The sequence below is a fragment of the Lissotriton vulgaris genome, chromosome 8 (genome assembly GCF_964263255.1).
Source record: "Lissotriton vulgaris chromosome 8, aLisVul1.2, whole genome shotgun sequence".
In the NCBI taxonomy this organism is placed as follows: domain Eukaryota; kingdom Metazoa; phylum Chordata; class Amphibia; order Caudata; family Salamandridae; genus Lissotriton; species Lissotriton vulgaris.
Window position 1 is genome coordinate 237,915,423 of NC_141696.1, and position 72,089 is coordinate 237,987,511.

A 72,089-nucleotide genomic window follows, 5' to 3' on the forward strand; every position below is an offset into this window, starting at 1 on the left:
TCTGGCATGATCAATTCTGCACTTATGCCGAACTACTCACTCATTCCTCATGTCCTCGCGATATTTGGGGCCCACTACAGACATATTTGCTGGAGCATCCTGTCAATGCTGCAGACGGACCATGAGGCCTGCTCACATTGCCCCTGGTTTTACTCAAGCCAGTGTATGTTGGGGCTTTCTCTTGTGATAACTCTGTAGTAACCTATTTTAGAGATCTACTGGCATGCATCACGCACAAGGCCCTACACTCAAACTCCCCTACGTATCTTGCACAGAAATTTGTGTTATACAGAGGAAGAAGAAATTCACGATTGGCCAATGCCCTCCTACTCCAGCCTGCACGCTTTAGGAAAAAAAAACTACAATCGGGTGTTCGCTGGGGCTGCACCAAAAATATGGAACTTCTTCCCACCCGACATCAGAAGGACCCCCTCCCTGCCACCCTTCAAAAAGGAGGCTAAATCCTTCCTCATGGGTAAATTCCTTGGCTAAACCTGTTCCACACCTCAGAGACTACTGCCCTCATCCTGCGACCTCGCCCCATCAAGAAAGCTGGGGTCTGTCTTCAGTAACTGTAATTGTAATGCTTTCATTGTATTCTCCCATCCCTCTGGTACCCAGCACCCCCTCCCCCTCCCCCTAATGTACTGCCTATTGTATGACTCTCTGACTCTGTAAAGTGCTCTGATACCCTTACGGGTCAAGTTCGCGCTCTATAAAACTCTAAAGTAAAATAAAATAAAATACGATCACTTTCCCTGACGTTCCGAATATGCTGAAATTTGTTATGATGACTTTGTGAATTGTCCCTTTTTCTTTTATTGTTTTATTTTGTGTCTCTTTATTGTTCCTTGGCAATGTATATCTGCCCTCACAGCTTGACGATATTTGTTCCTGCTGCTAAGTATGTCATCTGATTTATGATATTTCATATCTGTTCAAGTTATGGCTGTATATTCAATGCATCTGCTGATATTTTGATTGTATGCCATTGACGGAAACTTCAATAAATAAATAAAAAAAATACAAAAATAAAATAAAAACTTTTTGCCCCACTGGCCGATTTACAAGAGCAATATTCCATTACGTCTGCTAGACACTTATGGTTGCAGGGATATGTAGGGTTTGTAAGATCTCCAAGAACCAGAGGTGACCGGAGCAAACAATTGAGCTGCACCTTACAATGGATTTTAATTGAGGGCTGAGTGTAGACCAAATCGTATAGCAAAATAGGGTGTGTGAAAAATGGGTATCTAGGAAACCTAGGTATTTCTGGAATGGGTACAAAATATGAAGTTTAGGAGCAGTGGTTATTTGTACATCTATGAATTTGTGATTACTACCCTTATTAGCGTATGATTTAGAGGGTCTTTTTCTAAATGTCATCTTTTTTAAACACTGGCTTATGTTGGAAGGGCACAAATGCAGGAAAAACGAATTACTAATAAAGAATGTTCTACTAGTCCATGCTCCCACAAGTCTCCTTATAAAAATGGAACCTTGCTTGTGTGGGTAGGCTGAGTGCCCCCAACAGGATACGGCCCAAAACGCAACAGGAAGGCATCACATTTTTCCACTGGAATTGAACCACAAGGATCATCGCTCAGCCCCACGCTGTTCAACATCTACATGAGCCCCCTCGCGGCCATCGCACGCCAACACAACCTCAACATCATCTCCTACGCCGACGACACCCAGCTGATCCTCTCCCTCACCAACGACCCCGCCACCGCCAGAACCGACCTACACGAAGGGATGAAAGACGTAGCAGAGTGGATGAAGAACAGCCGCCTGAAACTGAACTCAGATAAGACGGAAGTCCTCATCCTGGGATCATCACCCTCCGCCTGGGACGACTCCTGGTGGCCACCTGCCCTGGGCAGCGCACCCAAACCGACGCCATCTCCTCGTCATGCTTCACCATCCTACGCATGCTACGGAAGATCTTCCGGTGGATCCCCACCGAAAACCAGGAAGGCGGTCACCCAGGCGCTCGTCACCAGACGACCGGACTACGGTAACGCCCTCTACGCCGGAACCACAGCCAAACTTCAGAAAAGGCTCCAGCGCATTCAGAACGCCTCAGTACGACTCATCCTGGACATCCCCCGACACAGCCACATCTCCGGACACCTGAGAGACCTGCACTGGCTCCCAGTCAGCAAGAGAATCATGTTCCGACTCCTCACCCACGCACACAAAGCTCTCCACAACCAAGGCCCCAGATACCTCAACGACCGCCTTACCTTCTACACTCCCACACACCAGCTGCGATCGACCAGCCAAGCCCTCGCCGTTGTTCCCCGCATCCGAAGAGCCACAACGGGAGGAAGATCCTTCTGCTACCTGGCTGCCAAGACGTGGAACTCCCTCCCTATTCACCTCCGCCTGACCCAACACCACCTCTCCTTCAGGAAGCAACTCAAGACCTGGCTGTTCGAGCAGTAGCGGACCCCCCCCCCCCCCCACCCCCAAGCGCCTTGAGACCCTCCGGGTGAGTAGCACGCTATACAAATGCTTGATTGGTTGATTGATTGAACAGTTTTTTGCACCGAGGGTACAATTTGGACCCTAGCTCAGCTGGAACATAGGGAAATCTAGCCAATTTGTACATTTGTATAACTATGCACCAAAGGGTAGCCAGGGTGTCCTGACTTATGTGGCTCACACCATGTTTTGTTACCCAGAATCCCTTACAAAATTCAAACTTTGACAAAAAAACACATTTTCCTCAAATGTCTGTGATGGAGAGTTCTGGAATCTGCAGGGTGCCACAAATATTCACCCACCAAACATTTCCCCAAGTCTCCCAGTAAAAATGGCACCTCACTTGTGTGGATAGGCCAAGTGGCCGTGACAGAAAATGGCCCATAAAGTCGCATGAACGCATCACATTTGCCCACTGAAAACGGACCCTTTATTACCAAAGTGGGTAGCTCTAGGTTTTGGACCATAGTTCAGCCGGCCTCTAGGAAAACTTAGTCAACATGTGCATTTTTGAATACTAATATGCGAGACAGCAAGGACCCCCTGATACCGTTCAACTTCCTGGGTCAGGGCAAATAGCATGTGTGAGTAAAATACCCAGGCAAATTTTTGAACCAACTAACACATAAAGAGTGGCTTAGGCCACATAAAGAAATGATATTCCACTACTGTTTGTACACATTTAGAATACAAATTTAATACTTATTACAATAACATGATAATTGATAAAATTGATACATAATTATACACACAAGATATAATTTTTTTTTAGCATTATAGCATATGCATAACTTCAAATTTTCAAATAATTCATAAATATAAAAAATGTTGGATGGTTTCCTGTCTCCTGTCTACGCGTTTCGACACTTTAACGTGCCTTCTTCAGGACTGTACCATCGTGCTGTAAAAGATATTTATAAAAAATAATTTTTTACAAATTTATATTTCTGTGTACAAAACAACTAGTATTCTGAATTTTATTACATGTTCTAGATATTGGTTATCAACAACATTTTGATAATACCGCTTCTAAACTTATTAGTGTCTATCTTATACATGGTTGCCATAAATAACACAAATCGCGAGATGTGAACATATCATTCATTTACACATAGATAGCAGATCTTCAGTTGCAACTTATTTACATTTGGATAATAGTATACCATTCATCTCATTTGATGGTTTTGATTTATCTGTAAATACCCTAACTCTGACAGATTATAAAAGAAATAAAGGTCAAAAAAGAATTGCAAACCCAGGGTGAGAGGCCTGGTTAGTAAGAAAGATAACAGCAAAGAAATGTAGGTATAGTAAGTTTTAAGTGTTTGGCTCACTAAAATGGTCATTCTCCATAAATCATTAATTATTCTTGTTTTCCTTGATCACTTTGCCAAGATAGTAGCTTAATATCAGTTGTCGTCAAATATAAATTTCTATGTATTGTATTAATGGGCCTTGTTGTATCTAGGTTCCTATTTTGCATACTATCTAGGTATAAGGAGTCTTTTTCACATTTATTGAGATTCTAAAATGGACCCTTTATACTAATCATTCATTTCTAAAGGCATGAAGTGAGCTTACCTATTATGAGGATAGAACAGGATAAAAATCAGAGGTCAAGACAGAAAAAATGCCTCAATGCCGTTGAGATTAATATGAGTCTCAATGATGGTAAAATCTGTAATATGAGAACATTAGTAGCTGATTATATGCTTAAACTGACTAATTGTAATCATTTTTCAACTTAATTAAGTGCTTACCCGATTTAATAAGGAAGTTCAGATTGACTCAGTTTTCAAAAACTGTATGTAGAGGTAGTGTTCATCTGGACTCGTTGTACATCCAAAACAAGCTACTTCATTAGCGGCACGGGATTTTTATAGTCAGGCAAAAATATGTGAATCACTGTAAGTAAGGTGAGGTGAGCCCAGTTATTAAAGAAGGCAGTCGATCTTTTTTTATATAGTTCTTTCATAACTAGAGGTACACAAGCTAACTAATAATCTACCAACTCAATTTGGTACAGCACATATTTTGTAAAATTACCACTGTTTTAGCTTTTATTTTTCAGTCTTAGTATATAGAGCCACTGGTGGTATTGCCATAAGTAGAGTATGGTTTTGTACTACAAGCATTTTATTTGTTTATCTAGGGCATAGATTGCAAGAAAGCGTTGATTCCCTGTTTACCATTTGCATACATATATCTTTAAGCACATCATATTGTTTGCTTACCGCGTTTAAAAGAAAATCCTTAGTTTTCATTGTTTTTAGGTGCCATACTCGGTATGTTTCCAATACACATTAAAGATACATGATCTAAGAAGAAAAGAGTTTTATCACCGATTATATTAACTATTCAAGGCATGTTACGGTTTTACTATTCTAGAGGTGACTTTATTGTTTACCTAAATCATCAGCCTGGGTGGGTGCCCCAATAGTTCTTTCCAGCGTTGTATGCCGCGTGTGTAATCTGAAAAACGGCAAAGCGGATGCAGCTCAGGTTATGTCCTAGCCAGCATATTTAAGACTAAGAAAGGCTTTTCGCGTTCAAATGCAGCTAAAGTTATGACCTAGCCAGCATATTTTAGACTAAGAGAGGTTTTTCGCGTTCGATACAAGGCTGCGAAAAGTTTTACCTGTGATTGTTTTACCTGAACAACGGACTGGTTTAGAGCGGCGTCCCGGTGATATCTAATGTTTCAGGCGGTTCGTTTTGCGCTTTTTTTAAAGATATATTGTAAACGCAGCTGAAACGACAAAAAACGGACATAGCTCACGTTATATCGTGACCTGCCCGTGTAAGCTAAAGAGAACTTCACGCGTTTAATGCACAGCTGCAAGAGTATTTACCTGTATCTTGTTGTAAGAAACGGACCTGCTGAGGCGGCGTCTCGGCGGTTCCAGTATTTGGGCAGAGAGTTTGTTTGGCATTTTCTTATTGGTTTATATATCTGGGCAGCTAATTGGTTCACCTGATTTTATCATGCGTCTTAAGGAGACATGATTCCATATCGCAAGACGCCCGGTTATGACCAGTTGTGAGGGTTTAGTATTTCTAATTTTTATTGTAGGTTTACTTTTCATTTGTTTATTGTTAAATTTGAGATAGAAAACAATAAAAAATAAATAAGTAAATACCGTTAATGGAATGGACATGCTTACTATTGGTGTTATATATGGAGGGCTCTTATTATACAAGGGATTGTATGAAGGGGTCTTATTACATGATGGACTATATTTTACTTAACTAGTTCTATCATTCGCCCAGATTAAAGAGATATAAAGCCAATTATCATTCTTATAGTATAGCATTTATCCACGGTAGGTCATTATTTAAGCCATGGGTAAATGTATTGAGAGTAAAGATCCAATAAACCTCTCTTTTTTTCCTAATTTTGTCTCCGCCGTTGTTGTTAGCTATATGGATCTTTTCAAGGATACGCCAACGGATCTGGGATGGAGAATGGTGGAACTCAGCAAAATGGGCTGCCAGTGGTGCTGTCAGTTTTTTTGTTTTGATTGCAGATCTATGCTCCGTTAAGCGGAGTTTCATAGTTCTTGCGGTTTCTCCAACATAACCTAAGTTACATGGACACAATATCAAATAAACAATATTGGTTGTATTGCATGTCCATAGTTCCTTAGCCTGTATTTGTACTTTATTAAATGTGAATGTCTCACCTGGTATTATGCCATCACAAGATTGGCATGTACCACATCTGGAGGTTCCCTTAATGGCATTATCTCCATTCAGTGATTTTTGTACAAAAGGGACAGTATTGGTACTTCCACTAAATCGTGATCTCACTATTAAATCTTTTTTTTTTTTTTTTTCTTTAAAAATCTTTATTAACATGAAGGCAGAAGATGTATTCACAATATCACATTCAGAGGTCATTGTCACATTTTTGCAGTTACTGTCAAGTGAAACGAGTAAAACAAATCACATTCTGATACGGTGCAAGTAGTGTCTTAACAGGGATACGCATGGGTGCTGCTAGCGACCATTCAACACAGATTGTAGATCACATTATAACTAACCCATTGTTCATTCCGAGACCTGTCCACCTTCAGCACATTTATCTGTTTCTAACAAAATTAACTAAAAAACAATAAAGCCCAACTATTGTCAGCACTTATCGTTAGGTATCACCTGCACAAATCCAGTCAGTAGCCACTGCACAGGACCAAAATGCCATCATTGGTATTGCTGCATTCATGCGCCACCCCAGCATTAACAGGAGCCCATCACTAATGCCCGCCCCCCCTAATCCTCCTCCTCCTCTGAGTCCAAGTCTTCGTCTTCCGGTAAAGGTTCACACGGTTCTCCCCTGTAGATGTTCCAGGGTGCCCAAACCTTATTCCATTTACGGGGGCAGGCCCTCAGCACGTAGACCGCCCTTTCCTTCACCATCAGCAAATCCATATTCCTGATCCACCTAGCCGCCGTAGGCAGTTCTGGGGCACCCCATTTATGTGCAATATCTCGCTTGTCCACTGTCACGGCCAACGTGGCCCATAGCTGTCCATATCTGTCCAGGTCGTTAGGGTCCCAAATGTTTAATAGGCATTTACGGGGTTCAGGCAGGACTGAAAGTTTAAGGGCCTAGGAAATCGTGCGCATAATTTGCTTCCAAAATTCTTGGATCCGTGGGCATTCCCATAATGTGTGGAGCAAAGTCCCCTCCTCCCCGCATCCTCTGAGGCAGAAGGGGTGTGGAGCCCTCTGAATTCTGTGAAGTAGTGTTCTGGTGTAGTAAGTGCGATGTAGTATCTTGAGTTGCACTAACCTGAACCTAGCCGAGATGCCTACTTCCCTCGGTGATGCAAGTGCCTCGTTCCATTCTGATTCGTCCACTTCTCCTATTTCCCCAGCCCACTTCTCTCTAAGTTTCTGTGAAGGGTCTTTCAGGTTGTTAACCAGCTTTTTGTATGTGAGAGAGGTTGCCCTCTGTTCCATAAAATCCGTCAGTAGTCTGTCTTCTAGTGGTGATGACTCTGGGAGTGTGATGTTAGGCGGGATTGCTTGTAGGAGTGCGTGATGTATCTGCACATATCTAAATGTTTCAGTGGGGCCCAGACCATATTGTTGCTGGAGCTGCGGAAACGCAATTACCGTGCCTTTGTCCCAAAGGTCCCCTACCGTGGAAATTCCTATGCAGTCCCATTGTGCGAACCCCTTACATGCCCTTAAGTTTCCCAGTGATTTTGTGTCCAACAACGGCGTCATCTTGGTAATTTTCCCCTTCCAACCCAGCCGAGTTTGTGCTGCATGCCACAAGGCCGCCGTATGACGTGTCGGTCCGAGCTGGTTTTTAACTTGCGACAAATTATACAACACGGAGAGCATACCGTCCGTCCCCAACTGCGACCAGTCCGCCTTGTACGCGGGGTCTCCTCGTGGGATGTGGATCCAATGGTTAATTATCTTAAGTTGGGACGCCCAATAGTACAATTGAATATTGGGTAGCGCGATCCCCCTTTCATACCAGCTTTTCACTAATTTATCATGTGCTATACGAGCCAGACCGTTGTTCCACAGTAGGTTGGAGACTAGTGCTGCGACTTGTTTGAAGTAACGCGGTGCAACCATGTAAGGGGTATTTTCCAGCACATAGAGAAATCTGGGGAGAGCCATCATTTTATATAATGCCGCCCGCCCAAGGAGGGTCAGTGGCAAGGTCGCCCAGTGTTTAACATCCGCACGTAGGCGAACCAGAGGCGGCACCAAATTTTCAGCATAGAAGTCCGCGGCATTATTTGTGACGAAAATACCCAGGTATTTAAAGGAGGTGGGCGCCAACGTCAGGGGGCAGTCGTCTTGTAACAGTGGTTCTGCGCCGTTAAGCACGTAAATTATCGACTTGGACCAATTCAGGGTGTATCCTGACGACTTCCCGTGCTCATCACAAAGACTCAACAGGGCAGGGATCCCATTGTTAGGGTTAATCATTTAAATCAGCATATCGTCTGCATACAGGGAGATTTTATCCTCCCATCCTTCCTTCCAAGTGATGCCCCGGAACAGTGGCGTTGCTCTGAGCAAGCTGGCCAGCGGCTCTAGCACCATCGCAAAGAGTAGGGGCGATAGCGGGCACCCTTGTCTAGTCCCGCGTCCCAATGGGAACGTTGGTGAAATGTGACCATTTGCAACCACCTGTGCCACCGGTGACGTCTACAGTAACCGCACCCATGCAATATATTTCGGCCCAAAGCCCATACGAGCAAGGACTGCAAACAGGTATTCCCATTCTACTAGGTCGAAAGCCATTTTGGCGTCAAGGGATAGGATCACGGCTTGTTCCGAAAGGAGATGTGTACGTGCCAGCACTCCATGGACCCTCCTTAGATTCAGTGCTGTACTCCTGTGTGGCATGAATCCCGACTGATCGGGGTGTATCAAGGTGTGTAGGTGCTGAGTCAAACGATTGGCCAGGAGTTTCGCCAGGATTTTCGCTTCAACGTTAAGTAAGGAAATGGGTCGGTATGAGGTGCATGCAGTCAGTGGCTTGTTCGGTTTCGGAATGGCTACGATTGTGGCCGTGCGTTGGTCAAGCGGGAGCCCGCTCCACACTCTCAGCATACATATTTAGCAGGGGTTTACTCAATACAGAAGCCGTTGCTTTATACCATTCTATGGGTAGCACGTTAGGCCCTAGTGCCTTGCCGGACTGCAATGCCTGTATAGCCAATTGGATTTTGTCCTCCGTCAGGTCAATTTCTAGTTCCTGCTGTGCTTCTTGCGTAAGCACGGGGATAGCAATGTGTTCGAGTGAGGCTGCCACCTCCTGTGCAGTGACTGTCCGCACCGGGGTGTATATTTCCTGATAGTGACGTGCCAGGCACTATTAAATCTTTGAGATTTTTGTTGCGTCGATGCGCAAACATAGGTTTGGGGAGTTTTGGTTGTGTCGGTTCTATATTTAGTAAGCGCCAATTTGAGTTGATGATCTGTCTGACTGTGGCATTTAGAGGGGAATGTTTTGTTACACAGACCAGCTTCTGTTCTTTTTGTTGTTTATTTGAATTCAGAAGAGCATCACGATCAAAGTATCTCGCTCGTTTATATGCCTCACGTATTAAACGATTCGGATATCCGCGAGCGAGGAACTTCTCTTTCATTTTTATAGCCTGAATATCATAATCTTTAATGTTAGTGCAGTTTCGCCGTACTCTCAAAAACTGCGAGAATGGTATCCCATCCTTCTGATTTCTCGGATGATAGCTACTAAAGTGGAGTAGCGTATTCCTTGCTGTTGACTTTGTATATAAGTCAACCGTTAGGTTCTTAGATTCATTTTTAATATATGTGTCAAGGAATTCCACTTTTGTAGCATCAACATGTGCAGTGAAACCGAGATTGCTATCTGCTAAATTAATCCATTCTAGGAATTCTTGTAGAGTCTGTTCCCCATTGGTCCATATAAAAAATATATCGTCAATAAACCGGTACCAATGGGAAACAGACTCATAGAATGGTGCCATCTTGTTGTGTATGTGATGAAATTCAAACCTAGCCATATAAATATTAGCTATCGATGCGGCCATTGCTGCCCCCATGCTTACGCCTTTTGTTTGTTGGTACATATGTTCTCCAAATTGGAACACATTTTCTTCAAGTACTACTGATAAACATTGTAGGATAAAAGGTTTATTGCATGGAATCTTATGCAAGTCAATAAACCAACTAGTAGCCTCTATAGCTCCTTTCTGGGGTATGTTGCTATAGAGGGATTCAACATCCAGCTTGACTAATAGATCTTTATTTTTGTCAAATGGTAGGTGTTCAACCTTTGAAATGATAGCCCCGTTGTCTTTTATATACGACGGGGTGAACTGAATAAATGGTCTTAGGATGTTATCCAGATATTTTGATAATGCTTCAGTAGGAGTTCCAATAGTTGAAAAAATCGGACGGTAGGGCGGATTTTCTTCATTTTTATGCATTTTAGGAGTACCATAAATGCAGGCTACCTTTCTTTGTGATTTATTAAGAAATTCATGTTCTTTTTTGGTAATGATGTTATTATTTAAGGCTTGGATAGTTATTTTATGAATAGATTTAATTACTTTCTCTGTGGGGTTCTTTGTGACTTTTTTATAAAAGATCGGATCATTCAGCATAGTGAGCATGTTCGCTTCATAATTGATAGAATCAATCAGAACAATCCCACCTCCCTTATCACTACTTTTGATTGTAATTGATTTGTTATTTTTCAGATTGAGGAGAGCTGTATGCTCATCCTTTGAGATGTTATATATAGGTTTGGGTACATATTGAAGAGCTGATTTTAATTTGTTAATGACAACTTTTTCAAAAATGGCCATCTCAGGACCAAGCTGATCTAAAGAGGGGTGAAGGTGGATGGTGAAGCTACGATATTGTTCATACCTATTTCTGGTTGTAGCTCTTCTTTATTTATGAAGAACTTTTGTAGTCTCACCTTTTAAAGAAAGAATGTATGTCCTGATAGAGTTCGAATACATTAACATTTGAGTGGGGTACAAATGAAAGACCTTTTGTTAGAATAGAGACATCTGAATCCGAGAGGGCATGGTGGGAAAGATTAAAAATAGGTATTAGAGCCATTGCCTTTGATATTGTTTGTTGCGGGTCTCCGGATATTGTTGGGGCTCCGCAGGATATTGATGAGGTTGATGGGATTGATAATGACCTCGCGACTGGGGCTGAAATCGCACTCATTGTCGCCCTCGTTTCTCTCCGCGATATCCTAAAAAAGGTTGGCGCTGATTCCTACGTCCATTATTGGGATTATATGGGCCTTCTTCATGATAGTTAGAGTCACTGTCTGATTCTGGATCAGACGAGTCTGAAAAGGTATTGATTTTAGGTTGATTATAGTTACTCCATCCTTGTTGGTATTCTGTTTTGTAAAAACTGTCTCCAAGATATGGATAAGTTTTGTTCTATTGTGTAGAATCTTTTGTCTTTAGAGAACTTCTCCTGCTTTCTCTTTGCGAGATATTCGGAGAAGGATACAATATCCTTTTTCAGAGCTTCTAGTTGATTTTCAGCTTCCTCTAGGGTAGTGGATTTTTTTATCTTATCCTCTAATTACTCTATTTCTTTTTTAAGTTCTACAGCTAATTCCTTAGATGTTGCTATAATGAGGATCATAAGATCAGGCGAGCACCTGCTTGCGATCATACTCCATTTGTGGAGAAATGTTTTTACATCAACAAATAAACCTGGGATGTTTCTAATTTTGAGGCCTAGTGGGATAATGCCTGCCTTTAAGTAATTCAACATGAACTCGCCATGTGCTTCTATTCTTATCAATTTCTTCCTTAGATTAGATAGCTTCCCTATGTCACTGTTATTTTGAAAAACTGGAGCTGCACTTTGATTCTGTGGTACTGCGATGCCTACTAATGTGGCAAAGTCCTCATCTGAGAACCCGAATGTTTCCATTTGAGCCATGGTCTGATATTAATGTAGAGTGTGTAAGGAATATAAAATAAAAAGAGAAAAGATATAAATTGTATTAAGAAAGAGACAGATACTAATTTTCAGACACTACTTTCCATAAGAAATCAACAATATGGCAGCCACTTATTATCTATAGCGGTATATGTACTATAGAAAAACCATTCGGTCCCACACGGATGAAGCAATATGCGAGACAGCAAGGACCCCCTGATACCATTCAACTTCCTGGGTCAGGGCAAATAGCATGTGTGAGTAAAATACCCAGGCAAATTTTTGAACCAACTAACACATAAAGAGTGGCTTAGGCCACATAAAGAAATGATATTCCACTACTGTTTGTACACATTTAGAATACAAATTTAATACTTATTACAATAACATGATAATTGATAAAATTGATACATAATTATACACACAAGATATACAATTTTTTTTAGCATTATAGCATATGCATAACTTCACATTTTCCAATAATTCATAAATATAAAAACTGTTGGATGGTTTCCTGTCTCCTGTCTACACGTTTCAACACTTTAACGTGCCTTCTTTAGGACTGTACCATCGTGCTGTAAAAGATATTTATAAAAAAGAATTTTTTACAATATTATATTTCTGTGTACAAAACAACTAGTATTCTGAATTTTATTACATGTGCTAGATATTGGTTATCAACAACATTTTGATAATACCGCTTCTAAACTTATTAGTGTCTATCTTATACATGGTTGCCATAAATAACACAAATCGCGAGAAGTGAACATATCATTCATTTACACATAGATAGCAGATCTTCAGTTGCAACTTATTTACATTTGGATAATAGTATACCATTCATCTCATTTGATGGTTTTGATGTATCTGTAAATACCCTAACTCTGACAGATTATAAAAGAAATAAAGGTCAGAAAATAATTGCAAACCCAGGGTGAGAGGCCTGGTTAGTAAGAAAGATAACAGCAAAGAAATGTAGGTATAGTAAGTTTTAAGTGTTTGGCTCACTAAAATGGTCATTCTCCATAAATCATTAATTATTCTTGTTTTCCTTGATCACTTTGCCAAGATAGTAGCATAATATCAGTTGTCCTAAAATATAAATTTCTATGTATTGTATTAATGGGCCTTGTTGTATCTAGGTTCCTATTTTGCATACTATCTAGGTATAAGGAGTCTTTTTCACATGTATTGAGATTCTAATATGGACCCTTTATACTAATCATTCATGTCTAAAGGCATGAAGTGAGCTTACCTATTATGAGGATAGAACAGGATAAAAATCAGAGGTCAAGACAGAAAAAATGCCTCGATGCCGTTGAGATTAATATGAGTCTCAATGATGGTAAAATCTGTAATATGAGAACATTAGTAGCTGATTATATGCTTAAACTGACTAATTGTAATCATTTTTCAACTTAATTTTTCAACTTAATTAGGTGCTTACCCGATTTAATAAGGAAGCTCAGATTGACTCAGTTTTCAAAAACTGTATGTAGAGGTAGTGTTCATCTGGACTCGTTGTACATCCAAAACAAGCTACTTCATTAGCGGCACAGGATTTTTATAGTCAGGCAAAAATATGTGAATCACTGTAAGTAAGGTGAGGTGAGCCCAGTTATTAAAGAAGGCAGTCGATTATTTTTTTATATAGTTCTTTCATAACTAGAGGCACACAAGCTAACTAATAATCTACCAACTCAATTTGGTACAGCACATATTTTGTAAAATTACCACTGTTTTAGCTTTTATTTTTCAGTCTTAGTATATAGAGCCACTGGTGGTATTGCCATAAGTAGAGTATGGTTTTGTACTACAAGCGTTTTATTTTGTTTATCTAGAGCATAGATTGCAAGAAAGCGTTGATTCCCTGTTTACCATTTGCATACATATATCTTTAAGCACATCATATTGTTTGCTTACCGCGTTTAAAAGAAAATCCTTAGTTTTCATTGTTTTTAGGTGCCATACTCGGTATGTTGCGAATACACATTAAAGATACATGATCTAAGAAGAAAAGAGTTTTATCACCGACTATATTAACTATTCAAGGCATGTTACGGTTTTACTATTCTAGAGGTGACTTTATTGTTTACCTAAATCATCAGCCTGGGTGGGCGCCCCAATAGTTCTTTCCAGCGTTGTATGCAGCGTGTGTAATCTGAAAAACGGCAAAGCGGATGCAGCTCACGTTATGTCCTAGCCAGCATATTTTAGACTAAGAAAGGCTTTTCGCGTTCAAATGCAGCTAAAGTTATGACCTAGCCAGCATATTTTAGACTAAGAGAGGCTTTTTGCGTTCGATACAAGGCTGTGAAAAGTTTTACCTGTGATTGTTTTATCTGAACAACAGACTGGCTTAAAGCGGCCTCCCGGTGATATCTGATGTTTCAGGCGGTTCGTTTCGCGCTTTTTTAAAGATATATTGTAAACGCAGCTGAAACGACAAAAAATGGACACAGCTCACGTTATATCGTGACCTGCCCGTGTAAGCTAAAGAGAACTTCACGCGTTTAATGCACAGCTGCAAGAGTATTTACCTGTATCTTGTTGTAAGAAGCGGACCTGCTGAGGCGGCGTCTCGGCGGTTCCGGTATTTGGGCAGAGAAAGTAGCATGAACGCATCACATTTGCCCACTGAAAACGGACCCTTTTTTACCAAAGTGGGTAGCTCTAGGTTTTGGACCCAAGTTCAGCCGGCCTCTAGGAAAACTTAGTCAACATGTGCATTTTTGAATACTAGACACCTAGGGGTATCCAGGATAGATTGACTTGTGTGACTCTCAGCACATGTGTGTACCCAGAATCCCTTGCAAACCTCAAACTTTGACTAAATGCACACATTTTCTTTACATTTTTGTGAGGGAAAGTTCTGGAAACTGTGGGAAGCCACAAACTTCAATCCACCTGGCATTCCCCCAAGTCTACATATAAAAATGGTGCCTCACTTGTGTGATTAGACCTAGTGCCCATAAAAGGAAATGGCCCAAAATGCAACATGGACACATTGCATTTTCCCACAGAAAACTGACCTTTTTTTCCAATGGGGTAGCTCTAGATTTTGGACGCTAGCTCAGCCGGCATATAGGGAATCATAGCTAACCTATACCTTTTCAAAAACTAGATACCTAAGGCTACCCAGGGTGGGATGACTTGCGTGTCTCTCATCATGTTTTTGACCCAGAATCCCTTGAAAACCTCAAACTTTCCCCCCAAAACACATTTTACTCACATTCCTGTCACTAGAAATCCTGGAACCTGTGGGGAACCACAAACTTCCATCCACCTAACATTCCTGCATGTCCCCTGTTGGACCCTGCCCTTTGGACAGGTTCACCCTCAGACTTTTTGCTTTTTCCTAGCCTGTTTCTGGAACCTGGTGGTGGTGATTTTAGGCCTCTGCGCACTTTTTCACTGTGGTACAGTGTAAAGTGCTTGAGCTCTCTGTGTATGCGTGGTGAGTGACCTGCCCTCCCATAGGAATGAATAGGGAATATGTATGCCCATGGTAGTTCCTGATGTGTGGGGAGTGCAGGGGCGAGTTTGGTATGTATGAACTGGTGAGAATGAATGCTGCAAAATGATATTTGCTCTACGGGGGCCATCGTTATTTAGAGCCATCGTTATTTAGAGCCATGAGGGGCTCTTGGGGGCCATGTTAGTTAAGCGGGGGCGTCGGGGCACTTTGCCGGTGCCCGCCCCCTCCTGTCTGTGGGAAGCTTGTGTCCAGAGCCATGAGAAGGCTCGAGGGGACATGGTTTACAGAGCCTGAGGGCTCCTACGGCCATAGATAGTTTAAGAGCCTGTGTGGCTCCAACGTTGGGCATGTTTGGCTCCAGCGTGGGCGCAGTTTGCTCCTGAGGGCTAGTGAGAGCCCTGCCGCAGTTCTGGTTCCCCAGCTGCCCAGCACTTTGTGGGCAGCTGCCACGTTTATGCTTTTTGTACTTTGAGACTGGCGCTGCATGGCAGCGCGCCCTGACATTGGACACAGGGCATCTTTGCCCCACAAGGCCAGTTGGCCTAGGGACTGCCACAAGTGGTGGCTTATGTAAGTTATGCGCAGTGTGATTCCTATGCTTTTAATAGTAATTGCCTACTGTGTGTTTTTGCTCTATTGACATATGTTCTGGCACCTCTGAATGTGTAGGTTTATGCATCATGTGTCTTCCTTTCCATGCGCTGCGCCTCTGAATATTTTAGGCATCATGTGCCTTCTTGCGCTGCACCCCTGAATGTATTTTATTGCATCATGTGCTTTATTCTTAACACCTCTGAATGTTTTAGGCATCATGGGCCTGATTCACAGAATGAACTTAAGATTCAATCCTAAACTTACTACTATTTGGGTATTCACAGAATGCACTTACTACTTTTGGCATTCACAGAATGAACTTACTACTTTTGATATTCACAGAAGTTAGGATTTTGTCTTAAGACAGACTTAAGACAGACTTAAGACAGACTTAAGACAAAATCCTAACTTCTGTGAATACCAAAAGTAGTAAGTTCCTTCCGTGAATGCCAAAAGTAGTAAGTGCATTCTGTGAATACCAAAATAGTAGTAAGTTTAGGATTGAGTCTTAAGTTCATTCTGTGAATCGGGCCCCCTGTGTTTTTCTTTATTACTCCTCTGAATGTGGTTCATGCATCATGGGTAATGTGTTCTGGTATACCCCTAAATGTATTTTATTCTTAGGTGGTTGTCCTTTTTAGTACAGGTGGTCCTAGTAAGGTCCTGGTTCCTGTTACCAGTGGATACTGGTTGTGATCTTTGTGATTACCATTCTAGGTTTATTATTTCTTATTCTAGAAGTGCTATATCTGAATCTGACAGTGGCCCATGTGGCCCTGTCTTGTAAATAATCCCTTATGAATGTTGCCCGTGCCAGTTGGCACAATGTACATGTGTGATTTTTATCTGATATGTTTTTTTACAATACAAAAGTAATTTTTATGATAACCTTGTGTGGAGTCTCTTTTGTGGTGTGCCTAGTATGTTGTTGCTGTTGTGCGCTGGTGCAAATGCTTTACACATTGCCTCCGAGTTTAGCCCTACTGCTTGTGCCAAGCTACCAAGGGGATGAGCAGGGGTTACCTTGGCGTGTGACTTCCTTTCCCTGACTAGAATGGTGGTTTCTGCCTGGCTTTGGCGTCAGCCTTAGCCTACCAGAAATAGCCAGTTCTAACATCCCCCGATACAAATGGTACCACACTTGTGTGTGTAGTCCCCACAACAGGAAATGTGCTAAATCGTAGCAAGGACGCACTATGTTTTTCCATCGAAAACTGACCATTTTCTGGGTAGCTCTCAATTGTGGACCTTAGCTCAGCTGGCATGGAGGGAAATCTAGCCAACATGTACATTTTTTAAAGCTGAACACTTAGGGGTATCCAAGTTGGGCTAACTTGAGTGGCTCTCACCACGCTTTTATACCCAGAATGTCTTGAAAACCTCAAACTTTTATTTTTAAAAAACTCATTTTCCTCACATTTCTGAGATGGAAAGTTGTGGAATCTGCGGGAAGCTACAAAGTACATCCACCTTGCATTCCCTTAAGTCTCCCAATAAAAATTCTACCTCACTTGTGTGGGTGGGCCAAGTGCGCACATCAGCGAAGGGCCCAAAACCTATTGTGAAGACATCAATATTATCTCAAAATGACCTGTTTTTGCATTGGGGCACCTTCCTTTTTGGTCCCAGGCTCTGCGGCCATCTATTAAAACCTATCAAACTTAGACGTTTTTGAAAACTAGACACCTGGCGGAATCTAGGTTGATGTGGCTTATGTAGATCCCACAATATTTTCAAATTAAGCGAAAAAGTAACATTTTCCTCACATTTCTGTTGGTAAGATGTGAGATCACTGAGTTGGCAGATATTTCCTACCACCCAGTGTTTTCATAGGTCTCCTGATTAAAATGCTACCTCCGTTGTGTGGGTAGGCCAAGTGCCCGCAACAGGGAAAGGCACAAAACGCATTGTGGAAACATCAAAATTATCTATCACAAAACGATCTGGTTTTGCAAGTGGGGCAAGTGACAATGCTATAATTGGGAATAGCTTCATCCATGCCTTCAGTAGCCATCCTGACAATTTGAAGTGGACTATCCCCCAAGGGGAACTCTTGAGAGCTAAAAGAAACTGCAACACAGAGGAGGCATTCTGGAGGGAAGAGAATATGGGGCCAGATGTATCAACATTGCATTTTGCGAGTTTATAACAGCGAATATTACCGATTCGCTATTATAGAACCACAAAATGCAATGTATGTAGGTTTCGCAAAAGAAATAGCGATTTCTACATATTCCTTAATAGTGAAGCGCAAATTGTGATTACCTATTAAGGAATTTCTCCCCATTCATTCCTCTGGGCTTGGAAGCCCAGAGGAATGAATGGGAAGGCATTAGCAATATGCGATTACTAAATTGGTAATCGCAAATTGAGAATGCAATTTCAAGGGTGATAGGGGGCCAAAAGGCCACCCTGATGCACCCCCAAAAATGTCATGTATGCACATCTGGCACACACACATGCCCTAGGGGCATGAGTATGCGCCACAAGGCACTTGGAAAAATGCCATTTTGTGCATTTTTCTAAGGATTTGCAAATTACCATGAATTTGAAGTTGGTGGTAATTTGCGATTCCTTAATTCAAAGTCGCATTCTGAGAATGCTTCTTGCATTGCATTTAGGTAACCACAAATTGCGATTCGCTAACTGCATTTGCAAAATAGGTAATCGCAAAAATTACGATTACCTGTTTTGCAAATGCCTTTTGGGATGATACATCCCAAAAGGCTTCTTACTGTTTACAAACGGGCCTATTCTGGGTATCGGCCCGTTTGCGACCGGTAAAAGCCTTGATACATCTGGCCCAAGTTTACCAGATTCAGGGAACGGGTGTTCCCGACCTGGGTCCTCATCAAGGTCATATCCAAAGACAGCAAGGTCCGTAGAGTGTACAGTAGCAGAGCATTCAATTGAAGAATCAGAGGACATTTGTAATAACACCCTAGTGATCCTTACCTACAACACCAATTCACAAGAGATACACAAGATCCTTACCAAGAATTGGGACATATTGACCAGTGATCCCATCATGGGACACACTCTACAGAATAGACCCAGAGTCACGCACAGATAAGGCTGCAGTTTGAGAGACATCTTAGGACATGGTGATATTACACTCACATGGCAGTTAAAAGAACACTTTTAACTGCTTCTTTCCAGGTGGCCACTACAAAACATGCCACAACAGCTACATGAGAAAGGAGTAAACTTTATACCAAGGGGGAATGCAAAGAGAAAGATCTCACAATTTCTTGTGTGTAGCTCCTCACTTGTGATATATACCCTTGAATGACATAGAAAGAGAAAAGAGTTCTCCCAGTTAGTTATAGGCCAAGATGGGGGAGATAAGAGTGAACTAGACATAGGGGGTACCTCTTAGAAGACCTATATTGCTTTTGTCAAAGGAATAAATCCAGAAAATATTTTCATACATAAGGATGCTATAGTTAGAAGCCAAGACTTGTAGATATTACAAAAACATTATTTTATTTTCATTTTCTTTTGTCTTTTTTTATCATTTTACTTTTTTAGAAATGTATACATATGTGCATTTTATCATATAACATTACATGCAAAAATTCATAAATAGTCATTATTCATTTTATAGTTTTCAGACAGTGCAATTGAATAAAGTGCAATTAGAAAAAAGTTGTGCCCCTAACAATAATATATCTTACTAACATACATTCTTTCATACATACCAGTCATACAGCTACATTCATAATTCTTTATAAAAGAACATGCAGACAAAACTCAATAGAATAAAACGATAACCCAAAGGTGCATATGGTGGTTCACTGTTGGTACACAAAATTGAGAATTCCACCAGTTTAAACGTTGATCTGTGTGGTATTGACCAATCTTTGATGCATTGTCCAGATCTTATTAGGATGTACGGCCTACGTACGTTTCGGTGATAAGATCACCTTCCTCAGGGCCAAGATGGTTATACACAAAAGACGTATACAGACGACCAATATACAAGGTTAAAAAGAAGAAGAAGGGGCAATAAGTATTTTCTTTTCTATTTCAAGTCACAAAAGTGTACAGGAGAAGAAATGCGGGTCCACTTTTCCTGCTAAAGGTGGGGTGAAATCTGCTGTAGCAAATAGGATGATATTATAAATTATTCCATGGTTTGATTGTAGACTGGATAATACAGTATAATAGTAGGACAGGCGATGTACATTTGTGTTAAATCCTCATGTGGTTCTGGTCTTGTAGTATTGTACGTATAGTTGCCAGAAATTTGTTTGTGGGGTATGTTCTCTCCACTATCAGTGTTGAGTAAATCGCCGTAGCAGGGGGTCCCAGGACGTGTCCGCCCTTGAATGTCCATGTGATCTGAGGTATATCAGAAGCACTACCTTCATGGTCAAAAAAAATAATTTTGGAACACGAGAGCCATTAATAACAAAGATACCCATTATCCCATAGCCAGGCATTTCCAGGACTTTCCCCTTCATAACAGTTCCCACTGAGACACTTTGCGATTTAACAGATACATACAGATCCCAGTGGAGCCAACAGGGTGCTGAAATAGCACAAGAAAGAATCGAAATTCAGGCTGGAATTAGAGACCAAAAACCCAGGGGATACAATCTCGATGAGAAACTTTGAGTACACCTCCATGAGGAGTGAATTTATGCATAGACATTTTGTGCATATTGTGTGTATTCCTTTTGTTAGAATGCTCCTCATTTCTCTCTATGAGCCTGTCTTGTCTAGCTCCGTTCTGTCTGACCCACAGATAACTGTCGTTTTCTCCCCATGTATTACTTCCAGCAATAGGAATGCACAAGATGTTATTTTATGATCCATGTTTCTCTATATGTTTTATTTCCAGGAAGTAAGAAAGGGGCCCACTATTTGTTGGGGCCATCAACACAGGCTCCCTACCCTTTTCTTCATGAAATCATCCAACGGGTGACACACTCCCATGTGATAAGAAGTATTTTACTACTTTTGTGTGTTTTTCACTCTAAGACATGGAATAACTGCTTTTGTTGTTTTTTGCTTGCTTTTTGCTGTCATGTGGTATGTGTATCACTCACCTCGTACCTTCCTGATGCTTATTAGCAGTACAGCTTGGCTTTAATTGCTTATTGATGTGATACACACTTGTGTCTCAGGATTTCTCCAGGCCTTTTCATGACTTTTCTCTGGGTCCTCTTCCAATTAAAATATGTCAATTTAGTGGGTGGGCAAACTGGTGTCAGCATCTACCACAAGGGCTCATTTTACCAGTGATACCCCACCTGTTATTCCTCCTTACCTTCCTCTAGGGAATTTAGACATCGGGCTGATACTTGATCCAGTTTTCATCCCCCCTAGGGAATCATCTAATGCAGACCATTTCCCCTTTTTGCTCTAGAATCCATGTGTACTGACACGTCCGGGTTATATACCTTCACCGTCACCTAGTCCCTTCATGTCTGCTTCAAGGGACTTTTGCCGCTACGGGTGACATAAGATCTATTTGAATCTCCCTCTGGGAACTGTTCCACACAGACCAATCCCACCCTTTTGCTCTAGTAGCCACATGTACTGACACATCTTGATTACATACCTTCTCTTCCACTAGGCCCCGTTCAGACCCCCTGGCAGCTGCTCTACCTAGCTTCATACATTCCGGCACACCTTCAGTCATGCCTGCTATATCGCGAACCTGGGACACTTTGTCATACATTTCTTGCCCCTAGGACACTTTGTAATATATATGGAGCCCTCTTTTTACCCGGTCCCTTGGTGGCGTGTGTAATGCTAGCAACAGTCTAGTTGCTGCACGCACACACGCATTCCTACATCCGCAGGCCAGGAGTGGCCTGCGGGGAAAAATAAAAGGAGGGCGGGTGCTCGTGCACGTCACTTTCGACTGAGACCACGGTGTCAGCCTGAGTCACTGCGCGGAGCGTTGCCAGCCTCTGCGCTATATTGTAGGCCCAATTGCAGCTAGGCGTGCCCATAGCCCTGGCACACAACATTGGCGACGAGCGGAGGGGGCCCAACCCTCGTCCGTGCATTGGTACCTACGTCAGAGCTTCCTGCTCCCTTACGCGGTGCCCACCGCGGTGCCCTGCCTGCCGTGGCATCGGTGACCATTCTGATCCTGCCCAACCGGCCCTGCCTCCTCACGCCTGAGCCCTGGAGGATCCTGTGGCTGTTTGATGGACGCGGCACCGCAGTGAGCTCCGGACCGAAGGCGCGACAAGTTGCCATTTCTCACGCATCTCGCGTGAGCCGCGGATACCGAGGCGCCCTACCTTTGCTCACGCATTGCGTGTGAGAAGCGGGAAAATGCCCTGCCAATGCTCACGCATTGCGCGTGAAATGGAAAAAGCAACTTGGGGTGTTTTCTACCGCGCCCAGGAGGGAGTGCATGCTGCTACGCAGCATTGAGAAGGTCCCTAACCAGTATCTCAACGCCCTCACACAGACGAAGCCCGGTGGGACGATCGACGGAGCCAAGGTGAGCCACGCAGCTGCCACGGGGTGTCGCAGACTCGGCGCAACTGGGGAAAACAGTCAGCAAGCGCACGCAATCACCACAGTGGGAGCAAGCGCAAAGTAGAGGAAGTCACCCACACAAACGGCAGCCATGGCAGATGAAGACGCGTCAGCAACCACCATTAACATTCCGTTTCAGCACGCTGCTTCTGGGGTGTTACCCCCATTCATTGAAGCGGAGGACCCGTCCACAGCCTCACCGAGGTCGAAGATATGGCTCGAAAGACTGGAAAATTACTTTGTGGTCACGAGAGAGACAGATAAAGCAGTGCGAAGGTCACTCTTATAACACTATGCCGGGGATGAAATATTCAGACTGTTCAAACACCTGCCCAATACGGGGGCTGCGGACAATTACGATGCGGCAGTTGCTGCCCTCAACGCCCATTTTGACCCACAGCTGAACTTGGACTTCGAAGTTTTCAAGCTGGGACAGGCACGCCAGAGGGAAGGTGAGACGATGGACCAATTCTATGCCCGCGTCAGGGAGCTAGCCAGTTCCTGTACCGACGAGGATCAACCGAAGGCCATAATGAGACAAATTATTCAAGGTTGTCGAGACAACGTGCTGAGAGGTTCGATTCTATGCAAACCAGGAATCTCATTGGAAGATATCCTAATCCTGGCCAGTTCTCACGAACTCTCAAACGTCAGGGCTACTGCCATGGAACAAGCACTACACAGACCACAAGTTAAGGCAGAAACCGTCAAGACTGAGCGGGCAGACGCAGTGGGGACCCAACCACGTGGACCACCACAGAAAGAATACCGGAGAGACCCGCTCCGGGCGCGGTTTGGATATTGTGGACACGAGCCCCACGTGGCTAAGGACTACCCAGCCCAGGGCAAAACCTGTGCAAATTGGGGAACCCCAAATCATTTCGCAAACGTATGCCGCAGAAGGAACACGTCCAAGAACTTCAAGAAATCCCGGACGCCTACCAAAGCCGTTCAACAGCTGTCACTGGCTGACCCTCCGCCATCGAAGACAGAGAGACACCTACCCACGGTGTGTGACGACTCGGAATCGGAGGATGAAGAGGCCTACATCGTCTTGTTTGCACGAGAGCTCAAGCAACGGCGGCTGACGCAGCCGATGTGCATTGTGCAGATGGCGGGAAACAAAGTTAAGGCCATAATTGACACTGGCACCACAGTGAATGTAATGGGTCTGCAGCAGTTCAATAAACTACGCCCGCGCCCCCAGGTACTGCCGTCCAAGACAAGGATATTCGCTTATGGAGCGGACACACCACTACCCCTCAAAGGGAAAATTACAGTACCCATACAGGCCGACGAGTCAGAGGTGATGGCGACAGTCCACATAATCAACCGAGAGGCCGACACTCTGATAAGTAGTCACACAGCAGAAGATTTGAAACTAATAGCATTTGCCAATCGCATCAGAGCACACCAAGTAGACGAACTATTGGGACAATTCCCCAAACTGTTCCGAGGCCTGGGCTGCATAAAATGTGAACCTATCAAACGACATATCGATAGATCGGTGGCTCCCACCGCCCTGCGTCACCGTAGGATACCATTTCACCAACGGCCACTGGTGGAGAAAGAACTTGAAAAATTGGAAAGCCTAGGGGTCATCCAAAAGGTCACAGGGCCCACACCGTGGGTTTTACCAAGGATTGGTGTCGTTACAACGCAGGCTATTACAACGCCTGCTGTTACAACGCGGTTTTTACATTGCATACCACTACAACGCATAGTGCTTTTAAGCGCTGGATAGTGATTTATTTAATTTACTATTCCAACTCCAGTCCCCGTGGATAGTAGGGAAGGTGTTGGATAGTAAATTAAATATATTCCCTATCCTAGAGCGCCCCCCTGCGCAATGCGTTGTAATGGTTTGCGTTGTAATGGTTGCGTTGTAATGGTAGTGCGTTGTAATAAATGCGTTGTAAGTGATGTTTCCCTTTACGGATGGTCATTGTGGAAAAACCTAAGAAACCCGGAGAAATCCGCATGTGCATCGACATGCGGCTACCAAATGCCGCGATCCGGAGGGAGAGGCACCTGACCCCCACTATGGATGATATCGTTGCTGACGTGAATGGGTCGAAGTGGTTTTCGAAGATAGATCTAAACGCCGGATACCACCAGTTACCGCTAGCGGAGGAAAGTCGATTCATTACCACTTTTAGTACCCATCTCGGCCTCCGACGTTACAAGCGTTTAAACTTCGGCATCTCTTCGGCATCTCTTCGGCGGCGGAGGTGTTTCAGAACACCATCAGGGAACTCCTATCCGGCCTGCCTGGGGTAATTAATGTCAGTGATGACATTCTGATACACTCCGCCACCGCGTCAGAACATCACAAACACCTCCGGGATGTACTAAAGAGAGTGCCTATGGAGCGACACTCCACAAAGAAAAGTGTCAATTCTTTCAGCCATCGATAGAATTCTTCGGCTACATCTTTAACCAGGAGGGTATCCATGTAGACCCGAGGAAGTCCAAGGCCATCAAAGACGCCCTTGCACCGAAGTCCCCTACGGAAGTAAGAAGTTTCCTTGGCATGGCCACCTACTGTGGCCGGTTCATACCGGGCCTAGCTACGCGGAGTGAGCCACTACGAGCGCTGACCAAGACAGATGCCACCTGGCAGTGTGGCCAAAAGGAAGATGAAGCATTCCGTGGAATCAAGGATGCTCTCCTGGAGAAAACCACACTTTCATACTTCGACCCCATGAAACGCACGGAGGTAATCGTCGATGCCAGCCCGGTGGGCCTCGGCGCGGTATTGACCCAGGAGCATGAACCTGGCCAGTGGACGGCATTAGCTTTCGCCAGCAAAAGCCCTAACCAACGGAAACCAGGTATGCCCAGATCGAGAGAGAGGCTCTCGCTATTAAGTGGGCCTGTGGCAACTTCCATCTATACCTACGAGGACATCCTTTTGTAATGGTCACCGACCACCAACCCCTGGTGTCCCTCTTCAAGAGAACTGCTCCACACCCACCACCTCGCATTGAACGATGGGTAATTCAACTACAACCATACGAGATGGAGGTGATATACCGCCCTGGGGCCAAGAATCCCGCCGATTATTTATCGCACCATCCCTCCCAACCGGAGCCAGAACCAGTGGACGACGACTGTGAGGAATACGCCCAATGGGTGGCGCTCACGGCATGCCCCCAGAGCATGACAATAGAAGACATTAAGGAAGCAGCCGCCGCTGACAACATCTATCTGAGGTCGTTGCAGGCAGTTCGAGAAGGTTCGTGGGCTGACTACCTACGCCCACCCAACTCCTGGTCCACAGAAGACAAAGAGGCACTCACGAAGATGTGGCGAGTCCGGCACGAGTTAAGCGCTACTGAAGAAGGAGTACTACTGAGGGGGTCACGGCTGGTCATTCCCCAGAGCCTGAGGCACAGGGTAGTGAAACTCGCCCATGGGGGCCACTAAGGCACGACAAAGATGAAGGCACGCATGAGGGAAAAAGTGTGGTTCCAGGAGCTGGAGAACATGGTGGAGGAGTACGTGAGGAACTGCATGGCCTGCCAGTTGACAAGTGACCCTCAGAGACCTGCACCGGTGATCACCGAAGCAGCCTGCACAGTCCCCTTGGACCAAGGTCAGCATTGATTTTGGGAGCTTCCCGGGGGAAGGACACACCCTAGTGGCCATCGACTCCTACTCGAAATATCCACTAGTGGAGAGGGTCGCCTCCACGGCATTTACACACGTAGGATCAGCCTTGGAAAAAATGTTTTCCATGTTCGGGCATCCGTCTGAGATACGGAGTGACAACGGACCACCCTTCCAAGGGGCTGAATTTGCCACATTCCTCAAGAACAGGGGGATTCAACACCGCCGCATCACACCTCAATGGCCCCAGGCAAATGGGGACGTCGAGAAATTCATGCGGACCCTCAACAAAGTGTATCGGATAGCACAGGTGGAACAGGCCGACCCCGAACAAAGACTGCACGAGTTCCTGAGGGAGTGCAGGGGCACCCCTCACTGCACCACCCAAAGCAGCCCATGGACTCTCATGTTCCAAGGGCCACGGAGAGATCTTCTTCCTAATGCCCCTGGGTGGACACCATCCCCAGCTGCCACCGAGGAAGCACAAGAACGGAGACGACAAGGAAACCAGCGAGCCAGCCGGTGCAGGAGAGCCACCCCAAGAAGCTTAAGCCCGGGAACCCGAGTGATCATTAGGAGCAGACGCCCCGGGGGGAAGTTCCAAACTCGATATGTGCCGGGCACCTGGACAGTAACATCTACAAGAAGCACCATGATCACCGCCCAAAAAGGGGAGGAGGAAGTATCAAGAAATACATCCTGGTTCAAGGCCATACCACCCGAATCAAGACAATGCCCGGAGGCAGCCGAAATGAGCAATGAGCCAAACGTGGCAACGACTCCCGGAGAAGAAGATAACACACCTCCAGAGAGCCAGGCGGAGGGGCCTGAATCCACGTCAGTGCCCCAGACACCGCGGGCCACGATCAGAGACACTCATCAAGGTGCTGAAGGTGGCAGGGCTAATGCCCGGAGATACAACCTCCGGCCCAACCCACCACCGAGTCAAAAGTTGAAAGATTATGCCTGTCTGCTGAGACCCTGAAGCTGTCACCAAGGGACACGCAAGTACCCAGGCACTTTTGTTTGAACTGCATTACAATTCAGGACTGTTGTCATTTCATTGTGAAAAATTATATAGTTGGATAGGGATGTAATGCTAGCAACAGTCTAGTTGCTGCACGCACACACGCATTATTTCCTACATCCGCAGGCCAGGCGTGGCCTGCGGGGAAAAATAAAAGGAGGGCGGGCGCTCATGCACGTCACTTCCGACTGAGACCACGGTGTCTGCCTGAGTCACTGCGCGGAGCTTTGCCAGCCTCTGCGCTATATTGTAGGCCCAATTGCAGCTAGGCGTGCCCATAGCCCTGGCACACAACAGCTTGCTTGATCATTTGTTTTCCCCTCTGATATTTATGTACATACCTTCTGTTTCTGCAAGTGTTTTTGATACATGGCTTGTTTACAGTTTGCCTATAATTATGCTTACATTTGTCTTGAACATGCAAGGTAGGGTGACCAGATTTTCAAAATTAAAAACCGGCACGGGCACAAACATAGAAAAAGGACTAAATGTTCTGTCAGGTTTCAGGGATATATATATATATATATATATATATATATATATATATATATATATATATATATATATATATATATATATATATATATATATACATACAGACATAAACCCAAACACATACAGAAATGTATTTTTACATTATTTTACATTACCTCCTGTTCTGTAAAGAGCACCAGGGTCCAGCTACTGCTGGGCCTGGCCTTGCCCTGTGGCCTCTGCAGCCCTGATGAACACCTCATTAAATCCTGCTGTGCTGCTCAAGTAAGGCGAAGCAGCACAGCAGGAGAGGTAAAGAACTGAACTTCTGCCGCTGTTTCCTGGAGGACGGGTCGCAATGTGAGCCTGCATAACACTAACTAACTTGCAGGTTCACCCGACCCTTGCTTAAAAACCGGGACATTTTTTTTAATAACCCAGGTACTACCCAAAAACCTGGACATTTCTCCAAGTTGGAGAAAAGTGTCGGGACACCGGGACACTTCTCCAAAACCCCGGACCGTCCGGGGAAAAACGGGACGTCTGGTCACCCTAATGCAAGGTGTACTATATACCACCGCATCAACTATATGCAATAACATGTAGTTGCATGTTTTAAGATGGCCGCCACAGTTTTCATTTGCATTTTTTTCATTGAATTGTATAGTATGTATCCATATTGTTAACAGGATATGTAACAAGGCGTCTCCCTAGAATCTCTAATGTGATGAAGACTATCCACAGTCGAAATGCGTAACAAGATTTAATAAAACCAGCACTGCATTTTGACCCTCCTAATTGTGCACTTTCTTTGACCTGTTTGATGTACATAAGTGTCCGGCACGCTCCAACGGCTCAGCACACTACCTTTCCAAGGGCCCAGGGCTTTGGAAGGAGCAAACTCATAACTGGATATATATATATATATTTATTCACTGAAAAAAACAAAGGTTGCAGGGACGTTATAGTTAAGTTAAGACTTCACTTGCACAAAACCAGTAAAATTCTGAAGTTATTGTTACGTGAGCTAGCTAAATCTTAAACCCCCACAATGCACTGATTATGATCTCACATATTACATCGCTCATGACATGGTCAGTGACATCACTCATGACTTCTCAAATGACATTGTGTAAAAACTTTACTTAAGATTATTTCCCCAACATCTAATCAAAAGACATTGCAAAGCTGTTTGGTATATTAACAGACTCATGAACTTTAGTTAATTCTTTTTGATCTTAAAATCACCAGCCCAAAAAGGCTTACACCTACAGGTACTGGTGTGTGCCCTCCCCGCCAAACTTCACAGAGGATGGGGATTTAAGGATTGGGGATTTAAGAAGGACTGAATGAATTGCACTTAAGTACACTTAGGTAAATCTTTTGGAAGATACGCCCTTTGCCCTTGACTGTAGTACATGCATTGATGAGGATCTTAAACTGGATATGCCTTGGGAACTGTAGCTAATGCAGTACATAAGTTTAAGTATCATCATAATGACGGGTGGCCACCCCGACCTAGGGGTCGTGGAGCCGATAGGTGCAGCAAAGGGGGGAATAGAGTAGGAATCCCTTCCAGTTCAAGAGACCGGGAAGAGAAAGGTGAGGGCTTGCCAGTAAGGAATCACGTAAACACCACCAACTGGATACGCGACACAGGCTGTCGGGCTGAAGAGCATTGTAATAAATAACAAGGGCGAGGTGGCGTACGCAGCGATAGGGCGTGTCGGCGAATTTTAAAAGCCAATAGAGTTTGCGTGGAATGTTTGCTCCGGACGAGGCGCGAGGGCAGTGCACCGCTGCAGGGGAGGAGCACGGAGTGGCAGGAGCGAGGGCAAATTTTATAATGTGGGGGTCAGAACCGCAATAATAAAACACGCGTGCAATGGGTCGGCGAAATGTAAAAGCCAATAGAGTTTGTGTGGAATATTTGCTCCGGACGCAGCGCGAGGGCAGTGCACCGGTTCGAGGGAGGAGCACGGAGTGGCAGGAGCGAGGGCAATTTTTATAATGTGGTGCTCACAACAATAATAAAACACGCGCATAGGGGCATCAAAGCAGCGCGGGCTCAAAGCAATGAGAGTGCTTACGGCGCCACGCTGCAGGGCGGCCAATAGGGACCAAGGATATTTAAATGGATGGGAGTGCACTACCGACGACAAGACGGCCAAAAGGGGGTGGCTGGGGAGCGGCACGAGGGCATGTGTTAATATGTGTGGTGAAGGTGAGCTGATGATGGTAGGAGCAGTGCCCTGAGCAAAGGCTTGGGCAACGATAAAGGCATGCAGGTCGTGTAGAAACTTGAGCAATGCATGTATCAATGGGAGCCGGAGAGCGAGGATGCTTTTGGAAGGGAGATCGCATGATAGATTAAGTGGGCCACACGGGCGGAGTAGATATGGGCAGTGCCCTGGCGAATGCATGGGGTCAAATGCAGGTAGTAGGGTGGGCAGATGACGTGGGGAGCCTCAGGTCCCATGGTTAGAAGAGGCTACAGAGGAGGAGAACGAGGACTAATGCTTTTCTATCTCCATTAAGTGCAGAATGCCTCCTAGACGGGCTCGCAAGGGCAAGGACGCATGCTGGCAGAGCTGTTGGAGGTCACTTAGGAGAAAGGCATTGTCTGGGCGTTACGGACATTGCAATGACAGGCATCACAGATTTAAATAATGTTCAGCAGGCTGGGGGTTACCAGTCTCAGCGGGCACTGTGCCCCCGACTCCTATCGCTGCGCAAGGCGCTCCACCAGTGTAGCACATCAGGGCAGTGGCATAGCGCAGGTGTGGGTCCAGTCAGGGGGTGTGACTCAATCTCCTATGGTGGTGGCGGCAACGTCACTGGGGCAAGCGCATAGTAATAGCGCAGCGGGGTCATTGGTACCCTCAATAACACCCCCCATAACCGATGGGGTCAATAGCCCCAGGGCAGACAACACTAGCGTACAGCCCACTGTTCTATGGGTCAGCATCCATGGCCTTAGCCCCTTCGGCTGGGATCACGTGGCACTTGCCTGTGGAGACCAAGGAAAGAATATTCAAGGGAGAGTACATGGATGTGTGTGAACTCATAAACGCCGGGGTGGTCCCGGGGAAAAGCAGGACTGGGAAGGAGGGGGAGCTGAAATAGAAAAGAGTATGGGTAAATTGGTCGATAAAAAATTGGATCACAGGGTTCGCTATCTACGCTGCAATTATGGTTGAAAGGTACCTCTCATTGGTAGCCAAGTTAATCAGTTATCCCCCAGATGCATCAAGAACCCATTTTGTAATTCCTTAATAGTGTAAAATAACGATTCGCTATTAAGGAATAGCAAAATGCAATGCATGAAGAAATCACTAAAAAAATTGCAATTTCTTAAAATTCCTTAATTGCGACTCGCAAATTGCGAGACGCAATTAAGCAATACCTCCCCTATGGGCCTAGAGGCCCATAGGAATGAATGGGAAGACATTCTCAATTTGCGAATCTCAATTAGCATATCGCAAATTGAGAATGCGATTTCAAGGATGCAGGGGTGTCCAAAGAACACCCTGTTGCACCCCTGAAATTGATCTGTGCACATATGTTGCCCACACACATGCCCTTAGGATTCCTTAAATGCAAGTAATCGAAATTTTGCGATTTCTTAATTTGCGATTTTTGCATTTGGGATGATGCATCCCAAATGCAAAAATACTGGTCGCAAAGGGACTGATTCTGAGAATCTGCCTCTTTGCGAGCAGATTTTACCTTGATGCATCTGGGCCTATATGTCTATGATCCATGCAGCGGCGTCAGACTTCCCAGGGACAGGGTGGCTCCAATGCGACAACAAATTCAGGCAAATGAAGGCTGTTCATCCTGAAGTAACTTGGGACCAGCGCGTGTTTTACTCAACAATACCGGTGACCAAGACGAGTCAGTCCTTTCGGGGGGACAGGGGGTCTGGAGATAAGAAACTGTCCTCTGGCAGTTCAACAAGAACTAGTGCAACCGGGCACAGCAAGTAAGTTTAAACACTGCTATTCCTTCTGTGGCGTTATGGCACACCTGGAGATCATATGCTTCAAGAAGTTGGGTAGGCCAAAAGAGCAGGCCACCCACACCCAAACCCAAGCCAAGGGACGCCCCTCCCAAGCACCCTAGGTGCTTACCTACGCCCATCCAGCTTCGTGCCCTGACACACCTCCTTAGCAAGTATGGCAAATTACAAGAAGCTCAGTTTTTGCATAATGGCTTTAGCTCCGGCTTTTGCATTCCATCCTTGGCTACCTCGTCCACGGCTCCACCTCGCAAACCAACGCTAAGTGCTCCAAAACCTTGAGGTGGCTAGGCAAAAAATTGCTAAAAGTATCCTTGGGCAGTGTGGGGGGTCCCTTTCAACAGCTACCGAGGCCTGACGTAGTCTGCTCACCATTGGGGTTGGTACCGAAAAAAGAGAAAGGGAAATTCCGATTGATCCACAACTTGTCAAGTCCACCAGGGTTGTCGGTCAATGAAAAATTGGACCCCGAGTTGTGCACAGTGAGCTACACCACCTTTGATATGGCAATCCAGAAACTACAGGGGCTAGGGGAGGGAGCGTTGATGGCTTAATCAGACATCGAGGCAGCCTTCTGTCTTCTGCCGGTACACCCAGACGACACTAGGGTCCTGGGGTTCACCTTCGAAGGGGAATTTTTCACTGACCTCTGCATGCCAATGGGGTGTTCCATCACGTGCGCGGTGTTTGAAACATTGATGAGGATCTTAAACTGGATATGCCTTGGAAACTGTAGCTAATGCAGGACATAACTACACGGTAATGTGTTGGTTAAGTTTAAGTATTATCGTAATGAGTAGAACTGGGTTCGTTGACTCATCAAATAGTAAAATCCAGGAAACACTCTTGTCATAAACTTTGGAGAATGGAGAATGTTGTGGCGTCTAAATGAGGTCCTCAAACTTCTGATTTCCCCAGAAGGCCTCGCCCCCTGCTCACGTGCTGCTGCTGACGGAGGTCTGCAGCTGAGTCTGTAGGCATGGCTCCATTTTCAGTACAGACATCCTTCCTGGGAAAAAAAGGAGAGAAGGAGCAGCAGCCCTTTGGTGACTGTGTCTTTGTTCCACAATTTGGTGCCTGAGACCCGAGACAAGGTAAGGTGTTGGGGTGGATGAAAGGCAGGTGCAAAAAAGAGGGACTGGTGCAAACTGTGGAGTCAAATTTACTGTTAGCTGGGGGTGCAGCGGGATCTCTGCATCTCCAGTTTTGAGTACTGTGGACTATTGACTATAGAGCTTGTGACACTCTTTGAATCTACATGAGCTGCGGTTGTTCACGTTGCCGCTATTTTGTTCATGCGCAGATGAATAGCTGATCGGTGCAACAAAGCCCCCACCCTATTGCTCTTCCCCCAGTTTGCAAGTCAGTGAGTGGTATTAACTGAGAAACCCAACATAGGAGTCCTCTGCAGGCACAGGATTTACACTTTGGGTGCCAAAGATAAGCTATGCCACCAGAAGTGTCAAAGGCTGAAAATGGTGAAACATCAGGAGGTGGTATCTAAGTCAGTGATACATTTATTTGTACTGCAGAAAGGATTAAAAGGACGAAAGAACACAGCACTGACCACACAACTGCCCTCTCCCCTCCCTTGCTAAATATAAAGACAACAGATGGACATTTAGGGGCAGATTTACAAGCCCCTTGCGCCACTTTTGCGTCACTTTTTCCATGTTAAAAGTGACGCAAAAGTGGCGCAAGGGGCTTGTAAATCTGCCCCTTAGGGTCTTATTTACAAGCCCCTTGCGCCGCTGGTACGTCACATATTAAAAGTGATGCACCGGGGGCTCAAGCAGCTTGTAAATAAGCCCTTTAGTTCTCGTGTGAATACTCCAACTCGGACCCCAGCATTAGATAATGCTAAGGCAGATGCTGACACCGGTCAGAACCATGTGGGAGCCGACAGTGCCTGTTCAGTGAGTTGACCAGATGATGTCTTCATTCCTTCTCTCAACACTATATTATTGGTACATTGACAAGCTGTCCCTGACACTGAGGATGTCATTGGAGTAGCAAGAGATTCAGATAAACAATGCATAGCTATGACTACTATGACAGACACAGCTGTAGCCAGTAAACGCACACGTGCAGCCAGCAAACTTACTGATGTTTTTCGCTTCCAGCAGAAACCTCCTCCCAAAATCATGTCGCATAAGCATAAGCAATGGCCTCCATTTGAACAAACTAATTTGGTTGAGACCAGTTTGGGACCTACATAAATCATTGTGGTCTGAGTATGTTTGAAAGGCTGTCCCCCCTCCCCTCCCCCATACACATCAAGGATCTCTAATTAAATCTAAATCTAAATTAAATCTATGAAACAACAACACAACTTGAAATGGCAAACAAAATTAAAGATCGCTTGGCTAATATCGAGGGGCAAATGACACATTTTGGATAGAATTGAAGAACTAGGGCAACAAGTTTCCAGTTGAAAGGACAAAATAAATACTAATGTGGAACAAACAGCCCAGTTCGAGAAGAAAATTACAACTCTATTAGAGAAGAAAATACAGCGGGAGAACCACTCAAAATGATGAAACATGAACATTACTAGTGTGACATGAGGAAGTACGAGGGTTTCAGAACTTTTGCATTTGTCGAATCTTTAATTAGGACTCATGTACTCGTGAATATCATCAAGACATGGCAATAAAGCAGGTTCATAGGGTTCCTTTACGTACTGTTCCCCAAACACAAGTCCCCATGCATTATTCTAATACATTTCTCAGAATACAGAGTTAAGGAGATAGTCTTGGCAAAAGCAATTAAGTTGAAGGCTTGTTTTCTGTGCAGAACAAATACTCATTTCAGTTCCATTCTGATATGATGGTTGAGACTGCAGGCAGGTGCAGGTAGTTCCCAAGTATGATAGCACAATTCCAGGTTGCAGGTGCCCGGGTTTCCATGGTTCAAATGTCTAAACTGAAAGTCCTTTTTAGGTCTCGCTGGTGTTGCAGTGCGAAAGTGCTGTCGCCAGCGAGATCTTTTGTTACTGACTTGCTTCCCAAGTGGTACAGACGGGTGCACGAGCCGATTGGGGTCCGTGGACACACAGACACATGCACACACAGACACACACACGCACACACACACAGACACACACACCAGCCGCCGCCCCCGTACAACTAAGCCCCACTTACCGCATCAGCGGCCTCAGCCGCCATTCCTGACTATTGCTGCTACCGCGGGGCTCTCCCTCAGGCATAGGAGCCCAGCGTCACCACTGCTCCTCTGGGCCAGCCTCTCCATGGGTGGGGGCTTCTTGCAGAAGACGGAAGTCCCACCCCACGACAGGTGTGACACTCCCGAACTTCCGGTTTCGGGATGTGCACGCTCACGGCTTGTTTACAACAAAGTGCAACGTAGAACTAAAGGAAGGCATGATCAATTATGGTGACGCATTCGTTTTAAAGTGTAATAACATTGTCATGTTATGTATTTCGCTCTAGGAGTTTATCACTCGGTCCGACCACAAGTACATTTTCAGAAAATGAATTAACGTTGAGTTAGCATTTTTAGTCCGGCAGTCTTTGTGTTCTTAATTATGCTTTTTTTATGTTTGGGGGCTGATAACAGTGTCATATAAAAGCGTATTTTTATTATAAAAATAACATGACTCATACGAGGGAAGTCGATGGAAGGTTCAAGAGGAACTGCGCTATTCGTTGAAGTGACAGTTGCCGCTTTTAGTCTGCCTTGGCTGTGTGATTCACTGCTTATGTCGTGCTAATGATGCGACCGGGAGATTGCAAAAGTGGAAGTTCCTTGAGGGTAAGTCACCTCTCTGTGATGTTTGAAGGTGCTGTCATTATATTGTGCGTGTTGTGGATTGTCGGTAGGTCTCATTAGCGCCTTTGGAGTTGTCAAAGGCGGGTGTATTTACCTACACATGTATGTAGAATGGGTGACGCCTGCACAGTCATTAAGCCTTATGACCACTTGTACTTCCCTCCTATTCCCAGTATTTCACTGTTCACTTTCCCTCTTTGTTGAGGTATCTCATTTTTGCATTCTAGAGAAATGTATTTGTTTTTTGTTGCATCCGCGTCGTTAAGTCAGGGATGTGGGCTGAATCGGGTATCGGGGAGCGAATGTTGGTGTCCTTGTAAATATTTCCGAACGACCACAGGGCACGCTCTGGGATGTAAATCCTGCAGCTGTCTCTCCGGTGCCTTTTCTCCTGTCCGTCTGTCTGTCAACAGCGGTGCTGATTGTTGAAGGCTGCTGATTGTTCTGGACAATTAAGGTAGGACATGATAAATGCACACTTTTTAAAACCCAAGGTCGCCTTTCTGCTTCATCTTGCATCGAAAATGTCTCTTGTGTTCTATTTTCCAAGACTCCAGCCAGCTGTCTACACATACATCCAAGCATCATTGCTGCACTACACATCAATAGCCAGTAACTAACCAAATGTTTTTGTTTGCCTACTCCTGTGCTTGACATCGCGTGCCACATCATGGCTGTTGTTCATGTGTCTCTATCTGTGTTACTGTAGCCAAAGACATCCTACAACACCAAAAGCATGTGCCAAAAACAAGCCCTACTGATTGGCTTTGGGAATGCTTGGTAACACTGATTTTTATTCAACACTAGCAGCCCGTCCCGACGTTGCCCGGGAGCAATTAGGCTTCAGGGACCCCACCCGCCCGGACGTTGACCGTGGGTCCCCCGGAGCCTTCCTCCATATAGTGCAGTATTATACCTTTATGTTTACTTTGTACGCTTTTGTAACCTGCACACGTAACTTTTTCCTACTGTAATGCACCGTTTGGCTCACTTTTTTAATGCTCCATTTGCTTCCTTTTGCTACCTGCACACGTCACTTTTTCCTCCTATACCTCTATGTTTACTTTCTACGCTTTTGTAACCTGCACACATAACTTTTTCCTCCTGTAATGCACCGTTTGGCTCACTTTTGTAATGCTCCGTTTGCTTCCTCTTGCTCACGATTTTCATTTTTGCTTCATTTTTCCGCCGCTCACCGCTCCTAAATAAATAAATAACCTACCTCATCCGCCGTTCACGCTCCTCCCCGCCTGTCCGCCGCTCCTCCCCGCCTGTCCGCCGCTCCACACCGCCTGTCCGCCGCTCCTCACCGCCTGTCGCCGCTCCTCACCGCTCCTCCCCGCGCCATGTCCACCGGTCCTCCTTGTGCTCCTGGACGCTGCTCCTCACCGCGCTCCTCACGTCGGGCACGCACGTCGCGGCCGGCGCTTTTTCCAAGGGACTACTTTTTTTCAGTAAATTTTTTAAATAACGTACATTTATTAAATTTATATAGCCTATGTCCATCTGCACACCCTGACGATTACAACGATGTATCGGGTGTGTGGATAAGAGCTGTGGTTACCGAGTTTACCCTCCTCAAAGGTTCAAAGTTCTTCCTTTATAATAGTAGTATAGATTAAATCAGTAAGTAATCTCTCCCATTCTTCCCATCACATTACTTACCTCTAGTCTACAATCTCTCTCTGTTAAGCCTTTTCCGTCCCACATCTCATTCTAAGTCCCTTGACTGCATGCCTCACACGTCATATCCTTCCTCTCCAGCGCTGCTGTTTCACTTTCTCCTTCTGCATGTGCATTCATTTCATCTCCTACACTACTCCATGCCCTCTCACTATCTTACACACACACACACACACACACACGCACGCTTGTGGGCTGCATTGTATTTTCTAAGGTGCTGTCAATATTTCAACAGTTGAGTACCACCTTCATTCACTTCTTCATAGAATGCAATTGACACAAATGTGGCCATGCCCCTCTGTGCTCTGCAGGGAGGCCAAAGATTGGATGAGCATATAGTTTTAACACGTCTATTACACAGTGACAGACACTGTGGGAAATCAACTGTCTTCAGTCTTGTTGATTTATGTACTTGGATTTATTTTTTACCTTAACTAGTGGGCCGTAGCTCTGCACTTGTAAGATCTGTGTATGTTTTTTTTAAAGTAACAGGCTCATGGTGAACGTAGACTATAGTTATTAGACAGAGAGAAGCTTTAAGCTCAGACTTTGCTAGGCTACCATGCAACATTTCAATGAGTTAATATGTAACCAACCCAACCATAAGGATCTGTCAGCTAAACCCAAACCATCACACCAAGAGCAAGCCAGGAGCTCACAGACAGCGGGCACATCTTTAAAAGGTTCACTGAGATTTGCAGCTCCAAGAAGACATGGATGCCCTGAATAAACTCTCCACATTATGAAGAAAACTTGTTTTTTTAAGGCACGGGCAGATTTGCAGAGAATCACAGGCTCGAACCTGGTTCCCTAGCTTCAAAGACGGCTGCTATGACTGATACGAAACATCCTCTTGGGCATGAAAACCCTGAACACGCTGCATGGTTTTTGCTCAACTGGTCTTCTTTACTTTACCACCATGCTGGGAGCTCCAGGAAATGAAGTGGAAGGTAGATAGTGCGGTAAAGGATCAATCATTGACAAATGTATGTGTGCGAATTATGGCGGTGCTGTGATTGTATAGACCCAGGATGAATGGATAGCTGATAATGAACGTTCCCTTATTGCTCCCGTCCTTCCCTTATCTTTCAATTTTTAATTTAATTTTCTACCTTTAATTCCCAGGTTTTTTTTTGTCTCTGTCCGCTTCCACTGTCGTTTTCTTCACGCTATTCTTTCCCCCTTCATTTCCTCCTTTTTGTCTTTATTTTTCTTTAATTTGTTTCCCTTCCCTTCTTACTTTCCTGCACCACTTTCTGGTTTACTCTTATCTTCCAACTCTCCCCGCTTCTATTCATCTTCATCTGTTCATTGCTTTCTTCATTTCTTCCCTTCAGTTTCAGTTTTCGGGCTCTTTCTTTCCCATGACTCATTTTCTTTTACACTCTCTTTCTTTTGTACTTCTCGCCTATTCTTTCATTTTTTCCCTTTCCTAACATCCTTCCTTCATTCCTGCATCGTCCTAACTGTCTTTCGTAACAACCTCTAGCTTTTCCTCCTATTGCAAGTCTTCATTTTCTTATGAATTATTCTCCATAATTTCTCTCTCTCTCGCCGCCTCACTCTCTCTACAAGGAGTCATCTCAGGAAAACTTATATTTGTCTTTTGGATGGATGTTTTAGCTAATCAAAACTAATCCGAGCCACTGCAAATAGTGACTTGAAACAGTGGGCTGTTGTGCCATGCGCGCTGCTGGAGCCCGCCTGATATCGGCAGTCGGCCAAGCAGCGCCACTGTGCCCCCTAGTGTCGCAGCATGGGCTCAGATAACGCCACTGCATATCTCGCCTAACTGGAAAAACAGGTACAGAAGGCAGCAGCCAGGCGCATGTCCCGGTATATATGATACTGTGGACTCTGAAGGGCCAAGTCACGGCTGATGGCATTTATCTTGTCATGTGACACCGACCCATGCTGTAAAGCACAAGGAAGACGCAGCCTGGCAGTGACAGCGCCCTCTTATGTTAGGATCTCGGTAGAGCAGTGTCTCACCCAAACACATGTTCAGAGTGGACTTTTTTTGTTGTTGCAGTTTTATATAGCGGGAGGTTAAAGGATTTGCCCAAAATCATAGGGTGCTTGAGCCTCCCACCAGTCTAGAACCTGGTTCCCCAGCTTGTAAGTCAGTTGCTCTAGCCTTCAAGCCACATCTTTAAATACTGAACCAAATATTTGCCTCCAAAGTACAGTAGTCCCATTTCCCCCCTCCCCTTGCACCCTTCTCCCCTCTGCTGTACACCCTTCCCACCCTCCCCTTGCAGCCTTCTCACCCTCCCCTTGCAGCCTTCTCATCTCTCCCTTGCACCCTTCTCCTCTCTGCCTTGCACCCTTCTCCCACTCCCCATTGCACCCTTCTCTACCTTGCACCCTTCTCCTCTCTGTCTTACACCCTTCTCACCCTTCCCTTGCACCCTTCTCACCCTCCCCATGCAGCCTTTTCATCTCTCTCTTGCACCCTTCTCCTCTCTGCCTTGCACCCTTCTCCCACTCCCCATTGCACCCTTCTCTACCTTGCACCCTTCTCCTCTCTGCCTTGCACCCTTCTCACCCCTCCCCCTTGCACCCTTCTCTAACTTGCACCCTTCTCCCCTCTGCCTTGCACCCTTCTCGCCCTCCCCCTTGCACCCTTCTCCCTCTCCCCCTTGCACCCTTCTCCCCCTCCCCCTTGTACACCCTTCTCCAAATCCGCCTTTGCACCCTTTTCTACCTTGCACCCTTCTCCCCTCTGCCTTGCACCCTTCTCCTCTCTGCCTTGCACCCTTCTCCTCTCTGCCTTGCACCCTTCTCCCCCTCGACTTGCACCCTTCTCCCCCTCCGACTTGCACCCTTCTCTACCTTGCACCCTTCTCGCCCTCTGCCTTGCACCCTTCTCGCCCTCTGCCTTGCACCCTTCTCAGTCTCCCCCTTGCACCCTTCTCGGCCTCCACTTGCACCCTTCTTGGCCTCCCCCTTGCACCCTTCTCCCCCTCCGCCTTGTACCCTTCCCCACCTCTGCCTTGTTGTGGTATGTTGTCAAGTCCGAGCCCCTCCACACTCACTCTATCTATCTATCTATCTATCTATCTATCTATCTATCTATCTATCTATCTATCTATCTATCTATCTATCTATCTATCTATCTATCTATCTATCTATCTATCTATCTATCTATCTATCTATCTATCTATCTATTCACTCTATCTATATATCGCACTCTATCTATCGCCCTCACTCTATCTATCTATTGCCCTCACTCTATCTATCTATCGCCCTCACTCTATCTATCTATCTATCTATCTATCTATCTATCTATCTATCTATCTATCTATCTATCTATCTATCTATCTGTCTATCTATCGCCCTCACTTTATCTCCCTCACTCTATCTATCTATAGCCCTCACTCTATCTATTTATCGCCCTCACTCTATCTATCGCCCTCACTCTATATATCTATCGCCCTCACTCTATCTATCTATTGCGATCTATCTATCTATTGCACTCCTTCTATCTATCGCCTCTATCTATCGCCCTCACTCTATCTATCTATCGCACTCACTCTATCTATCGCACCACCACAGCATCACTCAGGGGCACCACAACATGACTATGCGCTACCACAGCATCACTGAACGCCACAGCATCACTCGTCGCCACCACAACATCACTCCGCGCCACCAAAGCATCAATCTGTGCAACCATTCAACAACAACTGGTTCAAATATTTTCTCTCAATGTTTCAAGCTTTATTACAAATGCCACAAAAAGATGTTAATATTTCACTTCTGTTCTTGGATTTTCGTCACAATAAAATACACTGAACATAATCTTCACAAAAGTTATTTATAAAAGTTTAAGCTATTGCCATTATAAATTACAATAACGTTTATTTAAATATTAAAAAACATTAAAAGCCATTGTTATTTGTAATATCAATATATCTAAGTCACGTAAATACAACACATATTGCATTATAAATGCTACAGGTGTCACATTTGTGACAGTTATAACTATTGGCCTTGTAAATGACAAAGCTATTAATTTCGCTATTTTCAAAACCAACACATAAATAAAAAATTGTCATTTACAATGCCAATAGCTCAAACTTTCCTAATGTGAGACCTATTGCATTGCAAATGCTTGTTAAGGATTGATTTCAAGTGTTTTCCAGAGTTGCAGCTATTCTAGACTTCCTAAGAGATCTTAAAGGGTTTTGATGCTCAGAACATATCTGTTGTCAGCACCAGAAGGTGTCTATATGATATGGCTTCATAATGCAGATTTAAGAGATGCAGGGTGGATTGGGGGGTTTCACTTTTAGGAATCAGAGAGGAACTGCACCAAATTATGGTGCTTATTGTATATGGGCTTCGGGAGGGAACTAAGGGCGGGATGATAGGTGGGATACCTTCCATAGCGCAATGGTGGGAGGGGTTGGTGTTTAGAAACCACTGCATATCACTCTGCACCCTTAAATACTATGCAGTGACTAAATGATTTAACAAGTGCAGAGTATGCACGGGTGCCAAGTGGTATGCAGAGGTTTCTAAGTTTGGACACCACTGCATAATTTTTAATTCTCCCTGCGGAGCAGCAGAATTTTAATTTATCAGTAATTCCATGTTACAAGAATGGCACGTAAAATTCCACCCAAACCCTATTAATATATAGGTTAGAATATTTTTTCTTACATTATATGAGATCTAAATACGCATTATGGAAGTTAATTTGAAGATGTTTTCTTTTAATATCAATTGGGTAAATTACAAGATAAAAGCACAGGTCTTTGAAACATGGATTTTCATGCATAACCTATCTGTAAATGTGTTACAGGAAACTCACCTCCCTTGAATTCAGTTGAACAAATTTAAAATGTTTAAAACATGGGAGAGTTTTAAGTGTTTCTCTTCTACAGAAGCAGTCCATAGGGGAGTTGAACTCGTTATAGCTAAACAGCTCGATATTCAGATACACACTTGGCAGCATGATAAGGAAAGTTGCCAGTGTTGGGTAAACTGTACAATGGTCACAGTCCTAATTTACGCAAATTAGTATGTTCCAATCATAGATGACCCAGACCCACTATCCTCTCTTTTCAAATCACTTATCACCAAAAATAGCTAGGGCTGTGAGGTGGTACCAGGAAAACCTAATGCTGGTTGATTCATGGCAGGCATTATTCCCATGCAATCGTGAATACACTTGCACAACTGGTAGTTGTAACCCCTTGTGTGCCAGAGACAGCTTGGAGCAGTCCTCAGCCATTGTGATAGTGTGCAGGGGACGGATCCAAGCCGTCCTAGCAGCCACCTGTGTTGAGAGAACTGGCACACCCCCACAGGCCCTCCCAATATGGATCCATTGGGGCTGCCACTCCGAACCCTCTCAGTGATCTGATGACATCAGCACGTGCACAGTGTGCTGATGTCATCAGATGGTGCCGAGACGCTCTGGAAGCCATTTGCTTCAGTGAGCCATTCTCCGGGGAGGGATTTTTGAGATGTACAGACACAGGGAGAAAGGGAAACGTTTTTCCTTTCCCCCTGTGTCTGTATGTACTGGATTTCTGCTCCAAGATCGCGGGTGTGGCTGCAATCGTGATGCAGGAATCCATACCACTGGACCACCAGCGAATTTTTGCTGTTGGGGGAGTGGCTCCTTGGAGAGCAATTTATTTCTGTGTGTTTCGGCCCACCCGGGGATTAGTTCGGCCATTTGTTTGGGCAATGTGCTCCCCGGATGGATCAAAACCAGCTAGATGCCAGGGATTATGTAAAAAGAACAGATGATGGACAGAATCCTGAACAAATTAAATATTCACCCCTGGTCACAGATCTGGGTTTAATCCATAATTTTCTTGCTCACCACACCTCCGCAGTTTGGATCCAGCCATTGCAAATCAGTCCTGACCCTCCTCCCCAAGGGAAAAGTCCAGCCTGAACTGCCAGGCCAAGTACACCCTGACCAGAAACAAGCATCCTGGGACTAGTTTCAGGATACCAACCCCTCATTAGTCAAACTAGGTTGAATCTAGTGGCATAGTGATGACGGGACCTATGTCTGGGCATACTCTTCCCACTTAGGGTGACAAAATCAAAAAGGAACAGAAGATGGACGGAATGCTAAACAAATCAAACATTCACCCCCAGTCACAGACCTGGGTTTAATCCTTCATTTTATTGCTCACTAGGCCACCCCAGTTTGGACCCAGTCATGTGGAGATCAGTCTTGACCCTGTTCTACCTGGGAACAGTTCTGCCTGAACAGCCAGGTCAGTTTCTCCTTGGTCCGGGACAAAAAGCATCCCTGGACCTGTTTTGGGGAATCACCCCTCATAAGCCGGGCTAGCTTGAATCCAGTGGCACAGTGAGCTCGATACCCACGTCTGGGCATATCCTTCCCACTTAGGGTGACAAAAGCAAAAAGAAACAGATGATGAAAAGTACGCTGCACACATCAAACATTCACCCCCAGTCACAGATCTGGGTTTAGTCCATCTTTTTTGCCACCACGCACCCCAGTTTGGTCCAAGTCATGTGCAAATCCGCCTTGACCCTGCTGCCCATGGGAAAAGTCCAGCCTGAACAACCAGGCCAATTCCTCCCTTGACCAGAAACAAGCATCCTGGGACTGGTATTAGGATACCACCCTTCATCAGTCAGACTAGATTGAAACCATTATTTTTTATTTTAGCATTTATATAGGACAATTATAGGGGGGCGACCACTTGGATGAGGGTCGCTCCACTATGGGATACTTTTTTGGGGAGGTCCTCTTACCCAGAGAAGGCAGATGGGCGGGTTTAGGCTGATCTGCCCTTTGGAGGGGGGGGGGGGGTCAGCCACTAGCCCACCAGGGCTTGTTTTGTTCTTTGGAGAGTGACCCATTGGGCAAAGGTTGTTTCCCTTGGGGGCATTTATTTTGTATTCTAACCCCTCAAAGGACAGATCAGCTGTTTTTTGCCTGCTCTGCCCTCAGGAGGGGGGGGGGGGGGTGTAAGCCCACTAGACCATCAGGGCTTGTTTTGTTGTTGAGAGAACGGCACCTTGGGTGCAGGTCATTCCTCTTGCATTATTTTGTATTCTGCCCCCCATCCAGACAGCAGATTGTTAGTTTTTTGGCCGAACTGCCCTCCGGTGGATGGCAGAATCCACTAGACATTAGGGATAATAGCACAATTCTGGGAGCGGCTCCGAAGGCAAGGGACACTCCCCTTTATTTTAGGCACGTATTTTGCCCATTTCCAGCTATAGTTTTTGGCCCATCTGCCACCAAGGGGGACAGAAAACCACCGAACACCAGGGAAAGTTTCTGTGTGTGTGTGAACTGGAGTTCAGCTGATGGTCTGCATGTCCTGGAGTATGGCTGGCTGTGTGTGCACTGGCATTGGCCTGACAGTGTCTGGGGACTTGCACTTGGCAGCTGGTGTGTGTGGACTATCTCTTTGCTGTCAGTGTGTGCAGACTGGAGCTTGCCTGTTGCTGCCTGTTGCTGCTTCGCATTGGTTCTGGTAAGCTGTATGGCGTAGCTTGGCAGGGCTTTGCATTAGTTTCAATTGAGCTGGCAGCTATGCGGCAAGGCTTTGCGGGACTCTGCATGATTGGATGTCAAGCCTGATGATGATGGCAGCTGTGTGGTGATGCCTTGTGGGTCTTGAAGTCGCTTTGCTTTGGTTACAATAGAGCTGGCAGCTGTTCTGTGAGGCTTTGTAGGGCTTTGCATTGCTCTGCATCAATCTCAATGATGCCGGCAGCTGTGTGACAAGCCTTTTTAGGGCTTTCCGTCACTTTGCATCAGTTTCGATGTGCCCACAGCTGAGCTGGCACAGCAACTTCAGCCCAACTTCCAAGTGTCCAGAACTGGTGTGGCACAACTTGAAAGGGCCGAACCCACAGCTGGCTGAGCCTAGGTACTAGGGTGAAGATGGAGGAAGCATGTTCTGTCCCTTAGGCGTCTGATCAGGAGGCAAGCCCACAAGAACTTAGAGTCACTCTGGTGGTCCTGGGTTAAAGTTGCAGGTCCAGTCCTTATCACTCAGGCAAGAGGGCGGCAGGGTAATGGCAGCACTGCAGGGCAGCATATTGGCAGTACGTCTTGTAGCAGCACAGAATAGCAGTGCTTCTTCTCAGTCTTTTACAGGTCCAGATGTGTACTGAATTTTTTGGGTCTGAAGTCCAATATTTATACCAGGTGCCAACTTTAAAGTAGTAGAAGTTTCTAGAGGCTTCCAACCACCTGAGGTGTTAGGCATCCCCTGCCTCTGTGCCAGTCATGGCACTCCACGAGAGTCTTTAAAAGCAATTATTTAATCCATAAGCGGAAAGGACCACATCAACGAGTTTCGGCGCTTGTACACCTTTGTCACAACACTGGTCTTTCATTTCACCGTGAATAGATACAAAACAATCAGTGCTCACATTGCAATAAATACAGAAAACGTAATAAGTGTGTATTGGCACATAACTCCGCTACCTTACAAGAGCTTGTTGACACACAGTATGTAACACTACAGTTGTAGCATACATTAAAAGGTTATTTTTTTTATACATGCTGTGATAGACCAACTGATTGTCATTTGTAAAGCCCATTCAGGCAGCCTTTCGGAGATGCAAATTTAAAAAGACAGTGTTGGCAGTTGTGCAACATTTTACAGAAAAATACATCCACACCATATTGGAAAGGCAACACGTAACCTCGTAGATGCCCAGGTGAGCTAGCATTGTTACTCCATGCCCACGCCAATCTCACTGCACCTAGCTTCTGTTCTACCAAGACCATAGCCCATCACTGGTACATTTTGCTGCGATGCAATATTTTTGCAAAAAACTTCAGGTCCCCCATATTGGATGCTCGTCACTTTGGTATCATTTTGTTTATTAAATTGTACATTTACTAATTCATTTAAGGATTTTTATACTTTTGCATTTTAACTTTATACATAAACTGCATACATACTTTACACATTGCCTCTAGTTTAAGCCTGTCTTCTCTCTGCCATGGATATCAGAGGGTTGAGCTCATGTTTATTTAGTGACTTTCGTGACTTTAGTACTGTGATTATTACTTGAGGTGGGTACTTATCCCTTCAACTAATAACCAAATTTCCTACACCCCAAATCTTAATGTCAAGTGAAAGGAGGCATGAGTAAGGGGTCAAGCGGTATATATTGCCTAATTTACCTACAAGTAGTATTTGTGCTGTACACTAAAGCATACATCTTATATGTCTGACTCCTTTGCTTTTGATTACAAGTGGGAATTTATACTGCAAAGTGCCCTTACAGTGCAATGCCTAGGTTGGTCAGCGCAAACTCACCCTTGCTCCATAGAGCGAGTACTGCATGCAAAGCAAACATTTTTAATATGACGGCTGACATTTAAATCATTGGCTGATGACTCTTTCTAAATATGGTGCTGCACGGCTTTCGATCATTCACAAAATACACTAAAGCTATTTTTGACCTGCACTCGGTTGTTTGAATGAAAGATTATTGACGCTTGTCTTAAGTAACCCAAGAATTAGCAGCTCTAGCCATAGAGGCGCAGATGTTAATTTCATGAGCACCAAGACCTGAGAGCTTAAAGCACTTTATCCACACATGCTTGAACCTAAGATGGGCCTGTTGAGGGCCTCTTGGAAGGCATAGGACGACTCGAAATAACCCATTGATTTCACGATCTTCGACAGACCATTGCATTCAAGTAGCGAAGTATCATCTTTCATAAAAGCTGAAATTCCATGAAATCTTGTGACTTCTGTATTCTCCTTTACTTAAACTTCGACATGTAATCAGCTACGAAATTAAATCCCTAATTGGTTTAAATGTAAGAATTAACATTTTAGATTACTGATTTTGTTGTAATTTTAAAATTTCCGTTTCTAACTCAAGAAACCACATATGCTGGTATGAGTTCAACAGGAAACTATGCATATAAGGTTTCAGCTGGTATTTGTCTGTTGCTTGGAAAGTGAGCCTTATTTGATTTGATGAACATTTCCTCCAGTTTCAGTCAATCTTACAGTACATGCTGGCAAGGGCAATTTTCTGTTGGAAACAGGTATTTTCAGTCTGAAGAACCGTGAAAGTGGTGCAAATGGTAAGAAGGAGTTGTTAGCATAGCTCATTATATAGCTGTCTGTGCAAGTTACCATTGCTTATTAAATATCCTTAACGATATGGCATAAATGTAGCAGGAAATGTAGCAGCACTAATACCGTTGGGGGTGATTGAATGTCAATGTTTAGCTGTAGTCAGTATGCATTAAAGTGAGTTGAACAGACACAAGAACACACTTTTTTTTCATTTCTCGGTCTGGCCTTGAATACAAAATACATATATATAAGTACTTACAGACAGGTGAGTCTCCTCTGCTGAAGTGGAGGAGTGTCGCCCCACCTAGCAGGTCAAAGAGGAAACAATAAAATGATAATTACTCATTGGGGCCGATTCACAGAACTAATGCGAGATACAATCCTAAACGTACTACTTTTGGTATTCAATGAAGGCATTTAGTAGTAGTAAAGTTAGGACTACTAAATGCCTTTTGTGAATACCGAAAGTGGTGATCCTTTCAAGTCAGGTGAGAGTATTCAGAGTGACAGGACTGTTCAGGTTTTCTTCAGTTGATTTACTGTTGATTTACTGATTCTAAGGTATTATGGTGTGTACAAGGGTGTACAACTGTTACCAAGCATTTTTTACCACGCACTACACTTACAACGCAGGCATTACAACGCATACCATTACAACGCATTGCGCTGGGGGGCGCTCTAGGATAGGGAATAAGTTTAATTTTATATCCAACACCTTCCCTAGTATCCACGGGGACTGGAGTTGGAATATAAAATTATACTTACCACTATCCAGCACCTCTAAGCGCTATGCGTTGTAGTGGTATGCGTTGTAAATACCGCGTTGTAACGGTATGCGTGGTAATGGTATGCGTGGTAACGTCATACATCCGTGTACAAGGAGTAAGGCGATGTTACACAGTTCTAAAACGGTCCACTTTGTCCAATGCCCCAGTAAATCAGGATTCCCAGAAGGACAAAAGCTCAGATGGCACTATGTCAGCAGGCATAAAAAAATGTTTGAATCAATTTTTGATTGAAATCATCTAACTAGGAACCATGCCAGTTATTATACATTTGATTGGTGGTTTTAAACTCACAAAAATAGCCTAGTGATTGGTGCAGGGCAATAGGAAAGCATTAGAGTAGCTTATCTGTGCTAGGTGGGGTAAATAGCATTCACAGAATAGACACCAGCATGGGTGGGTTGAAACACAAATTATGGAAGGCCAGGTGTTGATCAGGGTTGTTGTGAGAACGTATGAAGCCAATTCCACTCCGGGTGTTAAAATCTACAAAGGGGAGAAAATGAGAGGACACAGTTATAAGAAATTCAGCAAGTGAGTTGTCAAAAGCTGCTGCTGCGCGGGAAATAGTTAAAGATACTAGTTCAGGCTTTTGAAGGGGACATTTCGAGCTGAGGAGTTCAGCAAGTTTAAATGGATCATGTTTGACCAGTATTAACACTAAACTAAATATACAGTAGAAACCAAAACTCAACTAAAGAAACAAATGGCCCGAAGCTCTTGAATTAAATTTAATTGAAATAAAAATCCTTATGAGGAAGTCCACAAACTACAATGCAAACAATCTGGGAGAATTACAATTCCAAAATGTTAACTTTCAGTTCTCCTTAAGAGGATTTTATCCCTTATTTAAGGTCAAGGAACTCTTTAATAAAATGATTCCAGGTTCATGAGAAACTACTCATGAGTCATACTCTCAGATACTTTTTTCATCAGACTTTCATAATCGCACTCTCGACGTTTTGCAATTATTTCCTTTCCCACTACTGATGTACTTTATCTTTTTTTTTTTACAAAAACTTTTATTCGGTTGCAGGTCATGTAACCATAAAAAGTACAAAAGTATTACAGTGCATATAGAAATCAATATGTGTTACATTAAAAACAGTAAGAAAACCTTATAAATTAAAAACAGTAGTTAAACAAGCATTTACAATGCAACGGTTTCGCCTTTGTAAAAGTTAGAGCTATTGTCATTGTAAATGACAATTTTTTTTATTTATGTGTTGGTTTTGAAAACAGATAAATAAATGGCATTGTCATTTACAATGCCAATAGCTTAATCTTTCGCAAATGTGAGACCTATTGCATTTGCACCCACACGCACACACACACACACACAGAGCCACCCACACAGAGCCACCCACACACACACAGAGCCACCCACACAGGAGTGAGGGCGGAGGGATGGAGGGAGAGAGCAGCGTGAATCTCTCCGAATCTAATGAAAGCCCTTCCTAAGCCTGATGTATTGCACCTGGCAGTCACTTGGTCTGCTCTAGCTATTGAATAATTGAAAGGGTCTGATCGGTGGGAGGGGGGACCTTCCCGAGGAAGTGTCTCTACACATGTACATTTCCAGGCGGACCTGCTCGGCTCCCCCTCTCTGGAGCAGCTTTAAGTGTTCCACTCTTGGTTGTGTGTCTTTCCTTCCCTTGTTTATTCGTTTCCTGTCCCTTGCGCTCTTTCTATGGCGGGCGTTTTTGCGGCGGTGGGAGGCGCTGTCTCTTCTGGTGACCAGAGAGAGCAGACACGAGGGGCACAGATTGAGCGAGGAAAGAGGAGGGGTGAGAGGAAAAGAGACGGCAGGAGGGGAGAGAGGGTGAGAGAACGAGAGAAACCGAAACTGTAAGAGGGAAGAAAGAAAGCTGAGAGGGAAAGATGTGGAGAAAGCACAAGAGAGAGGGAGAGAGAGAGAGAGAGAGAGGGAAAGGGGACGGAGTAAAGGGGTAGCGGCGGGTCATGGAATGAGCCGAGAGGGCAAGAGGTACATTTGGAAGAGGAAAGCAAAAGAAAGATAGGGCGAGTACAATGTATCAATGGAGGATGTGAGAGGATGGGAGGGAGAAAGGAAAGGAGGGGGCATCCGAAATGGAGAGGAGTGTGTGAGGACAACGGTGAGCGGGCAGGAGGGACGGCGAATGGAGGAGGTTGAGCTGTGTAGGGTGCGAGGAGAAGAAAGAGAGGGAAAGGCAGAGCGGGGAACCAACAAGGAAATATAGGGGAAACGCGAGAGGGGACGGCTGGGGCAGAGGGGTGAGTGAGGGCAGAAGAGAGGGAAGGTAGGGGGACATTTAAAAAAGTGTGAACGGGACTGATGAATTGGGAGGAGCTGGGGAGGGAGTCTTATGGGTGAAAAAGACGCGAGGGACAGATAGGAAAGAGGACGAGAGAAGAGAGCCAACGGCGGGCAGAGGATGGGGATGGAGTGAAGACAGGCAGGAAAGGATCACCAGGGAAAGAAGAGAGGACCTCGTGACCCGTGATCATTTCCTTATTTCCCCGCACCAGAATTACCATGACCTGCCTGGGATCCTGGTTATTAGGGGACAGGAAAGTAACAGCAATTCGGAGTTTTGGAGAAACAACATACGGAAATCGGATTTACTGTGCCGATTTTACGCTTTTGCCCAGGTGCTGCATTGAGACTCTGCGCGCGAGCAGGAGGTGAAACACCGTGGAACTCCAGTTTTGCCTCACACTTCTAATTTCACTGGGGTAAGTAACGGCTGTTAACAGCCTCAACAGAATTACCGGGCCGCTCACAATTTGAATCCACCACAAACTGAGACCACACAGGTAAGTATTTTATAAAAATAGAAATAACTTTTATCTGGTTGCAGCAATGTAAATAAGCAGTTGCACGATAATCACTTCAGTATAGCAATGATGAACTTAATCTTAATTGGTGTTTCTAAATTTCAGGAAGTTCTTGAAGCAAATGTCTCTAGTCTCTTTAATCAGCACACGATATGCCAATATTATGTGATTGAAAACGCTCTTCAAAATGAGCCAAGAACCATGCCAATGTTTTATGCTAGAAACGCTCCCAAAATGAGCCAAGAATCATGCCAATGTTTTATACCGCTAACGGGACCCGGCCCCTAGCGTCAGGGACCCTTCGCGCCTCTAGCGCGTCTCACCGCAATGCTGTTGGGAGGGGGATTCCCTTCCAGACGCACCCCGCGGCGAGCGCTCACTAGCGCTCCAGCCCGGCCGGTCTCAGGACGCTCCTCCGCCCGCTCTCGGTTCTCCAGGGAGCAGCGGGGGGCAGAGACGGCAGGCCGGGGGCTGGAGCACTCTTTCAGGTCCCTCGGCGAGGTCAGGTCAGTCTTCCCCGGGCCCGGCGGTGATCGCGGTGAATTCTCGGCTCCTCCAGTCGAGCGGGCCAATCCAGACACGGCAGAACGGGCGAGCCTCCAAAGCACCCGGGAGTCAGCCTATGGCAGTGCGGCTCCCGGGTCAAGCCTGCGATGACGCTCCTCGCCCTAGCCAATCACCACACGGCAACAGTGGTGACGCTGCGCCGCACGGGCCAATCCCGTCGCGGCGTTTGGTGAGGGGGCTCGGCTTTCCCGTCCAATCGGAGAGCAGCGGGCTCGTTTTCGGTCGCGTTGGTACCAGCAAGGTACGGGGCCCTTCGTCGGGGGTTTACTGATCCCGGGTCGCGGTGGTGAAGCTGCACACAGGTTATTTTAGTGCGCTCTGCTCGGGGAAGGCTCACAAACCTTCAGTCTGCACCAAACACGTGTCGATGAACACGGCGACCTCACAGCACGGCACAGCAGCCGGTAGGCGGGGATCTGCTGTGGGAGGGGAGAGGGAGGCGGGGATCTGCTGTGGGAGGGGCGAGGGAGGCGGGGAGAGCGGATCGGGATCAGCTGCGGCTCGGGAGGCGGGGGAGAGGAACGGACGGCGGGAAACGTGCACAGGACAGCGAGGAGGGGGGAGGGGGGACAGCGGGAGGAGGGACACGGAAGAAGGCAGGACAGCAGCAAGCACGGCCCGGCCGGACCAGATTCGGGGGCGTTCCCGGCGTCGCGTGACGTCGCCAAAAGCCAAAGAATCTCGGGAACGCCCCTGAGTCTCCTCCGGCCATGACGGACGCCTCTCTGTTCCAAAGGCTAGCCTCCATTTATGGAGCTAGCCAATGGGACAGGGGGGCGTATACCAGAGTCCTTACTGTAATCAAGAGATTTCTCTGGAGGCGGAGCCTAAAGGCTCCGTTCCCCAGCGAAACCTAAAAAGGCAAGTAAAGAACAAACATTTCTACTACTTTCTACTGCTACAACAATTAGGAACAAATGCAACAAAAAACAACAAATACTTAGGAAAAACTATGCTCAAAGCCATTCATGCACGTGTGGGCCTATACTGCATGTCACAGTCGTTATTTTAGGCAGCCTTCAAAGAAGTAAAGAATCCTAAGGACACAACTGCAGCAGTTTTCGCAATGTTGGATAATACATAATCCACTCAAATCCTAAAGTCACCAAGACCATAAACTGCTCTGCCATAGGATTCAACAACTACTTCCACATTGTTGTTTGGACCATAAAATAGTGTCTCTTTTAGAGATATTATACTTGTGGTGTTAACCTTTCAATTATTAAATTTGCATTAACACCTAACTGCACATATAGGTGATTGTCACAAGTCAACTGTAATTGTGCTTAAAGCAATGCACTCAAAAAATATTTCACACCTTTGTAACCATTTCACAACGTTATAGAGAGCGACACTCTAGTTCACATGTAGGATAGATAAGAAGGCACTGCCTATTTTTCTAAATCATCCAACAGTCCAATCTCCAATGTTCTCTACTCCTTGGGACTTTATTTTTAATGTTTTACAGATAGCACTTATCAAAGTGATTTTTCACCCCACTGTATAGTATAACTCAACCGCACAGAAAGTTATGATGTTATGTGAGATCACTGTAGTCTGAAGCACCGATGCCGAGTATTGGCAAACTCCCTAAAGAAATAACAAGGACATATGCATAGTAGCATGTAATACTATGTACAAATAATATAAGAAATTTAGAGGAACATAGAAAATGTGTCAGACCACTTCATTACAGTTAATTTTCAAAAATAAAAAGTTTTAGATTTTTGTTGGATTATCAAAGAATTTATTGAATAGTCGTGAAAATCTAAGACTTGCCATGTAACCAGGAGTACTACTTTTGTATGCAGAATTATATGTTTATTTGTAAAGCACACTATCACCTGGTGCTGAGTGAGTGTGTGTGCCCAGCCCTGCCTACTTAGGCCGGTTAATTGAAAAGCCAGGTCTTCAGCTTCTTGTGGAATTCTAGAAGAAAGAACGAGGCTCTGATATGGAGGTCGTTCCACTCTTTAGGAGAAATGTAAGGGAATGCCGGTCCTCCTACTCACACACATGCCACACATACAAAGAATCAGAGCTGGAGTTTTGTGGAGAGGAGGTGTCTGAGTGATTGGTGGTAACTAGGTGGGGATTTCCACACAAAGCTGTGCACTAGAAATGCGCATTTGTGTACTTAACTGTGTTATTTTGGGTTCTACAAGTGAAAAAGTATTTTTCTGCATGGTCTACACATCCATTTAAAATTCGATGTACCCTGCACATTAACATCTTGGAAACACTCAATTATGCCAATAAGTGAAGCAAATATTGAAAGCGCTTCAGGGCGGTTAAACCACCTCAAGTTTATGTTGAATAACCTCACAGTATACGGGTTTGTGAGTGATCATTAACTATTATTACAGATGGATACACCCAGGAATGCCCTTGGCTCCCCATACAATCGGTCCCCACCTAATAATGTGTGACTGCAACTTTTTCACCAGAAAGTCAGAATTGCCATGCCGGTAAATCCCATTTGCAAGTAAAATTCCTCCACTCAGAAGGCCGAATCAAGAACTGAATGGTGCCTTTGCACATTATGTTTGTACATTAGATTTATTATGGTGATTTGAGATGCGATTCTTGAGCTATCATTCAGAACCACAACCCAATCGAGAGTAGTTTTATTTACTAGCCATATCAATTAACACTTTTCAGACCGTACAGCAGCAAAGTGCTAAGATCCCCCCAAAAAGTTTCTGAGCAACAGTTAGCCATAAAATGATGCATGTTAAAATGTCAAAATAGCGAAGTAACGCCATAAAATGCACAGTATAATTAAGGTGTAACCCCATAACGTGCCACAATTACGATTTGCCGCATAATTAGTCAGTCTTGCTGCCTAATCTGATTTTCTATTGCGGCTTAAATCTAGGGATTTAGTGCAACGTTCCACAACTAGATGATCATTGAATAAACGTACTACAAGGCAGGCCGCCTCTCCAATAAGGAAACACAACAAGGGCACAGAGTAAAAGGGAAAACACGGTATCCCTTGACCAAGACGTTTACACAGATCACTTGTGAGAAAGAGGTTAGGCCAATCACAAAGGCGGGAGGAAGTTAGACAGATGGAAAGAAGAGCGGGTGAGGCAGAGGCCACGCCCTCTGCTCTGCATCAGAAAAGCGTGCGACCTAACTTCTAATGGGAATCGGGTGACAAGACAACAAGCAGGAGGTAAATAAACAATCGCATTTCAGAAGTTGCTGCGGCGGTTGACCAGGCATGATTGTTAACGCCCCCGCTGTGTTATAGCCCATCAAAGCCTCGTTAACAGGGGAGAGCTTCTGTGGGACACAATGGAAGTGTGCATAACACGTGTGCAAAATAACGAGCCACTTGCTGTGACTGGGCCATGGCGTCTCGCGACCCACGGAAGAGCGCGCCAACCTATGCGTCCACTAATAAGGTCACCCACAAATATATCTGCATTTAGAGATGGAGAGAAAAACGGACTGATTTGTCATCTCTTATTCACCGGACTATGCGAGTAACAGGATGCGAGTAATGGGGACCTGGAATCTATCAGATGCACCCAATTTTGAACAGGAACATTCATAACAAAACACGACTGAGTGCACGAGGAGGGGACCACCGTACCTCACGTCGCTGTTTTATACACTGTTAGATATTAATATGCTGAGTAAACATTTTACAGTCTGATGAATAACATTCCATTCTTTTTTTAATCGTAGGTAAAAAAACAAGTCAGGTCCCGGGCCGCGCTGTGATTGGCTGACGTCACGGGGGTGTCCCGGGCCGGCAGCCAATCACAGCGCGGCCCTGGAATGACGTCACGGGGGTGTACCGGGCCGGCAGCCAATCGCAGCGCGGCCAAAGGGGCGGGGCTTAAAAAAAGCACCAGAAACGCCCCCGAATCGCGTTTTCAAGAGAAAGCGCGATTGACAGCCTCTGTCTACCAATGGCTAGCCTCCATTTATGGAGCTAGCCAATGAGAGGCAGAGGCGGGGCCGACATCCATACTGAAGACAATAGTTTTCAAACTGGGAGGGGCACTTTCGTGCCCCTCGCCAGGCTGAAACCTAAAAAAGAGTTCATGGGAACAAGAACAAATAAGAAAAGGTACTTCAATGATTACTGCAAATTTTTAGACATGATTTTAAGAAGCGAGCTACGCATTTGGAAATATATTGAGAGTCCAGGAACTGCAAAGCTAAGTAAGCAGGCCGACAGGTTCTCAGTCCCAGTTTCCGGAGTAAAGGAATGATCCAGCGCTTGCGAGGAATCACATAGTATCTACAAAACAGTATAACATGGAGTGTATGGCTGAGATACCCGCCACCCCCTCTCAACACAATCCCCAAGGATGGGAAGACGGAAACGGTTCTGAACTTTTGGAAGGCGGGAGAGAGTTACCCTCCCGGCCGTATTTATTAAAATATGAAACAAAATTAAAACATTAAAATAACAGTTTCATGCCATCTTAGTGGTCGTCCGAGGACTCGTGTGAGGTGTCTAGAAGGTAGCGTAGACCCCCCTCCCACCCCACACAACTTACCACATCTGCCGTCGCAGATGTCCGGGCCCCGGGAAATTCCCAGGAGGGGCCCGTAGCCCCTCCTCCCCAGGGAGGGGCCCATGGCCGCCTTCCCTTTTGGCGTCCCCATCCTTAGAGGGGACCGCCTCCCCGTTTGAGGGGCCAATGGCCGCCTCCCCCCGGGCGCTCCCATCCATAATGGGTGACGCCCAAACCTCTAGGGATCTTCCAATTACTGCTCACCGATCATGACCTTACCGCCACAGGCCGGATAGTTGACCGGCTATCCGGGCCCCCCACCAAAACTCCTACTTAAAGGTCATGGCTGCAAACTCCTCAACCAAGCTACGAGGTCTCCTATGAGTAAAGCATTCCCCACCCGGGACAAATGGACCCCGTCCTCTAGATACATTTGATCCCCCCTGATACATCCATGAGGAATAGAATGCAATGTATTCGTACGGAACAATCTACCAAGTTTGTTATTCACTTTCTTCACTGAATGATTTAAAGCAGACACAGAATTAGCCCCCCGCCACACCTTCCGTGGAATCATATGGGACCATGCAATTGTGCACCCCGGGACCCTTCTCGCCAACCAACTTACTGTGGATAGTATCAACTCGAGAAGTACTCGTCGACCAATGGTCACCAAATCATTGCCCCCAAGATGCACTATGATTACAGATGGCAGTGACCTTGTCCGCCCTAACAAGCCCTCCATAAAAGTTTGGAACTGGTCAATACAGAGCCCGCCCCTTCCGTAGAAGGTCACCCTGTACCCGTATTCCCCAGCCATGTGAATCATGTCACCTGCTTTGAATACGTCCGCGGCACGCCTCACGTATGAGTGGCCCACGACCCACACCACTCTTTTCTCAGCCGGTGATGTTTGACCGCTGGTTTCCAGGTGTCGAGTCGACTGCACAGTCCGCCCCGCTTCGTAAGCTCGCGAAACTGTAAACCAAACAAAAACAAGAAGAGTGAGTGCATGTCATTCGCTTTATAACATGTGCAACCGCACATACCTTTTATAACAGTTTGAGGACCAACGCCCCAACTGTTTCACTTTTTCCACACTCAGACCCCTGGCTGTAGCCTCTGTAGCAGCCCCTATCCGGAAGGAATGAGTCCCAAACTCGCACGGGTTCAAGCCCGCAGCTGCGATTGCCATTGTTAGCACCCGCTGAAACTGAAACCTAGTCAGTGGGGTGGCGTCGGCGTGCCTCAGCAGGCTTCCCCCCCATGATGCCGCTCTTTGCGCCAAATACTCCTCGACGCATGCTACCGGGCACATGGGAGATCCCGGAATCCGCTGGACTACTATGCTGTCTCCGATCGCTCTCTGATCGGTCTTGGACCTGGCAAATGAGACTACCATTGTCTCCCCCTTAATCTGAATGTGCTCACGACACAGACCTCCCCCGTATCCTGCTTATTCCTTGCTACCAGCTCGCTCACCCGCATAGCCCCATGGAATGCTAATGAGAAAGCGGCCCGGAATAACACTGTCTCTGATTGAGTTGAACATGTCGCAGGAAGTACGGACAGTAACAGGGCCAACCTTTCCAGACCTATCGGGTGCCTCTCATCAACTCTGCTGCCCTCAAGGCGTTGCCACCCACGCAGCGCTTTCTGTACCAGAAAAGACGCTGTGGGGTCCTGGATGCCATGAGCCCGTGCCATGAAAGAAATGGCGGCCCGGTGCCTATTGGCCGTAGCCACTGATTTGCCTGCCTGATGTAATGATAACAGAAATTTCAGGACATACTCCTCTTGGCCCCAAAGCTCCCCCCTAGCGGAACCCAAAAAGGACCAATAGGAACGGAACGCCCCTTCATATGCCTTCCTTGTCCTGGGTGCTAGACTCTCTCCCACGAGGTTTTGTAGTCCGGGGCACCGAGAGACCATAGAGCTTCGGGAAATGGTGCCGCCACCGGGTCCGCTGAGGGTAGGAAACCCCAGAAGGCCTGCATACGGGAACGAGAAAGCGCATCAGCTGCCTGATTTAACACCCCTGGCACATGTCTTGCCCTAAAGTGGACGTTTAGCCTCATACACAGCAGAACAATTTCCTTCAGCAATCTCAAGATCCATTTGCAGCGGGCAGCCTGACTATTGATACACTCAACAACGGTCATATTATCAGACCAGAACACCACAGAGCGATCACGAAACCCCTCAGGCCATGTTTTCAAGGCCACCAGAATAGGGAACAGCTCGAGAAACCCAATGTTACCTGTGAGCCCACTCTCGTGCCACCATGCCGGCCAGGTTTGTGCTGACCAATGATTACCAAAAATGGCGCCAAATCCAACACTCCCTGCCGAGTCCGTCCACAACCCCAGCTCCTCAGAGGAAACCGCGGGTTTGCTCCACACGACCCGACCGTTGAAATCTGCCAGGAATGCCAACCATATGCGCATGTCCTGGCGAACCTCTGCCGAGAGCCTTGTGCGGTGGTTGCCTTCCTTAAGGCCAACCATGGCCTGAGCAATAGAGCGGGAAAATGGGCGAGCCATCGGCATTACTCTAAGGGCAAAATTTAGTTGACCTACAACCCGCTGTAACTGATGCAATCTTACTTTCGTCTCGCTAATGCATGTTTCAAGCGATGCCTTAAATTTCGTCACCTTTTCCCTAGGCAAACGGAAGCACCCCTCTTCGGAATCGAGCTCTATTCCAAGAAACTCGAGCGAAGTAGACGGCCCCACTGTCTTACCTGGTGCCAATGGCACGCCAAAGCGTCTCATGAGATCACAAAATTCATTCAAAGCTTGTGCACATTCCATGTCTCCGGCTGCCCCCAGGAATAGAAAATCGTCAAGATAATGCATCACATGTGTAAACCCTGTTGTTCTTGTGAAAGCCCATTGCAAAAAACAACTGAATCTCTCAAAATACGCACAAGAGATGGAGCAACCCATTGGCATACATTTATCCATGTAATAGCGACCCTGAAACATGAAACCAAGGAGACGCTGATCATCTGGGTGTACCGGGAGCAACCGGAACGCCGACTCGATGTCTGATTTAGCCATCAGCGCCCCGGGCCCCAGGCGATTCAACATGGCGACGGCCTCATCGAAAGATGCGTACCGCACCGAACAAACTCCCGGGTCAATCGCATCGTTCACCGAAAGACCCCTTGGAGCTGACAAATTATGTATCAACCTGAATTCCCCCGAATCCTTTTTGGGGACTACACCCAGGGGTGAACAAACGAAATTAGCAACTGGCGGCTTGTCATATGGTCCAGCAACCCGACCTCGGGCCACCTCTTTACCAATCTTTGCTTGTACCACCGCCGCATTCTGCTGCACCGATAGTTGATTCCTACATTGTGCTTTTCCTTGAAAATCCCCCGCTGGGATGCGGAAACCATCTGAAAAACCATCTCGCAACACCCCAGCGGAGATATGATCCGGGTATTCGTTTAGCCAAGGGATCAGTGCCATGATATCAACCGGGGTAGGTAGAGGCGCCCCTCGGACTATTTCAGACCTGTTTGGCGCCTCCTCTACTTCCCGTATCACCAGCCTTGGCTCTGCACGTAGTCTCGGGGTGCGAGGACTGCCCACACCCCGAACATTCATGCCTGAACTTACAAGAACCCTGTGGCCTAGTACATTTTCCTCTGTTAAAGCCCCAGCAGACCCCTTTTTTACCTGAGCTGCCACTATTCCTTGAATTCCGGTCATTGCTTGAACCCGCCCGAAAGGGCGCCCCTGACGAATGGCGGGAATACTCAACCACATCACCCCCCAACGATGGCGACTTCCCCACGCCTGGCTTTTCCATTTTTTGCCAGGAAATGGAGTCAAAACAATCCCACGTCAGGGATGAATCGTGCTCCTTGGATTTACGAAATATATTATCATAAGAAAACCATTGATTACCCCCATAAGTTTCATAAAATTCCATGATACGTGTCTGGTACACGGCCAATTCCACCAACAATTCGGGCCTACGTTCCCCCATAACTGCAGTGAACATTCCAAACGCTCTGCCCCAATTGCCTATCGATTCATCGACTCTGAAACCGGCCATCCTGGCTCGCCATACACTAGGATGTAGAAACTCTTTTTGATTTTTTACATGCTCAATCTCGTAGTGATCGGTCAACAGGGAAAACATGTTCACATATTTGTCTGCCCATATCCTCTCTTTCACCTCCATCGGGATATGTTGAACAACTTTTTCCCTCCTCGAAGGTACCGATCCCTCCCCCGCCATCGGCAATGGCTGCTTACCTGAACCTGCAGCCGTAACTGTAGACCCTGCCGAACCAACGCCCGATCCTGGTTGACCCACGGGAGCCTGCGGGGAAACAAAAGGACAAGGTGCCTTTGCAGCATCTCGCGATTGCCGCAACTGCTTCATTATTAATTTGGCCTCTTCGGCCGTGTCCCCCGGAGCAACGGAACCCTCGTTGTTCCTGCCCAACCATGCCGCCAGCTGGGCAGCCAACTCCGGTGGCATATCCCCTTCGTTCACAGGGGTAACTATGACAGGGATCGGCTGCCCGGCGTCGGGAATCGGCACAGGAGCCTCTACCGGCCTGGGCGGGCTCGCCGGAGGAGCCTCCGGAACCGGTACCTCGTCTCCAGTTGCCCTGTTCCTGGCCCTTTTTCCTCTCCCGGAAGGGACCACCCCCGGCAATGCTGGTCCGATGATTTTCTTAGGCCGGCCCGTACCGTCCCTGGCCGCCATCTGCTTCTTCATGTCCGCCATGTCTTTCACCAGCATACGAAGCATTTGCTCGGTGCTAACCTTCTTTCCGACCCTTCTGCCCGGCATCTTTCTCACGATAGGTGACTGAAAGGTCCTGGAACAAGGCTTCTAGCGCTAAAAGAGAAAACAGAAAAATTACGAATTTCAAAATTGGCTCTTCGTTCCGTCTCGAGCTCACGTGCAACGGGGAGATGCAGCTTCAGAGCACAGGAACAAGAGGATGCTTCCTTGGCTTGTCGCTCCTTTTATCCTTCTTCGGGCGGGCGTGGACCCACCTCCAATCCGCCTCCTGGGCGTGGCTAGCGGTGTCGGTGTCTAGGACAACCCTCTCTTGGGCGGGAAAAGGCGCGCCCCAGCTACGCCGCTTCGGGCATATCAGCCGGGACGCGCCTCCCGCCCAAAGTGGCTTCCCGGGGGGATCGGGGTACTCCACCATACGTTCGGGGGGACCGAGTGGTCGCCCCTTTCCATTGATTGAGATGATAAACCATCGCAAGGGCATTTCGGGAGAATATACGACCAGTCCTTTGCTGTTGGATAAGTAACTAGGCGGAAAAAGGAGTCAAAGCGAAACCTGGTCAATAAATATTTTTCGTGGTTGGTTAGGTGGTAAGATAGATATGGCTGATAGATATGGCTGAATTCCCAAAACAGTCTGGACAGAAAGAATCTGTACATTTGAAGTTTTTGTGACTTCTTGTGCGAGGCGTAGTTCTCTCAGATGGCTTAAGCACAAGTTTTTCAGTTCTTTCCTGGTTATATCTGCCAGTGTACATGGCTCTGAGAAATATGATGTACGATTCAAGTCTTTGAGGAAGTTAGAGACGTAGAAAAGCCAGGGGATTTTGTTCCAATTTGCCAAGGACAAGCAGTCATTTATCAGTGAGCGGGTGAGATGACATTGCGTTTTGGACCAAATACGGTGCCATAACAAGATCGGCTGGCATTTGATATTGTCTGTCAAATAGTCGATACCCAGCTCGACATGGCAACCGTACGTTGGGGCACTTTGTGGTAGGGCCAATAGATATTTCAAAAACCCATTCTGGACCGTCTGCAGAATGTCTGTGGCAGCATAACCCCAAACCCCTGCTCCACAGGTTGCTACGCTGTGGCACTTTGCGGGGTAAATTTTTAGCAACTCTCCTGGGCAGGTTTACCCAGTTTCCTAGAAAAGGAGACTAGGGCAGAGGTTGCTCTTTGAAAGAGTAGCTTTTTACTTGACATGGCTTGTTTCCAAGAAAGTTTGTCGTCAACTAAAATTCCTAAATAGGGATATTCTCTAGTACATTCCAGCCTGACTTGGTCTATAAAAGCTGACTTAGGATGCTTCACTTTGGGGCCAAGGTGCATAACGAAAGTTTTGTTTTTATTTACTTTAAGGCCTAGGGAGAGCATGAAATGGCAATATTTATTTAGCTGTTTTTGTAGCTGGTTTAATGTTCTGGCTAGGATTACAGAGTCATCCGCGTATAACAAGGCGCATGACTGCTTCCAGGCCATTAGTGTATAAATTAAAAAGAAAAGAGGCCAGTACGCAGGTCTGTCTAACTCCTTTAACAACTGGGAATGCTGGGGTTAATTCTCCGCCGATCCCATATCTGACGCACGCAGTAGCGTCAGAATAGAGTTCGCGCAGAAATCGAATAAGGGGGGGATCTACACCCAAATCATCTAGAATGGACCACAGCCTGGTATGTATAACGCAGTCAAATGCTGCGCTGAGGTCAACATAAACTAGGTAAAGATTACCTTTTTTGGCCCCCACATATTTACCAATTAGGAGAGTCAAATTCAACGCTTGCTCGACAGTGCCAAGGCCCTCCTGAAAACCGTACTGAAGGTCTGTCTTCTAAAAGAATGCCAGAGAAAGTTCAGTGGACAGTTAGCTGCCAAAAGGCTTTTCATGACCTGAAGCAGGCCATGTGCACTGCACCAATTCTGCAAAACCCTAACTACTCCAAGGAATTCCTTGTCCAAACAGATGCATCTGAGTTGGGGGTAGGGGTTGTGCTATCACGATTGAATGATGAAGGTCAGGACCAGCCTGTAGCTTTTATTAGCAGAAGGCTGACCCCTAGAGAGAAACGTTGGTCAGCTATTGAGAGGGATGCCTTTGCTGTGGTTTGGGCTCTGAAGAAGCTGAGGCCATACTTGTTTGGCACTCACTTCAGTGTTCAAACTGACCATAAGCCCCTCTTGCGGCTAAAACAGATGAAGGGTAAAAACCCCAAACTTTTGAGGTGGTCCATTTCCCTACAGGGGATGGACTCTACAGTGGAACACAGACCTGGGAGTAACCATGCCAATGCAGATGGACTCTCCAGGTATTTCCACTTAGAACATGAAGACTCAACTGATCAAGGTTAGTTTAATGTCCCTGCATTTGAGGGGGGGTTGTGTAGGAGAGTAGGATCTGCTTACTATGGTTACCCCCACTTTTTGCTGGTGTTTCACTGTTTTTCAACTTTAGTCTGGCTGGGGCCCTGCTAACCAGGACCCGAGCCAAGCTGCTTCCTCTCTAAATTGATTGCATGTACATTAGGAACACTCCAGATTGGTAACTAAGGGCATAGGTACCCCATGTATTATGACACCCTTGGGAAGCCTTCCAAAATGGCACAACAGGTCTGCTACTGCAGCCTGGGTAAGTGGTGCATGCACCCCTTACTGAGATATAGGTTACCTATATCTACCTTTAATCACTTACACATATCAACCTATAAGTCACTCCTATGGCAGGCCTTATCAATATTGAAGGCAGAGTGCTTGGTTTTGTGTGAGAGGGTGCCCATGCATGAGCAGCACCCCTCTGCAGCTTTCGGAATCTATTCTCTGTAGCTGTTCTGTGATGCAGCCAGACGATATACTCTTAAGTGCATTATAACCTCACAGTTAATGCTAACTTTGGAATGGCTGCATGGAAACATGTTGTGTTTAGTGTCAAACACTTTGGAATCCTACCCCCCACCAGTCCTTGTAGTGGGGGTAGAATTCCACCCTTCTAGAGGGAGATACATGTACACACTGACCTAACCAGTAATAGTTTAAAAGAGCCCCAGCATCACAAAAGGGATGCTGCAGCCACAGACACAAGTCTGACCTCCCGATGCTGGATGAAACTCCAGCAGGGAAGGGCTGGACAAAAGGTTTCCTGTCACAGGGAGGTGTAACCACCTCCAAGACAGGTTTTAGTGTATTGGCGCTGGGTGGGTGTATTCAGAGAATGCTTTTCAGACAGTGCTGGGGGCACACTTGGTGTCCCTGTGCATATTCCAGTTCAAACCGGTTGCAGGGGCACTCAACCCCTGCTCTGGCACGCAACTGGACAAAGGGAATGGGCGTAACAACCCCTCTTCCCAGACCCTCCCATAGGTTGGTCCCCAGAGTATGTCCAACTCCCTTTCTTAGTATAAGTACGGGACCTCAGCCCTTAGGACTTCAGATTACACCTGGACGAAACTCTGCAACATATATCCTGGAACTTCGACATTCTACACGACTAGAAGATGGAAGAATCTCCCTTGGGGTCAAGGAGTTGTGGTAAATATTTTACCGTATCATATTTTGCCATATAATTACAAGTACAAGAATAGCTCAATTAAATGAAAGGCAGAGTCCGGGGTGTCTGAGTCTGAAAGGGCTTTAATTCAGAAATGACTCGAGTCAATGGAGATCTATTCCATCAATACAAGGGTTCGGGCATGCAAGGGAAGATGTCAGGAAAGATGTCAACGATTTATTCACAGTACATGGCATATATAGTAAAATGACACAATAGCATTGCATACAGTAGGCGTGACAGGGGAAATGTATATGATAAGAACACATGTGCGTAGCAAAAAGGCGTGAACATGGGTGTGCACAGAGGCGTGAACTAGGAACGTCACAGAAAAGTGTCATAAGTGGGTGGATGCTTACTGAATTCATGCAGAGTCAGCTGAAACCTATGGCCTGGATGCGCGCGCAGCTAAAATGACGTGTGATTGACGTGCGTCTGGAGGGAGCTAAGAGTCTGACTTTTAACACTAGTGGAGAAGACATAGGTCTGGCATGTCAGGTCGACCTGTTCCTGAAACATATCTGATATCTTGTGTTTGGAGGATGTTTATACTGGAGGAAAAGGTCTTTCGGGCAGAGGCTATGCTACACTGAATGTATGCGTGTATAGGTGCAGATGCGCGGAGCCAGGGCCTACCATGGTAACGGGAGCAATGAATTACATGAGGAGGACAGGAAGGCTTGGCCCTTTACTCTGCAGTCGGGGAACTGTTTACTTATTTTACTAGACAGGAATGTGTTTTCGAGGAGGCTGAGCTGGCTACGCTGATAACTTGAAGGCAAAATACTGTTTTTGGCAGGCAGAGCAGGCCGAGCCGGGCACCGCTCGCTTGGCAGGAAGTAAGGCAGAGGTCAGGGATGCATCTCATCTCCACGTTGCAGCTTTCGGAGACAGAGACGGAAAAGTGGTTCAATGGCAGGAATCAGGGCCTAACTCGGCAGAGCCAGGAACACGTGAAAGTGCACCATGTAAAGACGGTGGCACGGTATACTTAGGAACTGAATTATCAATCCATTCATGGTGGATCTGAAAGAGGACATGTTAACGTTGGACGCAAATGTATTTGCGTCTTCAAATTCGGTTGCGGAGGGAAGTTACATGCACTTTAACTCGTACATGGAGACGATGGGGTACTCGTTAGGGGACATAACTGACCATAATAATTCCAATTACCTCATTCCCTCCTTGTCCCCTACGGACCCATTAGGATATATCTATTTTCATTAAGGCCATCTATTTGTTCGTATAACATCATTTGTTCTTCTTTCTTTAATCGGGAGTGGGAACGTGCACTTGAACGGGGAATACAGGATGTGGCGCACAAGCCGCAAATCGCTGGCCCACATTGAAGACATAGACAGCAACTGAATACAATGGCCAATATAATCCCTAGGAATGACAATAGCTTCCATCCCCAGGCTGTTACTACACCCCAGAGCCAACCGGACCAAGTCCAGGAGCCTGGGTTCTGGTGTGTCTGATGGGCAATTTCGTGAAGTCTGGTGATGGCCTTATAGACCGAAGGCGCGTTATTAGGAATAAACACGCAACAACTGGATCCGATGACTCTACAAGCCCCGCCCCTATCGGCTAGGATGACGTCAAGGACAAGGCGGTTCTGAAGAACAACAAGTCTCATAGCAGACTGCTCCTCTGTTAAGTTGCCCAAAGCTGAAGTAGTCTCATTCACTACTGCTTCGAGAGTTCTGGTTAATTTGCGTATCAATTTACTATTGGACACTGTGCCTAGATAGGGAAAGAATCCTTTATTGAAATCTGTATATTGTTCCCATGCGGTTTCAGTATAATCAACTAATGGAAGGTCTCTTTTGGATCTAACATGAATGAGACGGGAATTTCTGTGGTAATCAAGAGGAGCTAGAAAAACAGGTGGTAGTAGGAATGCGATGTAACAGGTACCATCCCAGTCTAGGGGTAAACGTATATAGGCTGTATGGCCACAAATGAAATAGGAATGGCGGGAAGCTTTGAATGTAGACTTGCCTTTATCACTGAATTCGATCACAGTAGTACATTCACTATGACCTAGGTGTACTGAACCATTCTTTCTGACACATAATTCACCTTTGACTGGTAATACTGACATAGATGGCAAGTCCGGACTAGTTTCTGACTGAACATTTAGAATCATGAGGTTGAGTGTAAAATTGCCTAATCCATACACTTCGTTTTCTAGGTTGGTCCCTGTCCTTTGGGGGAGACCCTCCTTGTCTGGGAAACATGCCTTATTCAGAACTGTGTTCAGATTTCCCCATACCCACCTGCCTTGGAAAACTATAAAATCAGCATCTACAGAATTAATTAAACTAAACCATGCACCACAGGAACCATTGTGTGTGAACGGATACGGAAAGAGGGGCAGAACTCCCTGATATTTCTGATAGGGATGGAGTCGGCCACATATCCAACAATTGGTAACATTGCTGGTCTGATGGGAATGGTGTAACATACTGATGAATGAATTGTTGCGCAGCGCAAGTCGATAAGATAGTTCATGTGGAGGTAGCTCACTAAACGTGTGTTCTGCAGTGTCATTAGAAAAAGAATGTGCAATCGGAAAATACATGTACAACATCAAGCTGATGCCAATTAACGTAAGACTCAGAAAAAACATAATAATCAGGGTGCAGATGCACCTACTACGGAGATTTTTACAGTAACAATTTCTTTTCATGATCTCCTGTCTATCTCTCTCTCTATTTGGATCTAGCTTGTACATTGTCAGAAACTGCCTAACCGCTTCACCCAGGAGGGGACGTAAACAATTAAACTGTCTGACTTACTAGACCTCAGTTTTTGTCTATACTCCTCTTGGGGAGTTTTCTCTCGAAAAGGGAGTTTTGTATCTGTCTCTGGTACTTGAGTGTTCTGGGAGTCAGGGCTTGGCAGAAGTCCCTGAAATTTTTTAACGTGACTGGAATGTACCCAGCCCTTCCTCCCCTCTAGCTTTACTGCAGTCCGGGTTGTTAACAAAACAATCTTCGGCTCCTTCCAGCGGGGCTCCAAAGGGCTCGTCCTATCGAAGTTCTGAACAACAACAGTGTCTCCCGGGACCAGTGCATGTGGCTTCACCTCGGAGTTGTCTGGGAAGGCTGCAGCAACCTGTGAATGACAAGATTGTAGTGCAGACATCAAGGAAGCAAGGTAATCTGTCAGCATAGTACTTTCGACATCGGTTATTTTTCTCGGCAGAGGCGTCCCCCACATATTAGGAGGTCTACCGAAGACCACCTCATACGGAGATAGCGCTGTCCTAGAATGGGCTACCATTCTCATATAAAACAGTGCAACTGGTAATGCTACTATCCAATCTACGCCTTTCTCTTTACACACTTTAGCAAGGCGAGTTTTCAAAGTCTGATTGTGGCGCTCCACAAGACCTGCTGCCTCTGGATGCCGGACACAGTGGAACTTCCACTGGTACCCCAAGAGAAGTGAGATCTGCTTCATCAGTTCAGACGAGAATGGCTGACCGTTGTCTGAATACACGACACGGGGCAAACCGTATCGAGGAAAAAACTCACGAACCAGCTGCCTGGCAGTGGTCGGGGCAGTGTAATCTGGAACAGGATATGCTTCTGTCCATCGGGATAGGGCACATACAACTACGAGGACATACTTGAATCCTCGGCATCTGTCCATCTGGATATAATCCATCTGGAGGACTTCAAAAGGATAGTCAGGAGGATGAAATCCACCTTGCTCTACGGGAATCCCTTTTCCTGGATTGAACTGACAACAGATCATGCAGGTACGCACTTTCTGTTTTGCTGCTGCCCATAAATGTTTGTTGAACCATAGATTCTGTAAACTGTCTAACATGGCTTTTTCTCCTAAATGCGCTGGGCTATGTGCATTGTTGATGATAACTTGAACCATAGAGTCGGGGAGGAACCATGTGGTTTTTCCCCTCGTCATCCAACCTTGATCAGTCTGGACCCCTCCTTGTTCAGCCCATTTCTTGATTTCGTCTGGAGTAGCATGTGTCTGTATGTCAATTACATCTAGTGCGGGGTCCCTGACTGTCATGCTGTGTGTCAGTGATGATACATCAGTCTTTGTCATATCAGTCGTCTGTGTATGAGTCTGTGCTGTATATTTCGCTGTCTGATCTGCAAAGTCGTTACCCTGGGAAATCTTGTCTGTTACTTTTGTATGTGCCTTGCACTTCATGATGGCTATGGCTGTAGGCAAATGTATTGCTTCTAACAGTGCTTGAATGAGGGGACCGTGCTGGATTTTGGCTCCGTGAGAGGTTAGAAAACCTCTCTCTCGCCAGAGGACACCGAAGTCGTGTACGACTCCGAATGCATAACGTGAATCTGTGTATATGTTTACTTTCTTGTTCTTGGCTCATATACAGGCTTGGGTCAGAGCAATGAGCTCTGCTGCTTGGGCTGACAGGGTGTCAATGCGATGTGTTTCTATGACTTCAGTTTCAGTGGTCACTGCATATGCGGCCACTAGCTCTCCTGTACTTGTTCTCATACATGAACCATCCACATAAAGTGTCAGGTCTGGATCGGGTAATGCAACATCTGTCAAGTCTTGTCTGGGTTTCGTAACTGTGTCGACTACGTCTACGCAGTCATGTGGAGTAGGATCTGTTGTGCTCAATGGTAAAAGTGTAGCAGTGTATTACAACGTCTGATTTCTATGTGTGGCTGGAATAACGTCAGTTCATAACCTGTCAGTCGTGCTATAGTCAAGTGTTGGGTCTGTGTTCTGTTTAGGAGAACTTCCACAGAGTGTGGAATCTGTACTGTCATTTGGTGTCCCAATACAATGGAATTACTTTGTCTGATTGCTAGAGCTGTCGCTGCAACTGATTTCAAGCATGCAGGCAAGGCCTGGGCTACTGGGTCTAATGTGCTCGAAAAATAAGCGCACGGTCTGTATTTGTCTGCTTGAAGCTGAGTGAGAACCAACAACGCTGTGCCATCGCGTTCTGTGACAAAAAGTGTAAAAGGTTTGCTGTAACATGGTGTCGCTAAAACAGGTGCTTGACATAAGGCTTTCTTTAACTCGTCAAAAGCTTGTGTATGTTCCTGAGTCCAAGGGAGGACAGTCGAAGACGCTGCCTCCTGTGTTGTCAACTGTATGAGTGGTTTGGCTAGAAATGCATACTGGGGAATCCATTGTCTGCAATAAGAAGTGAGTCCAATAAAGGCTCGTACTTCTTTCTGAGTCTTGGGTTGTGGAAGATGTGCAATTAACTGTATTCGATCTGGTGTCAGCTGTCTCCCCTCTTTGGACAGCAAGTGCCCAAGGTACACAACTTGCTGGGCACAGAATTGTAGCTTCGAAGGAGACACCTTGTGTCCCTTGTCCGCCAAGAAAAACAAAACTGTCAGTGATGCTTGTTCACATTCTGGTTCACTTCGGGCGGTGATCAGTAGATCATCGACGTACTGTAATAGGGCAGTATTGGGAGGCATGTGAATATCGTCAAGTTGTCGTTTCAGTGCTTGACTGTAGATGCTGGGGCTTTCTGTGAATCCTTGAGGTGCGCGTGCAAATTTGAAGCTTCGGCCATTTAAACAGAATCCGAAAAGATACTGGCTTTCCGGATCAATGGGGACACTAAAGAAGGCGTTCTTCAGATCGATTACAGTAAAGAACGTCGCCTCTGAATCAATAGCTGTCAATAAGGAAGAGATATCCGGGACCACAGGATACTGGGGTACCACGCATTTATTCAATTCGCGTAAATCAATAATCAGTCGATAGACTGGAGGTGCATTTGGATCAGTACGTTTAAGAATCGGAATGATAGGAGAATTACAAACATTGGAGTCGGTTTCTACAACCACTCCTTGCGCAATGAGCTCGTCAATGATTTTCAGTAAAGCCACTACAGCATCTGGTGGTAACTTGTATTGTCGAATACGTGGTAGTATAATTCCTGGCTTGAGTGTAACACGGTACGGTGTAACTTGCATACAACCTACATCAGTAGGGCCTTTCGCCCATAAATGTGCAGGAACATTCTGTAACCTGGGATCAAAATCTCTCAACACATAATGGCCCTTGAAGTCACGAAGGAACAGCCGGACTCCTTCCGGAGAACAACAAATTACAGCTCCTAGAGCTTTCAGGGTTTTAATACCAAGCAAGTTTTCTGGACATGATTTCGTGAGCAATAAATCAGTAGTTCGGGACAATGGACCAACTGCAAGGGGCACTGGTTTTGATACTTCATTAACAATAGGCTTTCCTGAAAATCCAAGGGAAACATTCTGTGAGCCTGAGAGGGGAGCCCCTGGAACCTCTTCATGACTGATGGTTGTTCTGCTTGCCCCTGTGTCAATCAAAAACTTTCTATCTTTCCCTAATACCTGGCTATGTACATAAGGACCCTCTTGATCTACAGGGACCTCAATAAGGGGCAAGCCAACCTCCCTCTCTAGGCTGTTTCATGTGTATTGCTGATAATCGGGGTAATCAGATTGGGCATACTGGTACATCTGCTGTGTGACATGCTGAGTCGCCGCAATGGGTTGGGGCTGTGGTACCGCTACGGCCTGCTGTGGAACATGCATAGGTTGTACATTTTGTGGAGCATGCTGCTGGACCTGATCCTGTCTGGGCGGACGTGGTCTCTCTTTGGTTTTACCTGTGGAGATATTGTGTTTCAAGACTGCGCAATCGTTTACATAGTGACCTGGCTGTTTACAATAGTTGCATGTCCCTTTAACGGGAGCCGCTGAATTATTTGAATGTGTCGCGCCCTTTTTCTGTCCATCTGCTGGAACTGACTGAGCAACTAACATTTTCATTTTCGTGTCTTTCATGCGTCTCTGTTCGTGATCATGTTCCTCTCTAATTCTGTTCTGGTGATATTGTAACATTTGTAACATTTGGGAAGGCGAATTGGCTTGCCATGTGCTCTCAACTTTCAGTACACGGTTCTTAACCTGGGGCAATGAATTTTCGACTAATTTGGATACAAAAAGGTGTGGATATGACTCGCTACTTGATTTCAGGCCACTATTAATAGTAAAACATGTCTCAAATCGGGAATAAAAATCACTAGTGTCTTCATCGGGTTTCTGTTTGCAGGCTGAGATCGCATCCCAGTCCTCCTTTTTAGTTGCTAACAATCTTGGCAAAACCTGTACTAACAATCCTGGTAATGCTTTAGTTTTATCCCCAAGACCTAAACCTGGGGTTCGACCAGTTTCTTCGGTTTCTAATTCAGCCCAAACAATCTTTTTGTCTCCCACCTCCCATTCCTTTTCTTTGAGTTTCTCGTAAATACCGGCAGGCAATAATACTTTCAATATTTTCATAATGTCGGGATAGGTGTAATCCCCCATGAGTAACATGTCTTTTATTTCACGGTGAAAACCTGCGGGGTCTTTATCATGACTGGGCACTATTTTCTTCATTTCTAATAATTCCATTTTAGTTATAGGCGTGTAAACGAACACACGTTCAAGGGTATTATCATCTTTCCTGACTGGATGTACTTCACGTAAAGGATTCTGTTTGTCAAAGTTATATGATTGCCTGACTGGGGGTGGAACGGAAACGAGATGTGGAGTCAAGAACGTTCTATATTTGTGACGTTGTTCTAGAATCGTTTCAATTAAATCGGTACCTAGACCTCTCCATCGTCTCAGGAGTAAGTCTTGCAATATACTATATAAGGGACCTGGATCAGATGCTTGGTTTTCATACTGTATGATGAGGTGTTGTGTCATGTATATACCAGCTAGTCGCTGTTCTTCCGGAGTGAGACTTAAAAATGTGTGCACTACTGAATCGTCTTTATATATGCTGTCATCCCCGGCCCACTGTACCGCGGACCGGGCTAGTTCCTGATCACGTAGGGTATTGAGTTCTTGATAACCTACTCTATCTTTCAGTGCTTTGTCAGTATTTTGGAATACATGCTCAAGGGTAC